The 72,089-nt window shown below is 31.2% G+C and overlaps 5 protein-coding genes across 32 annotated transcripts in view; 2 read left to right on the top strand and 3 right to left on the bottom strand.

The window, feature by feature from the left end:
• Positions 1-11,306, top strand: part of LOC139520723 (leucine-rich repeat-containing protein 71-like) — a 44,022-nt gene extending 32,716 nt beyond the window's left edge. For 14 of the 28 annotated variants that reach the window (XM_071313604.1, XM_071313602.1, XM_071313618.1 and 11 more), the window contains 7 exons: positions 110-127; positions 2,724-2,762; positions 5,017-5,055; positions 7,968-8,050; positions 9,218-9,326; positions 9,639-9,754; positions 10,380-11,306. In XM_071313604.1, the coding sequence (XP_071169705.1) occupies positions 110-127; positions 2,724-2,762; positions 5,017-5,055; positions 7,968-8,050; positions 9,218-9,326; positions 9,639-9,754; positions 10,380-10,496 (521 nt within the window). In that variant the 3' untranslated portion in view covers positions 10,497-11,306. The remainder of the gene's footprint in view (positions 1-109; positions 128-2,723; positions 2,763-5,016; positions 5,056-7,967; positions 8,051-9,217; positions 9,327-9,638; positions 9,755-10,379) is intronic. The other 14 variants (XM_071313612.1, XM_071313609.1, XM_071313626.1 and 11 more) reach the window with 6 other exon arrangements.
• Positions 11,307-18,610: 7,304 nt separating this feature from the next.
• LOC139520722 (complement C1q-like protein 3) lies at positions 18,611-22,860 on the bottom strand. The gene is made up of 3 exons (XM_071313601.1): positions 22,683-22,860; positions 19,891-19,905; positions 18,611-19,021 (listed from the first exon to the last, which is right to left on the bottom strand). The coding sequence occupies exons 1-3, from the start codon at positions 22,762-22,764 to the stop codon at positions 18,627-18,629; spliced, it is 492 nt and encodes a 163-aa protein (XP_071169702.1). The 5' UTR covers positions 22,765-22,860; the 3' UTR covers positions 18,611-18,626.
• Positions 22,861-24,729: 1,869 nt separating this feature from the next.
• LOC139520719 (uncharacterized) lies at positions 24,730-33,139 on the bottom strand. The gene is made up of 5 exons (XM_071313599.1): positions 33,122-33,139; positions 27,964-30,663; positions 27,234-27,362; positions 26,061-26,223; positions 24,730-25,575 (listed from the first exon to the last, which is right to left on the bottom strand). The coding sequence occupies exons 2-5, from the start codon at positions 30,646-30,648 to the stop codon at positions 25,382-25,384; spliced, it is 3,171 nt and encodes a 1,056-aa protein (XP_071169700.1). The 5' UTR covers positions 30,649-30,663; positions 33,122-33,139; the 3' UTR covers positions 24,730-25,381.
• Positions 32,952-57,081, top strand: LOC139520720 (uncharacterized). Its single transcript, XM_071313600.1, has 12 exons — positions 32,952-33,101; positions 34,835-34,977; positions 35,279-36,074; positions 36,678-36,991; positions 39,028-39,108; positions 41,288-41,396; positions 47,743-47,900; positions 49,052-49,223; positions 49,789-49,953; positions 53,806-53,987; positions 54,334-54,576; positions 54,965-57,081. The coding sequence occupies exons 2-12, from the start codon at positions 34,852-34,854 to the stop codon at positions 55,409-55,411; spliced, it is 2,793 nt and encodes a 930-aa protein (XP_071169701.1). The 5' UTR covers positions 32,952-33,101; positions 34,835-34,851; the 3' UTR covers positions 55,412-57,081.
• Positions 57,082-68,699: 11,618 nt separating this feature from the next.
• Positions 68,700-72,089, bottom strand: part of LOC139520718 (histamine H2 receptor-like) — an 8,858-nt gene continuing 5,468 nt past the window's right edge. The window contains exon 2 of the mRNA XM_071313598.1: positions 68,700-72,089. This exon is cut by the window's right edge and continues 105 nt beyond it. The gene's annotated coding sequence lies outside the window, so the exon portion shown is untranslated.

Raw genomic sequence — 72,089 nt, 5'->3', positions numbered from 1 at the left:
CTCACCATTTATGAATTTTTTTTTGTGTGTATTTTTTACACTTTAATAGAAATTCCATATGAATGATTTGTTTTTTAATACTAAATAGTTATTGTATCTTTCTCTTCAGAATCACGAGGAACAAAAGGTTAATCTCAACAACTATATATATCTTTGCTATATACAGAATGAAATACCAAAAGCTTTCTTTCAGCCTATTTTTGTAGAAGCCAGATGAAATACTGTGTGCATTATTTTCTAGTCTGTGATTTTTTTCTGTATTTTTTTGTTATTGTAGTCAAATTTTCCTTCTAGATTTCAAAATTAAGTTCCTTTTTGTTCTGTGCTGAAAGAAAAACATTTAAAAAGAAAAAATATAGTTTCATGCATTTCTAGCATGTTTTAACTAAATAGCTTTAAAATTAATTATAAATGTGTACAAAAGGGATCTCTTTTTTATAATAACGCTCAAATATGTTAATTACAAAAAGGGATTAGTCTTCATAATAATCACAAGTTCATTTTGATGATTATTGTAAAAACAAATAAATATTCTTTTTTTTTTAAAATGATAAAACAATTCTAGGAAATGATAATATTAATAATTTGAATACCATAAAATTCAATGTGTCTTTTTCCCAAAGTTAAATTGATAAGTTTGCTGATTTTGTTTGGTCATATCACTGTAAAATTAAAGCTATAAATACCACAGAGTCATTCAAAGATGTGGTATGAGTCGTTTCCCTTTTATCAGAGACATGTTTAACATTATAATAGTCAATAAAAAAAGATAAATGTTAATATAAAAGCAAAAAAGATGTATTTTCATAGTCTCAATAACTTTGTAATCACAGACTAGTCAATCAATACCTAGAGTTACAAATTTCAACAGTTACTAAACATGTCCTCACTACTTTTGCAACAGTGGCAGATCCAGAGGGATCATTAAGAATGCTGTGTAAATCACATTTTCTAAGACATACATGCAAATGCTTTATGCAGGCACCTGATTATTGCTCTAGGATATGCCACTTAGTATTAAATTGAAGAAAAAAGAATCATGAAAAAAGGCATTCAAGAACAAGGTCAAGATGAAATAACATAAGATTTTTGAAATATTGAACAGAAATCAGATTTATTTTGCTGTGTTGGAATTTGTAACTCTGGTATTTTCCTCCTGCTTAGAATAATAAAAACTTCATTTCTTTTTAATACTTGCAATTATATTTTGTTATTTATAACCAGAAAATATTTCAGAATTATATATATATAGAAAGCACAATGTTGAAACTGGTTTCTTATTGTTGTTATTTTACTATTCAACACAAAAAGAACCAGTATAAAAGCACATTTTGATTATGGTTGCTAATTTCAATAAGTTTAATACATTCTAATCTTTATTGGCTCATCAATTTTCTTTGTTTAAAACATGTTAATTTCTCTTTTCTGTTGTCAACAATATATAACAACCTACATATCTCAGAAGTCAATACTAATTAGGTTTATGTATTCCTTATGCTAGAAAATTTTGAAAAATTTTACATTTGAAAAAATAAAGAAAATAAAAGCCAACATCATATACATTTATAAACAGTTCCTTTAGCTGTTAAATATTAACATTTGAACTCTTCCTTACAAGTTACAAAACATCCATAAGTATTAAAGTAAGAATATTATTTCAGATATTTTCATATGCAGAATGAAAAAAAAATGTCAAAATACATTATTGTGCATATTATAATGAAATTTCATCTATATGTTTTGGTGTTAGATTTAGAAATGTAGAATACATAGTTCTAAATCTGATGATATGTGAAATTAAATAAACATGCCATAAACAGAGTCTATTTGAATACTCTGCAAATTCAATGCTTGTAATTTATCAAATTTGTTATGAAGTAAACTTTTTTTTTTTTTTAGTTTAAATACAAAATCTAGGATACCTGTTGAGATCAAGATTTCTCACATACTTTTTGACACTGTTAAAATGACCTGAAACTCACCTGAAAAATTTTGATCTCAGCACTCAACAGTTTGTTCTTTAGCACAATATACTATTGTAAATAAAGTTGTCTTTTCCCAATTCTAATGCAATTTGGATGTAACAATTTTTTTCATTGGCTAAAAGTTGCCGTCAAATCCACAGTTGACCAGGCGTAACTAAGGAGGGACCAGCCATTTTGAATTGATTGAATCAACAAATGTTCGATTACTACAATATAATCAAAAATAAAACAACACCTACCTCGAATTCGCCGTTTTAATGTAATTTTATCCGATTTGAAGCGTACAGGTAACGTAATAACCTCCAGTTTGTAAGTTTTCATTTGTATGACGTCACGTTTAGCCATGACGTCTTTGTGCCAAAATCATTCATGAAGTTTTGTGGATTTTTTTCTATTTGTCAAATTTAGATATTTTTTCAAGTTTTATCGGATTTTTTCTTTTTGTAATGCATTAGAATCAGAATAACAGTACTGTAGTTGAAGAGTTAGCCCTGTCAATTTTGATTTGACGGTTGCAAATCTCCGTTTTACTGTCTCCGCTACACGTCGCCAGTAAAACTGCATTTGCAACCGTCAAATCTACAATTGAATGTGGCAACTCTTCAACTACTGTACTGATATTCCTTAATTGTAATTACTGTATCTAAAGTAATATTGGTCAGATAGGTAAGGAGCATCCAACTAAATCATTTAGATCATCAATTTGTCAATAAACATGATTTCATAAATTTTATAAAGGCGATAAAAGTGGAACTGTCGGAGGTCGCAGTTCAGGAGGTGAGTTGTGCATGGTCAGGGGAGAAAACTTGGTAGAACTTATAATTGAACGGTCATTCTTCAAACTATTTGAAACTGAGATTTTTGTCAAAGATCCCTTGTTCATCAAGCATAAAAGATTTATAGATCTGTATGAATTTGGGTATTCGATGTATAACTGTATAAGATAACAAAGATGTAACTTAACAATTCTAAGAATGGAATTTATTAGCTAAAAGGATAATTATTATCTATTTGAAGTTTATGCTAACTCAAAATTATCAAACGAAAGGACCAGATTTCAGAAGTATTTTGTAGTTTGAAGAATGATTTCTTCTGAAACGATACCAATGTATGCAGCTTAATTTCTATTCTAGCTAACAGTACAGTATAAGTTTATCTGAAGGAAATGCATGGACTATAATTGATCCTTTCACATCTTATCTTCTGTCTATTCATGGTATCATAGATTCTATTCATGGTATCATAGATCCTTAGTCCCTTAGTCCTGTTTCTAGGGGAATCACTAATTTTCACTACCAAATCTTTTATTTGGGTATTGAATGAAACTGATAATTTATAGTAAGTTTCATCAATAGATTTAAAAAACTTGATGAAAATGAAAATCCTGTCCACTGCTCCATAAGATTAATTAAACTTCTGTGCAATTCAATTATTAGAGAAAAGAATGAATTCTGTGCTGAGGCATGGCAATTTAAAACATTAATGTTCGTTTTTTTTTGTTTGTTTGTTTGGTTTGTTTGTTTTTTTTTTGGGGGGGGGGGGGGGGGATGGGGATTTATTTCATGCAACAAGCATATTTTTTTTTTTTTTTTATTTTTTTTATATGTGTCTGATAGGTCAGATATAACTCAATGTCCATTCTCTCGGCATGACTTAATAAGATTGTACTGTCTGTCTTATATCAACATTAAGGTTAAAAAAAGTCAAAGAAATCGGTGAAAGCATTTGTTTTCCATTTTGAAATCACCTTTTGGGATATAATCTTGTCTATATACTCCTCTTTTTATATGACTGAAAGATAATGAAAGAAATAATAAAAAATCAAATTTTAAACACTGAATAGTACCACTAGTACTGGACTCACAGCAATGCATGTCATTTTCAATCCCTCAATGATATAAATTGCATGTTTTAAGATACCCATGTAGTGTTGTTATACTGATAAAGAAATAGCATGTTGTCTTTCTTCTCTCATTCTTTCATAATTTTCTCATCACTTTAATTCTGCATGTGAGGTATATGGTCACGGGGGGGTCTCTTCCTATATAAAGGTATATACATATGTGCCGCTGGAATGGGTCCCTTTTTTGATCCATCAAATATATGAATGGGGGGCAATTTTACCGAGGAAATATATCAATAGGTAGTAATTGACCGATTGTGATATATCAATGGGTCATAAATATATGAATGGGTTATGATTTCGCTGTGAAATATATGTATAGGTAGGGATTTCACAATTATTCAATATATGAATGGGGGGTTTTTTTAAAATCCCAGCTGCACAACTGTACCCAAAATCCCATGTTGAGACCCCCCCGTGTATATGGTATCTTGTATCTCTACAATACAGAAATGTAGTTTAAGTTTGTGTATTATATATAGTATCTGAAAGATTAATTGTGTAATTTCCATATGTTTTTTTTTCAGCCACTTCAATTTAAATGAATATCATTTACTTTTAATTTTAAGTTTGCATTCAGTTTTTATTACTGTGAGAAAGTTGTCAATGTCGTTCAAGGGTAAACTTTCAAACTGACAGTCAGTGTAACTACCATGTTTTTTTCCCTCAGACATTTTACAGCATAATTTACCATAGGGAACATTTGACTGTTCATTTAAATGCAATGGTTAAAATCATTAAACACAATTTATGAAGACAAAACAGATTAACCTGTTCCTTCTAAGACACAAACAAAACCAGATGCAAAAATTACCCTATTTAAAGTTAGAAAGTGAAATTGTTGAAAACCTTTTAATCTTGATAATTTCAGTGTTTATCTGTAGCTGTTCATGAAAATCATATTTTTTTGAAATGTGTAACATTTTGTTTATTTTAGACTTTAAAAAACTTTATAAGCTTTATAAACATTTTCTGTATACTACAGATTGATATAAAGGCTGTAGTTTTTAATTAATGTATTTTATTACTTTTATTCTTGAACCATTCTCCTATTTGACCCACAACACAGTTCACAAAATTTTGTTGATTTGCTGTGTGTTAAGTTTTAAATTATGTTTTTCACTACAGCTTCACTGCTATTTATGGCAGCCATCAGCGGTTCCACTGGTAATAGTTATCTCCCTTGCACATCTAAGTCTCTAATGGATCTTACCGAAGATGCTCTGAGATTTCAATTTAACTTATAATAATAAGTTATTTTGCAAAGTCATTTTCCTTGTTGCATTGATGGCTTAATATTTGGTTAATTGCAATACAGGAAAATTTGAGTTATAAAGATTGATTTATGTCATATGCGATGTGTGTGATACATTTATTTTGATATTTTTACATGGTATGTTAAGAATTGAGAACTTACTGTAACAGTTAAAGTTTCCAATGATAATATATATTGAGAACATTTTAAGCCTTGAACTGTACAAAGATTTATTTTTATGAATACCTCATAAAAAAAAATTTCAGCACTATGAAGGTGGCTTTGTAATATGGAAAGATAATAAATTCATTTAACATTTATATATATTTTCCATGAATTATTTCACAATTCTTTTTACATTCTTTCACAACAGCAGCATTGCGATTTGTGTCAACACTCAGTGGTAAATTGTCTCCCCTTCCTGTACACAGTTACCCCCCTTTACCCTTTAATGATCACTTTATTTATTGTTTGGTTCTAATGTGTCTGGGAAATGAAAATCTGGGGAAAATAATGAAATTATAACTGAAACACTTTTTCAAAAAGAGTTGCATACTATTATTTCCTTTTTATACTTTTGGAGAATCAAATTATGAATATATAACAAACACATTTTTAAAAATACTTTGTCAATCTTGCCTTGTTTTCTTTTTCTTTTTTTTATTTGTCAATATAAATAGACCATTGATCATGAGTAAGATTAAATTTATATTAAATTTCACAAGTTTTTTATATCACATGCTTTTAGACAATAAACTGTGGGTTGGGTTAATAGAATAAAATTATTGGAAGGGAAATTGCTTGTATGCCAAAAATGTTAGGTGTCTTTATTTAAAGAAAATTGATTTTTTTTATAAATTGGAACCAACTAGTAAAAAGTGGTCAGTGTCATTTTTCCTGTAACATCATAATAAAGCTTTAAACCTATGTTCATTTTTGTTGGTAATCATGGTAAGGCATGACCGATGTTGTTTCCAGAACAGAGCTTTTTTATACTGGAATTGAAAGAAAATCTGAATGGGGACTCATTTATCTGTTAACTGAAATCTATTTCATCTCACCATTAGTTCATATATGACTTGATATAAGACATAAAAAAAATTGAATTTAATTGCCAGTTTGTTTTATATGCAACATCTTTGCTAGCCAAGGGTTACAATCCACTCCCGTTCTCTTTACCCTTGGCGGATTGAGATAAAATTTCGGAGACACAAGGTAAGGATTTTTATTAGTCGCAGTCGAAACTCGCTGCATCCAATCAAATGGCGCCTATAGCATGATCACGTGTTAATGTAGAAAGTGTTTGTAAACAATTGCCATGTGTTTATTGCGAAACAAGTCTTTACATCCCTAAATATACTCTATATTTAATAACATCTTGAATGTTTTTAATCAACTAAAAGAAGTTCCTGTGTATGTTTCATGCACAAATGCATGAATGTTGACATATTTTTTTTTCCCCAGGCTTTACCAAGTGTGTAGAATCTAGACGCTTCCATGTTTTTACCTCCAAATTGAAAGAGTTCAAGTGCTACCATTGGTCAAGAATAATGTATTCGGAATGGGTATGACTTTAATCTTCCGATAGGTGGCACAATATTATTTTCACAAATGTTGGCTTAATTTTCCAAGGGTGGAGAGAACAGTAGTGGATCGTAACCCTTGGCTAGCAAAGATGTATATGCAATGGAATTTAAAAAAAGCAATAAACGATAAACAAAATGTTATATAGAGTCAAAGATACAATAGAAATGAGTCCTTCCCATTTGGATTTATGGCGCTTTAATCTTGGATTTAACAGCTTTTACGGAAATAGGATTGAAGTATACATATATAGTGTATTCATCAATTAGTATTTCAGTCTTTGTTGCAGAAGCTTAAGAGCAAATAATATTATACTCCCTATACAAAAGAATGACTTAAAATTAATATGCAAAGGAATGGAATTAAAATCAAAAAATTTCTTACAATCTTTTCTTAGTAGTTGAAAGAATCATTAGAAATTACATTTAATTAATAAAAACACACAGCCACGAAATAGCATAATAGTGTTAAAAGTTGTGTTAAACATCTGTTCAATCAATCAATCATTTGAATTTTGAAATTTATAATCTATATTACCATTGGGTTTTTTTTGTGATAAAAAATTTGTAGGATTTTTCAGGTGAAAAAGAAGTATTTATAAAAGTTATATTGTTTTTGTCAGTGTTAGGTAGTACATATATATATCTACATATAGATGTCTATATAATCATAAGTATCAGTATTTTTGTCATAGAATTTTGAATCTGGTTACAACTATAACCAATACATGTTAGGAAGAATTTTAAAGATAAACGTTTTTGTGGTTGTAATATGATAGAAGTTGACAAACTCTCCAGAATGTCAGTTTTCATCAATCAAAATGGTGAATTAACAACAAAGACAAATAGCTTTTATATTAAAATTCAAAACAAATATTGACAAAGTAATTCAATTATCTTTTTCAGACTTCATATTTTTTTAAAGAATAGTTAATGTTAATTTTATAAAAGTTAGACATGTTAGTTTCATATTACAAAGAATAAAGTACTGATTTTAATTGTTGTAGGACATGATATCTTGGCATTAAATTAAAAATTAATCTTCAGTCTAAGCTAAAACAGTTTTGAATTACACATCCTTTTGAGTATAATTCTTTTAGAATATGTCGACTTATGCTAACAGGATTTCAAAAGAATCTGTTCTAATCATTTTTTTTTTTTTTATCTTATTTGTTAATATATATGTTATTCTAAAATTGAAATATTTGAAAATGAAATAAATGGTAATGATCTATTTTTAGCTTCGATAGCAGCAGATACTAAAGGTACTAAGGGTAAAGGTAAAGGTAAAGACAAGACCAAACAAGCTGCACAGGAAGTAGAGGTATGTTGACAAGAGGCGGGAGGCACCTGGAATTTCTAAATAATAAGTCTCTAAATCTTGTGGTTCATCTTGCTGGCAATGGTACTTTTGGTTAATGGTCAGAATGGGGCATTAAGTGAATCCCTTGTCGGTCCTGTCCATCCTGTGTGTACCTTATCTATTCTCTAACTTTAGTTTGCCTCAACAAAATCTTACAAGACAATGCTTATTACCACAAAACACAAATCAACCTCATAATACCATTCATTAATTATGCCTGTTTATAAACATAAAAATTTGCTGATTTTTTTTGTTTCAGTTTTCTAACTTTAGTTTGCCTAAAAGTTACTAAATGTTCTAAAGCTTATACACAATACTTATTTCCACAAAACACAAATTAAGTTTAGAATTAGGTGGCGTCACGTTTATCAGTTCTATAACAATGCCCCTTTACAATTGGAAAATTTGCTAAATTTATTGTTTTTATTGTTTTCTGTAATTATAACTTATGTTAGCCTCAACCAAATGCTTTGAAACTTACACACAATGCTTATCACAAAAAAACTCAGATCAAGGTCAACTTTTGGTAGTATCACTTTTACGTTTCTTGAGTTAGGTACTGTTCTAAGCCTTTATGCAAGCCAGGATATCATCAGTTTACAATGGGCTAATTCTCAATTTATTTTTATGCCCCACTTAAGATACATGTAGTAGAGGGGCATTATGTTTTCTGGTCTATGCGTCCGTCCGTCTGTCCTGCTTCAGGTTAAAGTTTTTGGTCAAGGTAGTTTTTGATGAAGCTGAAGTCCAATCAACTTGAAACTTAGTACAAATGTTGCTTATGATATTATTTTTCTAATTTAAAGCCAAATTAGACTTTTGACCCCATTTTCACGGTCCACTGAAAATAGAAAATGAAAGTGCGAGTTTCAGGTTAAAGTTTTTGGTCAAGATAGTTTTTGATGAAGTTGAAGTCCAATCAACTTGAAACTTAGTACACATGTTCCCTATGGTATGATCTTTTAAATTTTAATGCCAAATTAGATTTTTTACCAAATTTTACAGTCTATTGAACATGGAAATTGATAGTGCGAGTAGAGCATCTGTGTACTTTGGACACATTCTTGTTTTATATATGATAATAAGTTATTACCATGACTATTAACCAAACATCTTTATCATTTGAAGGACTTGAGTGGTGGAGAAGTGGTCAATCCTTTGACTGATGTGGCAGACTTTATTGATGGTCAGTTATGGGTGTCAGGAAACAGAGTCCTTATCAACTTAAATTTATCTCGTAAGTAAAAGATCTATAATTTATGAATATCAATGCATTTACCCTTGTTTTGTCGAATGACATGATCTCAAAATGGAACTATTTTGGAATTAATGCAGTTTTTCATTAAATGTGAGAAGTTGGAGGCCTAAATGCAATAATGCCTGACAAAAATATAAAAACCGATATCTGAATGATCATGTAAAGATTTTTATTTGGTAGATTTTTAACAATATTTGATATCAAGGGTCCAAAATATGACCTTAAATATATTTTTTTTATATAAACCTTGACCATATTTTAAATTTAATATTATTGATTATTTTATAACAGGTAATAAAATAGCTGAGTCAGGAATGAATAATTTATTAAAAGCGATGCAATACCAGACCACCATACTAATGGACAATAAGAGTGGAGGAACAGGGCTTATGAGAATAGCATTATTAGTAAGTCTAATTATTCTCAACATAAGTAGTTTCACAGGAAAATAGGAGTAGGACAGTGTATCACAAATTTTAATATAATTTATTTATGAGGAATTTGAATATATACCACTGGTTAGACAGATGTCTGAATTCATCATCTAGCAGGTACGGGTTGGGGGGAGATTAAGAGTTACCCTTAACCATCCGTCCCATTTTCATTATTACACTCTGACTTGAGTTTTACTCATTTAATTCTTAAGAAATATCCAGAATGCACAGACATAATTTGGGCGGTGAGTCACTTATTGTTATAGATTTATGCCCCTTTATAACTTGACAAAGCTTGAGCATGGATATTTGTGTCCTTAGACACATTCTTCTGTTATTGTAAAAGATAGAAGAATGGGTTAAAATAAAGGATTACAATATTTTCAACATTTTTCTGCAAACTTCAAATAAATTTATATTTAATTGAAAGAGACCAGAAAAAAATTTGTGTATTATTTTTGCAATTTTGAGATATTTACTCAATATATCACCTTAAAAAATTATTCAACCAAGAAGTATTGTTGCTTATACAAAATCATATATACATTTGCAAAACCTTTCGTTTTTGTTCATTAATTCGATTTTATTTTTATTGCAGAAAAATAAGATATCTCAAGAACATGAAGTAATGAGAAAGTTAAATGATATCATGTTACACAAAGATCCTTATTATAAACAACCACCTCAGACTCCTGATGTACAGTCAACAACATAAACAGTTGCCATAGATACTATAGATCAAGAGTGCCAACCTATGGAGCAATATTATGTACAGCAGTGTGATATAAAACTTGTCTACTGTTTAAGAGGAATTGTACAAATACATCTTATTATGAACTTGAACATGCTTTTGTTTTAAACTTGTACAATATTTGTCCATCTTTATATTTTTCTAGCCATAAACACTGCAGAGAGTTACTTGTACATCCGTCCAAACTTTTTACATGTAAAATATGAATATTACAAACATTTCTTTGTGTATTGAATAATTATAATACTCCATTTCAAATCTTTATCAATATTTATTTTTTCAAAATGTTTGTTGCTAAAGAAAATTATAAAATAAAGATAATGAGTTAATTTCCTAATCTTTGTAGCCGATTTTGGGAAATCTAAATATGATTTTTTTGTATTTTTTTATTGGGATGAAACTATAAAATCTGTGTTAATTAAAAAAAAAATCAGTTTCGGGAATTTTTGTTAAACTTAAAAAAAGAACCAAAAATTAGTGTCATCAATTTTGATAATTTAAATTAAGTATGCAGATGTTTTAACATTATTAAAACGATGGATTGGTCAATTATTCGATCCTCTTTTTTTCTAGAAATAAAATATACATATATACATGTATAAGAAATTTGAAATATTTGAAATGAATGTTCAAAAAAGATTTTGTAAAGTACAAGTTACTGTACTGCTAGCTGTGATATGTTTTAAACTATTTTATATTGTATTTATTTTTTATGAAAATTATACTTTCTTTTTAAATATGTTGATGAATGTAATAAAAATAAATTCAAATGGAGTTTGTGATTTTTTTTTATCCCCTCGTTCTAGAGACATATGGATTACTATCTGGTGGCAAAAGCTTTGATAACTATTTGTATAAAGCTTTCTATATCAGATGATATAAGACCTAGTTGCATCATACCTTGTTTGCAGATACCTTAGGTTATGAAGGTTTTGTATTTCATATGTTCATTGTCCTTGACCTCATTTTCATGGTTCACTAAAGCTTTTTTTGTTGTTGATTTTTATACGACCGCAAAAATTTTAATTTTTTGGTCGTATATTGCTATCACGTTGGCGTCGTCGTCCTGCATCGTCGTCGTCCGAATACTTTTAGTTTTCGCACTTTAGTAAAAGTTAATAGAAATCAATGAAATTTTAACACAAGGTTTATGACCACAAAAGGAAGGTTGGGATTGATTTTGGGAGTTATGGTCCCAACATTTTAGGAATTAGGGGCCTAAAAGGGCCCAAATAAGCATTTTCTTGGTTTTCGCACTATAACTTTAGTTTAAGTGAATAGAAATCTATGAAATTTTGACACAAGGTTTATGACCACAAAAGGACGGTTGGGATTGATTTTGGGAGTTTTGGTTCCAACAGTTTAGGAATTAAGGGCCAAAAAAGGGCTCAAATAAAAATTATTCTTGGTTTTTGCACAATAATTTTAGTATAAGTAAATAGAAATCAATGAAATTTAAAGACAAGGTTTATGACCACAAAAGAAAGGTTGGGATTGATTTTTTAGAGTTGAGGTCACAACAGTTTATGAATTAGGGGCCAAAAAGGGGCCCAAATAAGCATTATTTTTGGTTTTTGCACCATAACTTTAGTATAAGTAAATAGAAATCTATGAAATTTAAGCACAAGGTTTATGACCATAAAAGGAAGGTTGGGTTTGATTTTGGGAGTTTCGGTCCCAACAGTTTAGGAATAAGGGGCCCAAAGGGTCCAAAATTGAACTTTGTGTGATTTCATCAAAAATTGAATTATTGGGGTTCTTTGATATGCCGAATCTAACTATGTATGTAGATTCTTAATTTTTGGTCCCGTTTTCAAATTGGTCTACATTAAGGTCCAAAGGGTCCAAAATTAAACTTAGTTTGATTTTAACAAAAATTGAATCCTTGGGGTTCTTTGATATGCTGAATTTAAAAATGTACTTAGATTTTTAATAATTGGCCTAGTTTTCAAGTTGGTCCAAATGGGGGTCCAAAATTAAACTTTGTGTGATTTCATCAAAAATTGAATAAATGGGTTCTTTGATATGCCAAATCTAACTATGTATGTAGATTCTTAATTTTTGGTCCAGTTTTCAAATTGGTCTACATTAAGGTCCAAAGGGTCCAAAATTAAACTAAGTTTGATTTTAACAAAAATTAAATTCTTGGGCTTATTTGATATGCTTTATCTAAACATGTACTTTGATTTTTGATTATGGGCCCAGTTTTCAAGTTGGTCCAAATCAGGATTCCATATCAAGTATTGTGCAATAGCATTTTTCAATTGCACAGTATTGCACAATAGCAAGAAATATCTAATTGCACAATATTGTGCAATAGCAATTAATTTTCAATTGGAGTTATCTTTCTTTGTATAGAATAGTAGTTGATAATATATGTTGGAAATTTGCCAGACATGACTATGATGTCATTTTCTATTTTTATTTGCCAATAACTTTATGTAAATAACTTCATTGGAAATCTGCCAATATAAAATGTTGCTGATGAAGCTTTTTTTCCTTATCTTATCTAAAATGTTTTTAGATAATGTATGTTGGACATTTGCCAGACATGACTATGATGTCATTTTCTATTTTTATTTGCCAATAACTTTATGTAAATAACTTCATTGGAAATTTGCCAATATAAAATGTTGCTGATGAAGTTTTTTTTATTGTTTTATACAATAAACAATGTATATTCACTTTTACTACCAACCAATCTTTACCATTCAGTGATAACAAGCACTTTATTTTACATTTTAATATTTTATGATGTATTTAAAAGAGTAGTTATTGTTGCAAACTCCATTAGAAATTTGAATTGATATCAGTTTTGGAAAAAGGGAAACGGGGATGTGAAAAAAAGGGGGGGGGGGGTAAATTTTTCTCATTTCAGATTTCATAAATAAAAAGAAAATTTCTTCAAACATTTTTTTGAGAGGATTAATATTCAACAGCATAGTGAATTGCTCAAAGGCAAAAAAAGTTCATTAGACCACATTCATTCTGTGTCAGAAACCTATGCTGTGTCAACTATTTAATTTTAGATTTAAATAAGTTTGAAGAAGAAATCTTTAATTGATTTGTAAAATCTTGACATTTGTTTTGTGTAAAAAAAACCATGTAATGTCAAAAATTTGATCACAATCCAAATTCAGAGCTGTATCACGCTTGAATGTTTTGTCCATACTTGCCCCAACTGTTCAGGGTTCGACCTCTGCGGTCGTATAAAGCTGCGCCCTGCGGAGCACCTGGTTTGGTCATGAAATTCTTATTTATGAGTGATAAATAAAGGCAACAGTAGTATATATGTGTTCAAAAGTCATAAATGGATTGAGAGAATAAATACTTAATCCAAGGGAGACACATCTTCAACACAGCCATGCACAGGAGCATTTTTTGCAAATTATTTCGTTTTGTGGAATATTAGAAAATCGCCCAAATTCAATTTGCAGCTTATGAGAAGATATACATTATTTACAAATAGCTCTTCCAAAATCAAAGTTCCTAACCAAAGAGATATCATTCTAACAGCCAAAATTTTGTTTTACTTTTAAGTCATTGAACAGTTTTCCATCCATAATGTTTTACTTCTGTTTAATCTCAAATAATTCTAAATATTTCTTATTAAATGAGAACCAAGACGTTATGTTAGTTTTGTGAAGCTCTTGTCTGCATATATATAAGGATCTTTCAACAGACTGGATTCAGACTTAAGGCTTTCAAATCTATATCAGTATGTAACAATTGACTTTACAATATCATAATGTATGGGGAAACGCCTCAGTTCTGATAATACAGCAAATTTTACACTTCGTTTGTGTACACCCAGTATAAATTTTTAGAACTTGAGATGGAGTTTCTCAAACTAAAGATTTTAATAACAGAGGATTGTAATTTATTATATGAAACTTATAACCTACCCGTACCTCTGAATTATATAACAGAATGGGTTTTAAGGGTATGCTCAAAAATATGTACACAGAATTTTATTCCCGGAGACAAATTTATAAAATCCTTTCTTAGTTTATAATAGGCCTTAAGAGCCTTATTAAGTAAATAGTTATCAAAGGTATAAGGATTACAATTTAGTAAGCCAGACGCGTGTTTTGTCTACATAAGACTCATCAGTGACGCTCATATCAAAATATTTATCAAACCAAACAAGTGCGAAGTTGAAGAGCATTGAGGATCCAAAATTATTAAGTAGTTCAGTTACTTCAAGATGTAGTAAAGTGAACTCATAAGTATTTGCAATGTGACACACAATCAATCAAGTTATTCTGAAGTAGGAAATCAGCCTGAATTCTTCTTCCAGCCTTATTAAAAATATTATAACTTAAATTTTTCTGGCACCAGTCAGCACAATATTTTTCTAGCTGATTTATTCTCAGTGGCTGATGTTGACATTATTTCTATCATCTGTGTTCATCAAACAGTTTAATGTCTCTAAGTGAAGTGAAACTGCATCCAGACACGAGTCAGGCAAGATAAGATGGAAAGTCATTTATGAAAATTTGAATAAAGAAGGACTCAAATTGTCCCCTTGCCTTACACATAAATGAATGCTAAATGGGTCAGTGAGAGAAGCTCCAACTACTACACATGCTTTACTACTGTTATACATATCTGATATAGTATTAAAGAGCAATGTACCAACTTTCATATTTATAAGCTTCAGTTTAGACCTATATGAATTACACTGTTGAATGCTTTATGATAGTCTACAAAACAAGTATATAATCTACCCTCTTTACTGTTATGTGACAGTATCTGTCTATCAGTGTTTTCAGTATGAATTTATGATCTGAAGTTCTGGCATTTTTTGTAAAGCCAATCTGAGAATTATGAATTAAATTATTTTGGAACCAAAATTTGTCAAGTCTTGAATTTAAAATAATTTAAAGTAATTGTTATACCTCTATATTTAGATGGATCACCAGGATCATCAGATTTAAAAAATGGTGAAATATAACCATCAGCCTAAATCATTAGGTACACACTGTTCTTGAGGCTTCAATTTAACATTGTATATAAGCAATTTATCAGATATTACTGACTATGTTTTTTAACATTTCATTTTATATCAAATCAGTTCCACAGGCCTTGCCTGAATTTAAGCTTGCTATAGCATCAGAGATTTCTTTAATACTTATTTGATTATCTAAATCATTAAAGATTGAAAACTTTTCTTTGTCATTCAGTATAGTTTCAACTGGCGGATCTAGAAATTTTCATAAGTGGAGGCCCACTTACTGCATAAGAGCGGGCCAGCTCCAGTGTCGCTTCAGTGATTCCCTATATAAGCAAGCAATTTTTTTGTCGAGCCTGCAACTTTTGTTGCAGAAAGCTTGACATAGGGATAGTGATACGGCGGCGGCGTTAGCTCACTTCTTAAAAGCTTTATATTTTAGAAGGTGGAAGACCTGGATGCTTCATACTTTGTATATAGATGCTTCATGTTACGAAGTTTCCGTCAGTCACATGTCCAATGTCCTTGACCTCATTTTTATGGTTCAGTGACCACTTGAAAAAAAAGTTCAATTTTTTTGTAATGTTGAATTCTCTCTTATTATAAGTAATAGGATAACTATATTTGATATGTGCGTACCTTGCAAGGTCCTCGTGTCTGTCAGACAGTTTTCACTTGACCTCGACCTCATTTCATGGATCAGTGAACAAGGTTAAGTTTTGGTGGTCAAGTCCATATCTCAGATACTATAAGCAATAGGGCTAGTATATTCGGTGTATTGAAGGACTGTAAGGTGTACATGTCCAACTGGCAGGTGTCATCTGACCTTGACCTCATTTTCATGGTTCAGTGGTTATAGTTAAATTTTTGTGTTTTGGTCTGTTTTTCTCATACCATATGCAATAGGTCTACTATATTTGTTGTATGGAATGATTGTTAAGTGTACATGTCTAGCGGGCAGATATCATGTGACCTTGACCTCATTTTCATGGTTCAGTGGTCAAAGTTAAGTTTTTGAGTTTTGGTCTTTTTATCTAATGCTATATGCCATAGGTCAACTATATTTAGTGTATGGAAATATTTTATGATCTTTATGTCAGTCGAGCAGGTTTTATTTAACCGTGACCTCATTTTCACGGTTTATTGCACAGTGTTAAGTTTTTGTGTTTTGGTCTATTTTCCTTAAACTATAAGTAATGTGTCAACTATATATGTTGTATAGAAGCATTGTTAGCTGTACCTGTCTGCCTGGCATGTTTCATATGACCTGGACCTCTTTTTCAAGGTTCATTGGTCTTTGTTTAGTTATCTTGGTTAATGTTAAGTTTATGTGACAGTTGTAATAAAGCTTAGCTTTATACTTAGGACTATCAACATAATATCAATGATTAGTATAGAAGGCGAGACATTTCAGCGTGTGCACTCTTGTTCCCAAAAAGGAGGGGGACGTGTTTACCCATTATAAAAAGATCTCTATCAAACCATTTTTGGGGGTCTGCCACACTTCTTATTTTTTTTGGGGATTACCAGGGAAACTTTGGCTGCAGAAAGAAAAATATCACATAAATCCTGTGCCTCTTTGATAATTTCTTCTGAAGAACAATCGCTATCATTAATAAGAAAAGAAGATATTTCCTGCTGGGAATGTGGTGAAAAGTGCTTGCTGAAATTTAACGTGGGCAGCAAGAAGATTATTCCACTGAGATTCTGTTAATTGATGCCCAGCCAAAATTTCCAACGATGTTTTACAGAGACATCCTGAAACTGAAATGTTGAAACAAACTCTGACACTCGAAATGTTCCCTTTCTTAGGACTCTTATATCGAAAAACTAGAGGCTCTTTAAGAGCCTGTGTCGCTCAATTTGGTCTCTGTGCATATTAAACAAAGGACACACATGTATTCATGACAAAACATTTGTGTTTTGGTGATGGTGATGTGTTTGAAGTTCTTAATTTAATGAACATTCTTGCTACTTACAATTATATCAATCTATAATGAACTTGGCCCATTAGTAACAGAGGAAAATATTTTGTAAAAAATCAAAAAAAATTATGAAAATTGACTATAAAGGGCAATAACTCCTCAAGGGGTCAACTTACAATTTCGGTCATGTTGACTTATTTGTAGATCTTACTTTGCTAAACGTTATTGCTGTTTATAGTTTATCTACATCATATCATATAAATATTCAAGATAATAGCCAAAAACGGTAAAAGGTCCTTAAAAATTACCAATTCAGGGGCAGCAATCCAACAATCGGTTGTCTGATTTATCTGAAAATTTAAGAGCAGATAGATCTTGACTTGATAAACAATTTAACCCAGTCATGATTGCTCTAAATGCTTTGGTGTCAGAGTTTTAAGCCAAAATCTATATTTTACCCTTATGTTCTATTTTTAGCCATGGTGGCCATCTTGGTTGGTTGGCCGGGTCATCCCACACATTTTTTTAAACTAGATACCCCAATGATGATAGTGGCAAAGTTTGGTTAACTTTGGTCCTGTAGTTACGTTACAGAAACGAAGATTTTAGTAAAAGATAACCAAAATTTACGAAAAATCGGTAAAATGTGACTATAAAGGGCAAGGATTTGTATAGTTAGACTATCCTTGTAAAGGGCAATAACTCAAGGGGTCAACTGACCATTTTGGTCATCCTGAAATATTTGTAGATCTTACTTTGCTGAACATTATTGTTGTTGCCAATTTATCTCTATCTATAATAATATTCAAGATAATAACAAAAAACAGCAAAAATTCCTAAAAATTACCAATTCAGGGCAGCAACCCAACAACCAGTTGTCAGATTCATCTGAAAATTTCAGGGCAGATGAATTAATGTTCCCTTGATTAACAATTTCACCCCTGTCAGATTTGCTCTAAATGCTTTTGTTTCAGAGTTATAAGCAAATCATTTTTTTGTGAGACAAGTGCCAGTACTCTAAAAGATATCAAAAGTATCTCCCCTTGACCACTGATTCTTTCCTCGTGCATTTGAAATATTATTTTATGTTTCTTTAATCACTCTGTAATGTTTATGTCATGTTGTAATTAATGTTATGCTCTTTATGGGCCCTTTAATTTGGAGGATACAAATATTGTATTGTATAAAAAAAGTACATCTAATATCAAATTAAATTTATTGCAAAAGACGTCCAGAGAAATATGAATGGCGATTTCCAGCAACAGTCTCTTTTCTGTGTGGTACTCTGTGTTGAACGAACACTTTATCTCCCTCCTTTAGCTGCATCAGTAGAACGCGAGTTACAGCATGCCAGTCTCTACCTCCTGCATAACCAAGATCAAATCTCTCGTTATTTTTCTGTATTTGGAAGGTGACACCAGATGTCCGATGTCCTTGTATGGTACATGCAATTTGGTACAATCCTGTTTTGGGTGCTGTGAACTGTCCTGTTAGAGGGTCGTAGTAGTTCCCGATGTTTGTCAAGACTTCGTCAAATTTCAGGATGTCATTTCCACTGAAAGGACGATTTCCTTTCACGTATGCATGAAATGCAGGCTTTCCGTCGTATTCTAAAATACAAACTCACAAGTGAAGCCATTACTGTTATTTGTATCACTCATTGGAATAAAAGATTTCAATTCGTTACAGTGAAATATTTTGATAGGTTACAGCTGAGATTACTATAACACAGTAGCATTAGTCTCAGGTTACAGTATTGATTGATTTTTTTTTCAACGAAAGAGTATGTTTATTTTTCAGTGAATGTAAGTGAGACAAGAGGCATGCAAGGTATTGTCACAATTTTTTATTTGAATGACCAATGTATATATAGAGAATTGATCTAGTCCTTCTAGTTCTCATATTGAAATTGCTTCTCATAATTCCATATGACACGCAATGGTTGGTACCGACACCTATTACCTTAGACATTTAGAAAAAAAAATACCTTGGCAATATATATAGTTCTTTATTATCTATTTGTCTAAATAAAATCATAAAAAACTGCTATTCACAAACAAACGTTGTGGAAGTAAACATGTCAAAAGTAAAATAATTGAATAATTGAAATGCATATTTTCTTAAGAATTGAATGCTTCTTTTTGTAAATTTATTGGGGTGTAAAAGCGTTGACCGAAATGCATTTAGTATGAAGCGTGGAATAAGATTTTTTGTTTGAAATCAATGTAATGCCCCTACACCATAATTCCATTGCAAAATAATTAAATCAAATAATTGCATTTCCTTATTGAAGGGCCCTTCAAGTTAGATCAATTACAATCCAGATAAGCTATTTTGTATACTTCCCTTTCGAAAACTACAATCGTTTTCTTCAAGAAAAGTTTTATCAAACAATTTATCAACAACAATACATGCCTAATCCTCCTTTCCAACCAAAGCAACCCATTAAAAAGATGCCAAACAACACACATATACTTACTGTCATAGAAATATTCTAAAATATATGAGAGATAAGTAAATGATAGAATAAGATGTACAAAATATAGGTACGAAATGTATAGTTTGTTTCATACATATTTTGCCAAGAGGTTTCGACTATTACGGCGTTGAAATACAAGGCTAGCAGCTTCAAAGGCAGTATATTTTGCGAACCATATACTTGTGTTCGTGTGCGTTAAAAAAATAAAAGGTAAATACATAAAGACACGGAACTTGGAGGAAAATTCAAAACGGAAAGTTCTTAATCAAATGGAAAAATTAAAAGTCCAATTAAACACATCAAACAAATTTATAACATATGTCATATTAATATATTTAAAAGAATACTTCGTCTTGAAATAGCCCCGGAGTGAAAAACAATACAAACAGTAATTGAATACCAAAAAAGAATGGAAAGCAACTGACGATTATCACTCAATTACATGCAGGCTCATCACTTGGTATACTGTGGATTCATTATTATTCGTTGGATACCAATTTTCGTGGATTTCGTGGGTACAGCAGAACCACGAAATTAAATGTTCAACGAATACAAACTTTTATAAAGGTTTATATATACAGACTCGGCAAAACCAAGAAATTAGATATCCACGAACAGGCAAGATTTTCTTAATCCACGAAAATTGGTACCCACGAAAATAAATGAATCCACAGTATATATGTTACAGTGAATTTGTATAATCAGTGATTATGTAGAATCCCTGAAATTTTCAGGGATTATGTAGAATCACTGGCTAGTTTAGGGATTATATATAATTACTAAAATTTTCAGGGATTATGTAGAATCACTAGAAAAAATGTTAGGGATTATACATAATAACTGAAATGAAGAAATAGTTTTATTTATAAAGAAAATGAATAAAAGCCAAATAATTTATTCTATAAAATCATATTAAAACATCAATATAAACATTAATTGTAACATGTTAAGAAAAATATATCAGAATGATAACCCCATTTAAAAAAAATGTTAGACACAATACATTTAAATGTTAAACGCAATATATTAAAACCATCTCAAGGTATCCCGAAAAGAAGGGAATGAGCAATCTTGAACCTGTTCAAGCAAAATACCATGTTAATTGACCAGGCAATATTCTTTTTCAGACTTTTTGTGAACAATTGCCAATGATTATGTTTTTTGGGTTTCCCTTTTCTTTTCCCCTGTGGAATTGCTATGAGAATATTACACCAAATACCAGCTTCCTCTAAATTTTGTTCTATTTATCAATCCTTAGTTCTGCCTGTTTTATCATCATGACATTTAGATGCGTAAGTTCTCTCAGTTGAATTTTCTTGTTCATTTGAGAAAAAAAATATAATAAAAAAACAAAAAAAAAACATCACAAAACAGATGTTCCATAATCTTCTGTACCACAAATAACAAGCTCTGTGGATTTACAAATAGCAACAAACAATACATGTAAAGTAATCGCTATAAAGGGAATGTTGATTATTATTAATTTTAAAGTCTTTAACTTTATCTCGAAACCCTATGTTGGTTATATATTTAGATTATCCACTGTGTTTAAAAGTAAAATTATTTCATCTGGCAAGGAATATGAAAGAAAAAGATGATAATTTGTCTATATTATTTATTCTTTAACAAACAAAGGATCCTTACATTATTGATAATCCCTGAAATCATATTAGGGAATATGTAGAATAATTATTGAAATGTTCAGTGATTATGTAAAATCACTGGTCATATTCAGGGATTATATATAATTACTAATGATTTCAGTGATTCTACATATTCCCTGGAAAATCAGGGATTCTACATAATCCCTGATTATACAAATTCACTGTAACATATATACATAAATATATACAATCTGGTGAGGTTTAACATGTTAAAAAAAATTTCAAAAAAGTAAAAGAATAAATAGCAAAAATGCCGACCTCCAAGGAAAATTCAAAAAAGTCCTTTATCAAATGACAACATCAAAAGCTTCAACACACGTACTAAATGAATGGAAGATATTAGCCATCTTCTTAATAGTCAAAAGATAACAGACTAGGAGTGTGCTTTTAGATGTTTCTGCATACGATTTATGCTTTTAGAGAAGAAACAAATAAATGATCCAAATCGGTTAATTGTTATAAAATACATCAAATAACATAATTACAAATCTAATCTTGAATGCTATCAAATTTTAAGAAATGTAATTGTGTTGATATAGTCATGTGACGGACAATTCATGGTTTTGTTGTGCTGTTTTTGTGTGCTTACTAGGTTGATTTACCTGTTCGTTGTTATTCTGTGGATAACATGTCGAAATGAACTATTGTATTTGATGTTGCATTTATTTGTAGTTGTATTCCTGTCCTGTCACACAACCAGGTTCAACCCACCATTTTTTCTTAAAATGTCCTGTACCAAGTCAGGAAAATGACAGTTGTTATCAAATAGTTCGTTTCTGTGTGTGTTGCATTGTCGTTTATTTGTTGCACGTCAGTGTTTCTGTTGTTTTCCATTTATAGTTGTGTTTCCCTCGGTTTTAGTTTGTAACCGGATTTTTTTTCTCTCAATCCATTTATTACTTTAGAACTGCGGTATACTACTGTTGCCTTTATTTAAACGGGAATGTTTGATTAACAGTAATATCCAACACATATAGCCATGTTGTGTAAACTTTTTAATAAATTAAATGATGCCCACCTATGACGTGTGATAAAAAAACAAGCAATCAAATCATTTCAATAAAAATTAAAATGCAAAGATTCAAAATTCTCAATGGCTAATTATATTTTTTTAATTATTTAACTCACCGTCTCCCTCGCCATAAAGAGTTTTGACCTCTCCAAAGGTTGCAAACAAAACGCCAATTAAAAACGGACTAATCGAAAGCATTTCAGTTGCAGACAATTCCTACTGCAGAATACAGATGCAGACAATTCCTACTGCAGAATACAGATGTAAAGTTGGTACCTTAGTTTTACTATGATACAAGCTGTTACGTTTATCTTCATTGAACCGAAATCTGATATATTAAACCGAAATCTGATACTTGAAATGAATGTTTTACACGGAATGACTGAAAGGAGTAGGTCCGGTAAGGACCGATTTTGGCCTCAAATTTCAGGTTATTCTGACAAAAGATTTTGACCACTTTTTAAACACTTAAGTGTCTATTTCATTTGATTCAATTAGTTTATGTGAATGATTTTAACTGATTCATTAAAAGCGATCCGATTCAAGATCAAATATGAAAAATCTACCAAATATGTCGAAAAATGTCACTTTTCAGATAGTTTTTGTCAAAAATGAAAGTGACCGCATCCGTGTTCATCCTCACCCTTTATATAATGTTATGTATTATCATCAAATACAACTTACATTTCAATATTAAGGATGAACACGAATGCGTCCACTTTCGTTTTACACGGAAACCGTCTGAAATTTAACTAAAATGCTAGAATTGTAAAGATTTCAGTAACTTAGCATGACTTAATGATGCTAGTACCCGATATTTGTGCATTGTATTGTCAAAAACAGACCATATTTATGTAGCAGAAGCATTCTTCTGTCCAATAAATAACTAAAAGTTTACATTTTAACAATTTTGTAAAACTGCTATATTTTGGGGCCAAATGGGGTCTTACTGGACCTACTCCTTTCGTTGAATTCAATATAAAAAAGGTTTGCGTTTTGTAGGAAAGTTATTTTTATATTTCTGCAATATACCTTTTTGGTTCATGGTGCCCATTTAACTGTCTGTGCACATGTTTTCAACAAAAAGGTAACATTCATCAACAAAAACCGTTTGAATATCAACTTTAGTCGAAAAGATTCGTTGTTTCCACAAACTCGAATGTTCAATGCTGCATTACTGTGTTCGGTTTCATTGAAATCCTCGCCTACTGACAAAGACTGATGCCTTTACGGATTTCGCCAACAAAAGTCACATAGATGTATGTTATTTACTTTTAAGAGAGTCTATGTGTGTTCTCTTTCTTCGGATCCAAAGATAGACGTTATAGATAGATAAGTTATGCAAATTTTAATAAATATAAAGTTATGTCTTTTAAGTTTACAGGTATTGACATTCAAACTCTTACAAAAGTTGTTCCACTTTGTCTGAGAGAGAAAATCCCTCATTAGAAACGATCTGAAATTCACTGCAATAGGGCCTATTTTAGTTAATCGTCCGGAGCACAAAAGTCAAAATAGACTACATAAAACAAACGAAACAGGCTGAGATATCCTTGCCAAACTTCCATAAGCTGATACAATAGATATCGTTGGATTCGCTTTCATCAAAAATATTTCATCTTATAACATTTATCGTTTTAATTGCATGTTATACTTTTCGATTGTTTGTCTTTGTAAATTATTACTTTTACTGCTTAGTCATATTTTTTTTATATCCATTTGATGATGACTCGGTACATCCCGTCAGTGAGTTAATATGCCATCATAATTTTTTGTATTCTTGTCTATCGTTTTTGCTAAATTGCTTTGTCCATATGTTTTTTAGTTTTTCTTTGTTGACATGTTAGTTTTTTTTATAATGATTAAGATTTTAACACAATGTTGACTGCTGTACCCCTATTTTGACATTTTTACCTACTATGTCCGTTTATTTAGTTCACACATTGTTGTCAATATAATAATTTCATGTCATACAAGTAACCCAACTTTTTTTTCTTAAATTGTCATGAACCAAAACAGGAATGTGACAGTTGTTAAATAGTCGTTTCTATTTGTTTTGTTTGTTACACTTCAGTGTTCGTCTTGTTCTTTTGTTTTCCTCTTATAATTGATGTGTGTTCTCTTGGTTTTAGTTCGGACCCAGATTTGTTTTCTCTCAATCGATTTATGATTTTTGAACAGTGGTATACTACTGTTGCCTTTATTCATAATACAAAAAATACACAATACGAGCGGAGATATGTGAGAGTAAATATATTATACACATGCAATTTTCTTCTGATTTGAAAAATATACCTTTAGTATATATACTGTATAAGTTTGCAGATGGATGTCTCAAATAAATACTTTTTAATGCATTTTTCTCGGATTTGTCTATATTTTTGTCATTCAAATACAAAACGGTATTCATATACAATAGAGCTAGTGTTTCAATTTGTACATAGTCTTTTTTATCAGCATTATATTTTCTGCCTGCTTCTATGCTTAAGTAAGAGCTGATATGTGATACGATCCCATGTATCTATAAAAATCACATTTAATTCTTATAAAAAGCAGTTACTTCACTTTTATGATTGCACCAAGCATTATTTCTTTCGTAATATAATAATATATTTACAAACTAACTTTGGCTAAGCAAACATCAGTAAATCCATATCTAAACAAAATCTCTCTAATAATACAACATCAGTTTTAAGATAATAACTGATTGATTAACTGTCTTACAACTCTAGATTTGATCATTTATGTGAACTCGTGATACATGTATTCTTTAACCTTTTTGAGACAAACGAATGGTATTTATTGACAATATAGTTTAGCTTCCTTGAATGTAATCCTCTAATCTTCTGACGACGTCAAATCTTTCCATTCGAGTTAGCTTTTCCACCAAGCGTTCCACTGTAGCCTCGGTTGTTGACGCAGCCCAGTCTTGTAAAAGAGCATCACAGGGGTCACGTGGTGAGCGCATCTTCAGTAACTCTATTTGACGTTTGCTTTTTCCTAATGTTTCTGTTGAAAATAGTCGAAAAATTTTACGCTATTGTTGTGTACTCTTTATATGTTTGAAATACTATGTGACTGGGGAAACATTTTAATCTGGATCTACTTTCCCTTCCGGAGCACCCCAGTTATTGTTTTGGTTCGTGTTGCTCAGTCTTAAATTTTCTATGTTCTGTTTTGTGTGCGTTTGTTTGTCGTTGTGTCTCTGTCGTCGTGCGTCTGGCGTAATTGTAAAATATAATCCTGGTATCTATGATGTGTTTATTTCAAGCCATGGCGTTGTACAGTTAATTCTAAGATAATATGATCTACCTTTAAAAACTTCAAAACAAATCTGTCATTTGATATTGGGAATACGATATTTGAAACTACTGTTTTTTTTAGAGCTACACAAGCAGAAGTAGCAGTCACATTAGTGAGAGTGATATTGATTGTATTGTTTACCAACTTGCTGACACTTAGATAGTACAACAATATTTCATGTAAAACATTACCTGCTAATAACCTCCAATCACGTCCAAGGGCATTGAAGATGTTAAGATCATCACAAATATCTGAGAATAGTCGAGGGGGAAGATCGAGGATATTAACGTCCCATAAACCACTCCTTTGTCTTTCAAGCTGGTGATGTGCATTCTGTATTGGTGACACTATGATCTACAAGCAATATCTAATATGTTTATATAAATTATGTGGTAGTCGGTTGACATTGAATTTGTTCATTAAACGTTATAGTTTTGCTCGCTTAAATTCAAAAATACAAATGCATAATTTTTTGGGGCATAAAGAACTTCTTATCATTAGGTTCACTTTTGATGGGTGTTCTCATTTCATATCGTGTTTTGAAAATTAAAAACAAATATGTAGATATTATGACTGATATTATGTGGATAAAATAGAGAAAAAACTAAACTACAATAAAACTTAAAATGTTATCATTTTGTAGAAAAAAATGCGCCTTATTTGATAATATTTACAAAATAGAATAAATGTGACTTTCTGTTAATAATGTAGCTGACATGCTACGCATTTTTCGATGTATTGATTAATTGGAGGAATAAATGCACATTGCATTTCATGTTTTACTGTGGTATTCATCGTTGTAGATTATAAGGTGTCTATTTTATCATCAATTCAACTATTTTTGGGTAATGATAGTAATGGTAATATCCGCCTTTATATAAAAAAAAATATCATTATGCCCCACCTACGATAGTTTATGTATGTTTTCTGGTCTGTGACTCCGTTTGTCCGTTCGTTCGTCTGTGCGTCCATTCGTCCCTCTTCAGGTTAAAGTTTTTGGTCAAGGTAGTTTTTGATGAAGCTGAAGTCCAATCAACTTGAAACTTAGTTAACTTGTAACTTATGATATGATCTTTCTAATTTTAAAGCCAAATTAGACTTTACCCAATTTCACGGTCCATGGAACATGGAAAATGATAGAGGGAGTGGGGCATCCGTGTTCTTTGGACACATTCTTGTTTTTAATATAGATCTATTTATTTTTTTATATTCTATTTAGAAAAGTGATCAAACTAGATTCTCATGCTATCCACAGAACCGAACAGAAATATTTATTTTTCTTTGTGATGATGCGCGATTTCGTTGTTTAACATGCATACAAAAGGTTTCCAGTACCAAAAAGTTTTTTAAGACAAGAAATATACCTGTCCATGCCTGAAACTAAATTGGCGTCCTCTGCACCAGAATTCTTTGTTGTCTGGTAGATCAATCCTCAACACCCGGTGATATCCTTCCGGTTTGATACTTTCATAAAGTGAAAAGATGTGATGTTCCTGGAATTAGTAATTGACTTATGCAGTTAGTTATGCGAAACAAGTAGATATAAACCAGAGTATATAATAACTAGTGTATCATTCATACGTATAATTGATCCTATTCTATAAACCACTCGTCTTTTTGGTTCTGATACGGGTCTTTGTTTAATGAATAACTCATTTTTATACTTACAGAAACTATACATATAAAATAGTGGCACTAGTGACCACTGAGTTTCACTATCCGAATTTTTTTTTGCGATAGGCTATCTTTTGATAGGGTATACCATATTCTGGCATATGTGCACTTTTCAAATCAGTTGTTTTCAAAAAAGTTGGTATCGAGTGTTTTTTATTACTTAATGTAACCGCATAGATAAAAAGAAAGATTTGATCATCACCTCGAATTGCAATTGTGCATGTATACGAGTTCTACAAAAAACACACATTGTCAAATAAACTGCATGGAGCATGTACCCAAAACGTTCGGAGTCTAAACCGATGCTTTACATGCAAAGTATATGATTCAAATTAGTAGTGATAATTATAACAATCACATTCAACTATTAAATAAAAAACTTGAAGAATGAATCAAAACGTAAATCATCATAATACTTACATTTTGGCAGAATTCATGCGGTCCTTCAAATGGGCACATAACGCCAATTTTGTATCGGCATTTTCTAAAATCTCTGTCTACAATATTACAGATCTTCTGGCAAAGTCTTTTTGTTAGTTCCATGCAAGATTCTTGTTCACTGCCTCTAATGACTATTTTTAAAAGCTGTTGAGTCGGTGTTGCACTTTCTTTTATATCTAATAGTTCAATTTTAAAGCTATTTGATTGTCTAAACCCAGATCTAAATGTAAATAAAGCTTTAGACGTGCAAACATTAAGATGATAACTCCCATTCATGCCGACGTCTACATGTGTTTCGCTAGTACACTGACACACAAGGCGGGTAAAAATAAATTTCGGCACCACTGGTCCAAAGTCGAAGTAAAGAATTGTATCTGAACTGATGTCATCCCAATAGTTTTGTGGGTACGGGAGGGTATCCTTCACCAGTGGTATCAAAAGATAGCATTTTTCTCCAGTAACATTCCTTCCATCAATACCCAGATCAAGCTTACATACTAAATCCAGATACTCTAGAAGACCAATTACGATGTCCACGTTGATTTCCTCACTAACTAATGGACTTTTCTCTATTATATGATGGAGAAGCTTTCGTGTAGCAATACCTAAATCAACAACAGTGTTCCATGCTAACATATATTCTGCTTGTCTGTCTGCTCTTGGTGGAGCTCGTACTAGACTTGTCATGATATCAACCAAGGCTTTAGGGTCCAACACAACCAACTGGTTTTGGTTATTATCATATGAATTATATATAATCTCTCCACTTTCGTGAAAGTAATTCAGGAGATCCTCTAGCTCACCGTCTGCTGTGACACTACATTCGTGTTCACAGCATAGCTGTTCTATTGTTTCTAAAGTTTCAATCAGACGTCCTCTTAAGCGACAATCATTGATAACACGATAGAAGTATAGATATTTTATTGGATATTCCGGTTTCATGGAATCTTTTGCGAGATCTAGCAGTTGCTGTCGAAGGTATAAATGATCGTCATCTTTTGGATTTCGTATAGAATTTTCTACATAGAAAACCGGTCTGTCTGTTAGTCTATTCCAAACAACCATGTTATGAAATTGCCTTGGAAGATGGTTTAGTATTTTTTCCGAAACCATGTCAATATCATCTCTGCTCAGACTTTTGTCATCGCGATGCGTTCCGATAATAAAGGCGCGCACACTTGGAAACCTGTCATGAACAAAAATAGCTTGCAGCCAATACAGTATTTCTGCAAAGCAATATTTAAAATTTCGTTTTGCTTCTGTTGCGCTAAAAACAATCAAATATACACAGTGACCCATCATATAAATGTGATGTACCGAGTGGTATAAAGGATGCCCTGCAAAATCTCGAATAACAAACTTTAGGCTAGCTTCACTTTTAGAATCAAGAACTTTGGTCGCATTGCTTATTGACGCTTTAGGGTTTGCCTCGACTTTTCCTTCTAGGAAAGAATGACAAACTTCTATGAATATAATTACAAAGGTTCCAAATATTGCATGGACAAACCATTGCTTTGACAATTTCCATTCTAGTACAATTGTGATAAAGATTCCAGGAATAATTCCGAGAAAATAGCAAATGAATCGTCGATTTCGCCTACTCTCGGAAACTGATTTTAATACTTTGTTAAGTAATTTGACATACGTATCAAAGCCAAGTTTGATGAAGATCACATGGGAGTATCCACATCCTAAACCACTCAATACTGAAAAGATGAATGCTTTTGAAATAAAAGGTGAAATTAATGCTAGAATGGTAAATGTTGCTGCAATGATCTCGGGGTGTCTTAGAGTCCATATGCCAATTAAAACACACATTGTAAAAATATGTAAATGAGGATCTTTAAAGACATTGTGACTAAGAATTTCTCGTGTCCACGGTGGCTGCATTAAACACAATACAAAACAGAATCCCAGCCCTGTTGAAATGCCCATGCTGAATGCCATAACCATATGTATCCTGGCAAAGTATAAAAATGCATATACAACAGACCACATTAAACATACATTATATTCTAAGTGTTCAAACAATTCGTATGATTTCCATCTGAGGAGACAATCATTGTATAATACAAGACAAAGCACACCAAGTGTCATGCCAAACCCGTCGCGTAACGAACCAAATAGTAGCAATCCGGAGAAGGCTAGCGATACTATCAACATCACTGAAAACCATGGGCAAAGAGAAACTTCAGATTCTGATGCTGTGAAATACAGAAATAACATAAAATATGACAAAAGTGTTGCCTTTAAAAATGATTGAATTTCGGCTTTGTGTTTCTTTTGTCGTTGACTATTTTCTAGTCGTTTGCGTACGTGTTTTCCGACAATTATGTTGCACTCATCAACATTTGCCATTTGCAGATCAACTTTGGACCAAAAATTTCCAGGATTCGGCGTTGTTCCAAGCGTTTCTACTAACTCGTGTTCAATCCCAACTGTACTTTGTTCATTTTCATTGAAATCTTCTCCAATTAGAAGTCGACGTAGACTTGTTTTTCCCTGTGCCACTTTTCCGACAATATTAACAACAAGGCGATAGGATTTATCTTTATCGTATTCGATAGCTTCCTCGTGAGCCTTTTTCCCGTCTGGTCCATATATATATGACATTCCTGTTGTTAGCTTCATGTCATAAAGTACACGGCTGTCACTTTTCTGCATTTTGAGTTTCTTTACCTTAAAGTTAAATAGATAAATAAAATAAATAAATCCTATACATGTACATAAGGAAGGGAATTTCCAGTGAACTATAAATGACCCTGTGTCACTGGGTACATTTTACTGATGTAGTCATCTCATTTGAAAAAAATATGCATATACCTGCTATCATGAATATTGCGTTTTTTTAAATCTAGAATGGTGATTTCACATACAATTATTACTCAGTTTTCAATTGCAGTTGAGTCAATCAAAACATATGTTACTATAGTATATATGGTGTGTAATTTCAGAGTACTAAAAATAGACGTAGAGTGGAGTATTGGTTTAAATAATCAAATTCTGCTTACCTTGATATGCTGTTTGTGTTTTAAATTCAAATTACCTCAGCACTGTGTATTGATCAGTTTTCTAAAATACGAAGAATTGTAGAAAATTTCATTAATGAAAACGTTAAGCTATTACGGCAAGACTGAATTGAACTTAAAATCCAGCTAGGTATGTTGCAATCGGAAATTCCCACAAACGTCGATAGACGATTAAACATGTGGTTGCTAACATTCAAATTTAAATTCACATACATTAAAGAAAGTGATAAACACGAATGTTTTACTACATATTCAATTTCGGATAAATCGATTTTTTTTTGTCATCATCCACTCTAAAAAGATTTTATATATATAAGTAATGCTTATTTTGGGAAAAAAAATTTGGGACCCTTATATACAGAAAAATGTTTTCTTTTCCGGTTTTCGGTCATAGTACGGTTAAAAGAGGAGTTATATGTAGATACGACTTATAAAACATTTATGAATGTAAAACTATTAATAAATCTTCTGAATAGAGTAATACATAAACAACACATATTTGTGATACAGAATTTACTCAAAATTGTCCAAAATCTGCTCTTCGGGTCTAGGCAGAAACAAACTTTAATTGTCAATATTCACACTGAAATGCCGATGAATATGCAGTCATGCTAGTAACTGTCGTCGTTCATTGTTGATCGAACATTTGTTTTCAACATACGCAAAAAAGTAATGAGACTTTCCAATACTGTTTTGGCGTGTTTGCAGGGTGATTGGCTCTGGTAGTCTGTCGACCACATCGCCTCGGCATATTTTGAACGATATCGAAGGGTTCTGATAATTCTAATGCCGATTGGTACATCTCATTCCAAACTGATGAACCGTACACTGTAAAATGTGCTCCAAAAACTACATGTCTTAGACTGAGTATTACAAATTCAAGAAACAAGTTACTGTCCGATTTTTTCATAATCTCCAATAACGCTTTTTTAATGATATTTCATCAATTAAAAAAGTGACAACATAGGTGTTTTCTTTAACATTCAATCTATAAATTTTTATTTTGCCATTTTTTTTTTTGCATGCCGAATCGATGTGCACGCAACTGCGTGTTAGCGTATAGGGAGATACGTGCCTGATATCTGTCTGACATGATTTATTCGGACCATGACCTCATTGTCATGGATCTTTTAAATGTCAGTTTATGTGATACTTGTATTTTAACTTTTAAGACGTTCGACATAAAAACCGATGTCAAGTTTAGCAGGCGTGACATTTCAGCGTGTGCACTTTTTTTTATATTTTATTCTCACCTTTCATATCATGTTAGTCCCAAGATTACTAGATACATTAAGCTATATATATAGTGACATATAACGAAAAGGTATTATCGCAAGCCTTAAACTTATACCTGTATGAGTATCGAAGTAATCAAAAATTAAACCCGGCTAATATTTTCGAAAATAACCCCTTGATTTTAGATCTAATACCATCTAATAGTAAGACAGGTCAAATGGTTTCTGAGAATAAAATGCTTACTACTCATGATCAGTATATTAGAATAATAATGGTATGAGCTGGGGCATATTATATAGGAATGAATGAATATATGTTAACTGGTGTTTTTGCATTTGTAGAGGCATGTATGAAATTGCATGTTTCCGTCAACGTGAGTAATTATCACAACCAAGTATTTGTACTCTACGTTATGCAGTTTCGGGATGTAAGAATATAAAGAATATGAAAAAGGGACAAAACGTATAATGAATAAAGAAAAATGACTAAAAAAAATCAGATAATAGAAATGACCCCCCCCTTTTTTTTCCCTCCTGGCCTTTCCCGACCCAGACTCTCATATATATTGAGGCCCTCATGGGAGTGTCCAAATAATCACATAATAAAAAAATAAATTTTGCCAATATTATATTAATTCTTTTTTTAAACAATATAACCAAATGATGAAAAAAGTGGTGTTCAACACTCCGGAAAATATTCTTCCGGATTTGTACTGGTTATTATATAATACTGCATTGGTCAGCTGCTGTGCACATTATCAATAGAGATTTGTAATTGACGCGATTTTCACCTTTATACTCCTGAACTTATTGTGGAAAATGATTTGAAAGCATAATCAATATCTTACTTCTGGTATGATCATAATCATTAACCTGAAAAAGATTGAAACAAAGATAGTGGCCAAAAAAGCCATCATACTTTTTAACTTTTTCAAGGAGTTATGCCCCTTTGAAACTCCTCCGAAACTTCACAACAGAATGTCATAAAACTTAGTTTATAATTTGGAATTACTATGTAGATGTGCATCATTTGACTTTTGTTAGGGTTATCATTTTGGCAGTTGCTATTTTGCCAGCAAGGTAAAATAGCTAATTTGCTATTTTGGGGAGGGGGATGGACCCTTATCAGAAATCCGGAATTGGGTGTTTTGAAACTCAGGATTTTTGGATCAATCCTTTCAAGATCAGGGAATTCTTTTTTTCAAATTTCGGGATGTCTGGATTTTAATTTCTTTAAATTCATGACCTCAGGATTTCCTGTTTTTAAGCCCAGGATTTCTGGATTAGGACTCCTCCGACCCCCCTCTATTTTGCTTGCACTCATTCAAATATCTTGATTGAAGCCAGCAAAATGACCTTTTTCTATAGAATTTGTTGCCTGAAAAATTCAAAATATGTTAATTTGCTGGCATTGGGTAAAAAACTATTTTGTTTACTGGTATGCAATTCAATTAACTGACTATTAGCATGATTAGAATAATGTTTAAATTGTTATCTGTCGAAAATGATGCACTTAGACCCTGTTTACACTTGTATGAAATTGAATCAATCTTAAATGACCAGTTTGCCGTTTACATTGCACAAGCAAAATTGATTGAGATTGATCTTATTTAGTCCTGTTCGTTTACACTACAACATAAAAAAGAGCCAGACTGACAATATTACCTTATGTTTCGTAAACAAATAATCATAAAAATAGATTACTATTAAAAGGAAATTCTGCATCTCACACACACTGCAAAATGATGTAGAAAACAGTTTGCTCATTCATTTGGGATGTCATATGAATTTAATCATTATCATTTTGGTTCATATATCACAAGTCACTAAACAAAGACATGTGTGGAGACTCATCTCTAAAAAACAAACAGTCAATGCGTTTGAGGATAAGGATTTGCAGCAAAGAAATAGAACTTATCGATTTAGAAGATAATCGAAAAAACAGCGGGATCTATATTTACTTTTCTTATTCCATTCATCGTTTTGAAACGTGTGGTTTTGCCGCCGAACATGCATAGATTTATTTTCATATCTAGATATAAAATTCACCTGAAAAAAGATCAATCACGATCGATCTAAGCATTTGCACCAGAAAAAAGATCGATTCAAATAAGATTGATCTTTTTAAAACCACCTCTGGAGGTAGACTTTTTAAGTCCAATTGAAGATCGATCTTTCCCATTTACATTAGACCAAAGGATCGATCTCAGTAAAGATGGATTTTTTTTGCTAGTGTAAACAGGGTCTTAGTCAATAGACAAGTTTTCAGAACTTGTCATGCAAAACCTCAAAACCTTTTCAATTTTTGAACTGTACATGTATAATGTTTTTATGTTGGAAGCAGAAATTATATTATACAAAAGAACCTGATAACAATAGTTAAATAAAATAAACTCAATAATTTAATTTTTTATTTATTTAATCAACATGATGAAGCACAAAATCTGATAGAACATGTAGAATGCTTCACAGTTTAGCAATGATATTGTTAGCTACCGGTAAATATTTAAGGCTATAGGAATCGGCCTTTGTTCATATATATGTGTAACTATTGGTATGCCATATATATTGACCTATATTTTCCAGATATAAAAAATACTTCAATGGAAAAACTACCAATCACTAGAGAAAGACATGGTATTTTCTCAAGTTTTGTAAACTGGATAATATCTTCATGGAATCCATACTCTCAGAAAGACTTGCAAAGAATGCTTGAAAGAAAAATACAGGTACTGAATCAAATCTCTTGGTGAATCGTCAAAGAGATGTCACCCTACCACAGCTGTGTATCTTTTTAAAACACTTTAATTATAATGAGAAAGATTCTAGCTAACTATAACTTTAACTTTAACTTGCCTTGATAATTTTTCTCTGCTTAAAAATTGACAATCCATGTCAAAACTTAGTGGAGACCCCACATATGGCGTTCTACATGTTGTATTAACATGTTTTATTTCTGATATAAAAACATGAAATTCATTTAATTTTAGAAAGTTTGCTAAATCTGTATTACAAATTGTCAAATTTCAGAATGGACAAATTGGCATTCATGCCTCATTACAGATCTCTGATCCATCATCAGTATGTGATGAAATGGAACTTTTATTGGAAACAATCTTACAACAATCAACTGTACCAGAAACTGACAAGGGAGATAATCGCATACAAAACCCAGACAGAATGGGTTATCAACTATCAAAACTTGATAGGGGAGATAATTTGATATTTGAAACAGTTAGGGAAAATACAATTACAAATACTGTGTCTGTATCTGAAATGGAAATGGATTCATTAAGTCAAGAAATAATTTTAGCAGAGCTTGATAGGGGAGATAACTGCTTTGTTCATATAGATTCAAATAAGGAAGACTTAATTGAAAATAAACAAATTTCAAATGGATCAAACTTGGAACTGATCAATGCTGATGTAATATCAAAACCAAATCAAAATATGGATGCAGAGCACTGTAAAAACATGAAAACTTCATGTCTTTTAAATCCTGAGCAAGCTACAACTGAGTGCATGAAGGATGTTTCTGATGGTGATTCAGATAGTTTAGGTGTACATAAAGATTCTGATACCATGGTTGGCACTAATGAGATAATAACCAAACCACTGAATCAGACTCAAAAACAGGAAGGAAATGAAGTTAATAATTTCTCATTTAATGAAAATTCCTCTGCAAAGGATATCAGTAAAGCAACAGGGAGTTCAATAATGAATAATCCAGTATCAATACTGAAGAGTGAAGGAAGCCTGTCAAAGAATACAAAAGTGGGTGAAATAAAGAAAGTAGTACAGGTTGATGACAAGCAGGATCAAGAAGGTAAATTGGTACATTGCAATGCATGTTTTTTTAAAACCCCCTCTTCAATGGTAGAGGGGCATTAAATTTTTGTGCGTCCTGTCGAGTATCAGGTTAAAGTTTAAATTTAAGGTATTAAACTTGTCGTCACACAAACTTTATTTGTTGAAAATGGTTGCAAACTGTCAATTTTCCACACATTGGATAGTTAAAGAATTTTATTCATCAAAAAATGTCTATTTGAGCAGTGCTCATAGTATTCTAGTTGATCATATAATATAAAAAAGAAGATGTGGTATGATTACCAATGAGACAACACTCCACAAGAGACCAAATGACACAGAAATTAACAAATATAGGTCACCAAAGTTTGCATCCTTCAACAATGAGCCCATCCCGCATAGTCAGCTATAAAAGGCCCTGACCTGAAATGACAAATGACAAAAGCAATTTTAAACGAGAAAAAATATAAATGTATTTAATGCATTAAGCCTAAGCATAAAGAACAACTGGTGCATTATGCACTCATGGCGCAGCTCTTTATTAAAAAAATAAAATTCAAATGTACCGATATTAAATTGTTGTTAATAAAAAGCTTACCATTCCTAATGGATATCTTTTCAGACTGTACAGCAAGAACAAACACAGGGAACATGAATTCAAAGTCAGATTTAGATCATAAAAGTAAAGAAAATACTGATTTAGAAACCACACTTAATGATGTAGAGTTTACATGTTATAATGATGATCAGAAGAATGAAACAGAATCTGGAAATTCAGTCCATAAAATGAAATCAAAGACAAAATCTGTCACATGGGGTCAAAGATTAAAATGTGACAATAGAACAAAATATGCTGTCGAGACCGTTGATTCTGAGGCTAGTATGACAAATCTTCCATCAACATCGACCTATAATCCTGATAATCCATATGGAGAAGTAAGATTGTTTTTAGTTTTTAATAATTTTTATGCCCCACCTAAGTGCATTATGTTTTTGGGTCTGCGTCTGTTCATTCATTTGTCCTTCCGCTCGTTCGTCTGTTTGTTCATTCGTCTGTTTGTATGTTTGCTGCAGGTTAAAGTTTTGGTGAAAGTTTTTTGGTCAAGATAAATTTTGATTTTCTAATTTTAATGCCAAATTAGAGTTTTGACCCAAATTTCACGGTCCACTGAACATAGAAAATGATAGTGAGAATGAGGCATAATGTACTATATGGACACATTCTTGTTTAACTGAGGTTTCATTTTACATTTTACCCTTCATTTTATTTGGATAAGTAAGCTTAGGATATACATGTATTACAATCCATATTATGCACTTTTGACCTTTTTTACAGCTTTCACATTAATGCTAGCAAGACAAATCTTTTTTGGCTTGCTTGCTTTGTTTGTATCAGTGTTTGCTCAAGCATGGTAATTAAGATAGGCGGGGCTTCAGCTGGTATACATCATACTTAGATTGTATTGGACGTTATGTCTGAGGTGAAAGACACTTAATTTTAAAACATCATATGACAAATATTCTCACATGTTTTCTCACCTGTAAAAATACAATAATTTGTCAATGAAAGAAAAATATAAACTTTTTTCTTGTATGAGGCTGAGAAACTGGCCTTCAACATTAATTGACCTAATATTGTTTTTATAACATATCAATCTATTAGTTCAGTCAGTTATTTCCATGTCTGTCTTTCGAAAATATTCCATAAAATGGGAAACAATTGTATCGAAAAGAGAAAATCGAGTGCACCTTTTTTTATGTTAGGGTGTGTTTGAGATGAATATTTTGTCTTGAAAATGTACAAAAAAAGAGTATTTGATACATCATCTCGCTTCAGACTCTCTCATTTTATATAGCAAAGATACAGGTTGAATTTATAACATTAAAAAAATCACAGTACTAAAAGATGAAATATAGGGGTCAAGTGAAATACCTATCCAGTGGATCACAAAATCAGAGTAGGTGTGTTGGAATAGCTATTTTACTAAAAGTGCTTGATGACAGTCTTTAGCAATGTTTAAGTTGGATCTCTGAGAAAAAAAATTGTCTTCCGTTTCTACGATTGTGAAAATGAACTGGCGTAATAGGAAGATAATTTCGAATCCTGTCTGTATTGTATAATTACAGGTAAGGAAACATGTGAAAATATGTATCATGTGATGTTTTAAAATTTAGTGTCATTAACCTCCAACATAATGTCCAATAAAATTTAAGTATGATGTATACAAGCTGAAGCCCCGCCTATCTTAATTACCATGCTTGAGCAAACATTGATACAAACAAAGCAAGCAAGCCAAGCAAAGATTTGTCTTGCTAGCATTAATGTAAAAGCTGTAATAGATTTTTTGAAACGGTACTAACTAATAAGAATTTAAAAAAAATTGACAGTGTACCCTGTGTAAATACTATATATATGAAAGAGTACATCTTCTATGAAAAGTTTCTCATATAATTGACTTGATAATACTATAGAGAATATCATTGGTTTTGATTTGTTTCATATAAACATTTTCTACAAGGCTATTTTTCAAGATACATGAATTCAGAAAGACCAAAAAACTGAAATTTTAATTCTTATTTTACATCTGATTTGGTTGTGTTTGTACTGCTTATGACATGTTTAAAATTCTATTTTCTAGCATCTTTTAATTAGATATATAATGTAACTCATCTTATGGAATAAAGGGACTAAAAGAGACCAATCTTGATGTTTTTCTGTATAACTTTTTATAATATAGATTTTGTATATTTTAGATATAGATTTTAATGAACATGATAAATGCAACAGTTTAAATTAAATCATTGATACCATCAAACATTATTAAGAATTATTTTTATTCAAATATTTTAATTTCTTGTAATATTCTAATATTTATATTAACAATATATATTTAAGACAGTAGCAATATGTCAGATCCAAAATCTGTTTCTCAGTCAAGTGGAGATAACCTAGAACTGATTTTATTTTTCAGTCATCCAGTGAAGAAACCCTAACAGAGAATGATTTGGCCTATGGGAATGAAGGTTTTGCACAGTACCAGTTGTTTATAGCTGTAATGTTCATTATTTTACAATAATATTGCACAGAAACATTCAGAAAAACAATAATCATTAGCATTATTAATTCGTATATTTTAACTAATTTGATTCGTTCAGGGATAGTCACATGTTAAACTATATTTCCCAAGGTAGAGAGAAAACTGCAGATAGCAAAAAGCATAGTGCACGGTTATTTTTGGAATATCTAAAAACCCATATACTTTGTGACGTCATGTAATGAATTCTATGATATTTTTAAAAGTTTTATAAAAAAATATCTATGATCAATTATTTGAATAAAACAAATCTTCAAATTCACAAGATGTAAAGAAAAAAAAAAAAAAAGAAAAGAAGTAAACGAAATAACAACTAATATGTTGGTATTGACCTCTTGGAGACAATATGATATCGATAAAATTCCATCAAAATTAAATGACAATTTTGATACAAATATGGTCAGAAATTAATAATATATCAATTATAGCCTATTTATGAGGTCAATACAGGATATATTGACCTAAAGAAGTATATTGCCCTCAGACTTTGTCCTCAGTCAATATACTTCTTTCAGGTCAATATTATACAAATATAGCCTTTGTATGAGGTCGATACAAGGATATATTGACCTGAAAGAAGTATATTGACTGAGGACGAAGTCCGAGGTCGATATACTTCTTTGGGTCGATATATCCTGTATTGACCTCATACAAAGGCTATATTTGTTATATTATTAATTTCCGACCATGTTTGTATCAAAATCGTCATTTAGGCTTGTTGGAACTTTATAGATATTACATTGTCTCCTTGACAATAACAACATATTAGTTGTTATTTCATTTACTTTTTTTTGGACATCTTATGTATTTGAAGATTTTTTTCCGTCAAATAATCGATCACAGATATCATTTGTTTCAAAGCGTTAAACAATATCCTGAAATTCATTACATGACGTCACAAAGTATATCGGTTTTTAGATATTCTAAAAATAACCGTGCAATATGATTTTTGCAGGTCAATATGCTTTTTGCTATCCGCCGTTTTCTCTCTACCTTCGAAAATATAGTTTAACATGTGACTATCTCTAAACTAATCAAAGGAGTAGGTCCGGTAAGACCCCTTTTTGGCCCCAAAATATAACAGTTTTACAAAATTGTTAAAATGTAAACTTTTAGTTATTTATTGGACAGTTGAATGCTTCTTCTATATAAATATGGGCTGTTTTTGACAATACGATGCACATATATCGGGTTGTAGCACCATTAAGTCATGCTAAATTACTGAAATCTTCAAAATTCTATCATTTTAGTTAAATTTTAGACGGTTTCCATGTAAAACAAAAGTGGCCGCATTCGTGTTCATCCTTAATATTGAAATGTAAGTTGTATTTTTGATAATACATAACATATATAAAGGTTGTGGATGAACACGGATGCGGCCACTTTCATTTTTGACAAAAACCATCTGAAAAGTGACGTTTTTTGGCATATTTGAGAGATTTTTCATATTTGAGCTTGAATTGGATCGTTTTTAAAGACTAAATCAATTAAAATCTTTCTTTAATACTAATTGAATCAAGTGAAATAGACACTTAAGTGTTTAAAAAGTGATCAAAATCTTTCGTCAGATGAAACTGAAATTTGAGGCCAAAATGAGTCCTTACCGGACCTACTCCTTTGTTAAAATATACGAATTAATAATATATCCTTGTATCAACCTCAAACAAAGGCTAAATTTGTATAACATATACTGTAGATACAATCATCATTGTTGTGTTTCAGGGAGTATAGAGTTCTTCTGCCTTTCTAGCTCACCTGTCAATACGGCTATTGCCTTGTCCTTCTACTTGAAAAAAGTTCTCCTCTGAAAATTACAGGCCTAAATAATTGGCAAATTGTTTCGGATAATAAAACTGTCCCGTCAACAATAATTCACTTTTATTTTTAAAAAATACAGTGATGTAAAATCTAGTATTCAGCATATATATAATAAAATCTGGCCTGGCAAAAATGATAATGATGTCAAATTCATTCTCAGGTAGATACTTTTAACATTTTATCTTGAATATGCATGTTATATTTGACACAGGATTTTGTTCAAACAATAATAGTTAATTGCTTAACTTGATTTTCTACATTATATGTCATATTCTTCTGTATTACATACATTTTATTTGTATGATATTTGGTGTTTCAGATTGAAAAGAAAGTAGAGATTGAAGAAATAAATGATAAGATGGAAAGATTAAGACAACTGCATCGATGGAAAATGGACAAAATTAGAAATATTGTAGACATTGCAAGAGGTTGGATGTAGAAATGTTAATGTTAAGATCTTGTTTAATTTACCTGTGATAAATAAATTGATCAAAAAATTTCAGTAATATGTTGAGAAATAACAAAAAGACTCCTAGCCTCAAAAGGCAGATCAACAATAAAAACAAGCAACAGTACAAAAAAAAATGTTTTATTAGAATAAGAAGATGTGATATGATTGCCAAAAAGACAACTCTCCATAAAAGACCAAATGACACAGAAATCAACAACTATAAATTACCCTACGGCCTTCAAAAATGAGTGAAATCCATTTTTTTTTTTTATTAAATGTTTTCTTAAATATGTAACAGAATGCCAAAATTATAACCGCCTAGGATGTCTTAATTTACTTTGACTTTGTCATAGAAAAGAAGTTACTTTATAATTTTAATTCCAAATGGAAAAAATATTATGAATTTTATTTCCGTTGGAAGATATATTACAGTTTGGTTCCTTACAAATCAAAGGTTATAGAATATTTTTCAAACAGGGACATATATTTTTGCATTGTATACAACAAAATGTTCAGAGGAACTTCTGTTAGGAGGAGCAAATATATGGTGCTGTAACCTGGACGCACTTATAAAATTCTTTGTAAATAAAAGTTGAGATAAATAACCAGTGCTAGCAAGAACAAGAAGTAGATTTTCCTCTGAAATTCAGTCAATAATGATAAATCAATTTGAATATAAAAGCTTTTTATTGAGATATCAGATTGCCCGAAAAGGTGCTGTAATTCGCTGTATCACTATAAATATCATAACTGCTGGCTGATTTCATAGCTATTTTATCTCCCTTGTGTAAATCCAAAATCATACTGAGTGCCCCTGTCTGGTAAGCTATGGATTTTATGTACACACTGGAAACTCTGTTACTATTGTGCCAAAGACTGGCAATTAGTTTTTTTGCATTATTACTCATAACCACTGCAGAAAACTGATATACTCCTGCAATAGGTGCAGTAAATATACCAGTGCTTGGGTTGTAGCCATCTTTTATATTTGTGAAGACTTTGTTGAACTTGATGACCTCATCTGTTGAAAGAGATTTTGACTGTGTTAAGGCCGCTGAAAAAGCAGGAATCCTCTTCCTATTAAACAGTGCACAGCCTTTATCTACAAAGATCCCAAAGAATAATATGTGTAAAAAAATATTGAGGCCTGTGATTCTATAAATAGGTAAATCCTTAAAACATATTAATAAAATAATGATTTTTAAAAAATTCTGTGTAAGGTTTTAATTATTGTTTTTGTATATATTTTACCAGTATGTTCTGAACTGAAAAATAATCTAAAAAAGCTTTGGAAACAAAATCGTAACCTGTTTTATCACATATTTGTTATGAATACCTTAGGTTTTGCATATGCAATAACCTCAAAATTGCCCGGGGCAAAAAAGAGATATTGATATTGTGCCCTGTTCCTAATGACGTGACGTCATTGCATCCTTAACAACACGGTCGTGATAAATTGTTTAAGATTTTACCTTTTATGTATCATTAAATTGTTATAATTGACCTTTTTTCTCTTTTCTGCAGAACTTAAATATGTGATAAAAAGATTATAACATGTCTTTTCCATATTGACCCGGGTATCATCCCTCGACCCATATCGGCCCTCGGCTAAAGCCTCGAGGCCGATATGGGAGTCTCGGGATGATACCAGGGCCAATATGGAAAAGGCCATGTTATAATCTATACATACTGCTTTGTTTTATGATATACTTGCAAGAGACTGAGTTATATTCAAAATTTGATTATTGGATGTATGTGTATGAACAAAAAATTATCATAATTTTTTTACACTTTGCCAAATGTAGTTTAAAGTAAGATGTTTACAAATATATGATAAAAGAAAAAAGAATAGTCACAAAGCTAGATGCCAAGATAGATTGAGATAAGCTCCCATATTTTGTATAAATTAAAATCAAGAAAAAGAAACAAATACTGATTTGATAAGTATACAACTTTAAGATAAAATATGATAGATGGCTTCTGTAAGTATAGAAAACTTTCTTATACAGTAAATTTTGCAACTTTGCTTGCATTTATTATTGCAATTGTTAAACTATGTACAAAAATGTGAGCTTTTTAAAACTATTATGATTTGAGAAAATCTGTAAAACACTTAGAATTATAAAAAATTAAAATGTGAGCTTTTCATTTTGCTCTATATGTCTTGTTTTAATTTTTGCTATAAGTTTTCTTGCTTCATAGTTCTGTTATTCAGAAATAATTAATTCTGTTATAAATGCAAAAGTTGAGACTGAATCAGATTTGCAATAACAAAAACTTGAATTCACATTTTTAAGTAGTGTTTTTCCATCACAAAGTTTTTAAAATACCATTAAGATAATCTCACATTTTTACCAGTAATAAATAAGTCACGTTAAGAAATGCAGGTTGGAAAACCATTGGTTGCCTTCGGCTGTTATCTGCTCTTTGGTCGGGTTGTTGTCTCTTTGACATATTCCCCATTTCCATTCTCAATTCTATTAAATTCTAAATTTATAGTAGATAGATTTATTGTATATAATTTTATAAGACTAAGTTATCAAATAGATTATCTTAGGAATCTACTCATATAAAGCCAAAGTTTATAATTTACCAATCAAACAATTTTCCAGCTTTGTAAAACATGCTGCTACTATGTGTTTGTTTGTTCAAATGCTCAGTTACACAAATAAATTATATTTCTGTTCTGAAAATCAGAGGAAATGTACAGTAATTATGGTAATATGATTCATTGGACTGGGTTTAAATTTTAAATATTTCAGTCTTACCTGAATCTTTCTTTAACAGCATTTCAACTAGATCCTTCAGAAGTGAGCTCTCTAAAATGACAAAAGAAACAATAGTCAGTAAAATAAAAAAGGTTTAATGTTGAAAACTGAAAAGCTTGCATTATATTTTGGTTCGCTTTAACAACAAATATTGAATAAGTTAAAGCGTCTAACAAGAGAAGTATTCAATTTTATACACCCTTCAAAACTGCAAGCTAATCTTGAACATAATTGTGTGATTAAAACATTAATTAGGGTTTCAATAAAAGTCATCAAAATATTTACCTAGTTTAACATCACAAGATCCCATGATCATCTCTCCATATAAAACTAATGTAAGAACAGAGATGCTGTACATTATTGTTAGTTTCATGATGTTTTCAAAGGGAAGTAACTCTGGATACTTGTTATGTTTCAATATTGCAATATACTTTTATACAGATTTGTAACATTTAAAACAATAAGGTTAGAGGACATAGAGAAGGTCAAGTAATGGGATACATTTAATGAGTTTTTGTCACGTAAAAATAAGAAGGAATTAAAAATCAATTCAATTCTTGGAATATTTCCTAAATGTTGTGGTTTTGGATTTGTGACCAGATTCAGCACAATTTCATCATTTTAAAGGTATAAATGACATTCAGGGTTCAATTATCCATGAATAGTATTATAAACTAAATGCAATATTACGGTAGTATGGTTAATCTTTTGAATCTGCAAATTAGTGATACTGTGGATTCATTAATTTTCGTGGGTACCAATGTTCGTTGATTAAGGAAAACTTGCATATTCGTGGATATTTGATTTCATGGTTTTACTGAAGTCTGTATACAAACCTTTTGGAAATTAGTCATTCGTTAAACATTGTATTTCGTGGTTTACCTGTACCCACGAAATCCACGAAAATTGATATCCAACGAATAATAATGAATCCACAGTAGTTTGAAACACATTTGATTTTGTGGCAACTTTACCTCCTAATTCATACTTTTCCCTTTAAAAGGATCTTATAAGAATGCTTTTTTCTTGCACTACTGACATTTTTTGACTTGACTATAGCTGTCCTTGATCAGTATGGTGTAATTTTTTACAAAATCAGTAGTTTGAATTGATGAAACAATTCCAATTGGATTTAATTGATATGATGTCCTTGCAATGGAGTAAGTGAAAAAAAAATCGCAGTCATTGACCCTCAATTATAAATGACCTTATCCTCCTGACAGCAAGTATTCAACAAATGACAATACTGGAGTAATAAAATTGAGAATGGAAATGGGGAATGTGCCAAAGAGACAACAACCCGACCATAGAGCAGACAACAGCCGAAGGCCACCAACAGGTCTTCAATGTAGTGAGAATTTCCGCACCCGTAGGTGTCCTTCAGCTGGCCCCTAAACAAATATATACTAGTTCAGTGATAATGAACGCCATACTAATTTCCAAATTGTACACAAGAAACTAAAATTAAAATAATACAAGACTAACAAAGGCCAGAGGTTCCTGACTTGGAACAGCGCAAAAATGCGGCGGGGTTAAACATGTTTGTGAGATCTCAACCCTCCCCCTATACCTCTAGCCAATGTAGAAAAGTAAACGCATAACAATAAGACATTCAAATTCAGTTCAAGAGAAGTCCGAGTCTGATGTCAGAAGATGTAACCAAAGAAAATAAACAAAATGACAATAATACATAAATAACAACAGACTACTAGCAGTTAACTGACATGCCAGCTCCAGACTTCAATTAAACTGACTGAAAGATTATGATTTCATCATATGAACATCAGGCACAATCCTTCCCGTTAGGGGTTTAGTATCATACCATCATAACATATATGAGAAGAACATAACCCGTGTCATGCCAACAACTGGTTTTTGAATAAATGTGTTTAGTTCTGATGCAAAGACCCTATAAGTGAATCAATATTAACGCCAAAATATGCAATCTTTAATGACCTGACAACAGTATTGTAACTATATCCCTTCTTAATAAGTCTATTCAAAGGTTTTGTTAGTTTTTGAGGTGAATACTGACACCTTTGTGCTTTATAAAGAATATTTCCATAAAAAATTGGATGTGAAATACCTGAACGTATAAGAAGTCTGCATGTTGAGCTATATTTACGAATGATGTCCTTATACTGATGATAAAATTTAGTAAATGTTTTGACTAGTTTGTGATATCGAAAACCCTGGTGTAATAATTTTTCAGTAATACATAAATTTCTCTCGTTAAAATCTAAAACATTGTTACACACACGAGCGAATCGTACAAGTTGAGATATATAAACACCGTAATATGGTGACAAGGGAACGTCACCATCTAAAAATAGATAATTAACGATAGAAAATGAAAAATCATCTCTTTTATCATAAATTTTAGTATTCAGCTTTCCGTTAGTGATATAAATATCAAGATCGAGGAAAGGGCAGTGGTCATTGTTAGTATTAGCTTTATTTAAAGTAAGTTCAACAGGATAAATTTCTTTAATATACATACTGAAGTCGTCATTATTGAGAGCCAAAATATCATCCAAATATCTAAAAGTATTATTAAATTTGTTTATCAGATGTTGTTTCGTTAGGTCTTTACTTATTTTTGTCATAAATTGTAACTCATAGCAATACAAAAACGGGTCCGCAATAAGTGGTGCACAGTTAGTCCCCATTGGAATTCCGATAATCTGATTATATACGGAATCCCCAAAGCGAACAAAAATGTTATCAAGTAAAAATTCAAGGATATATATAGTATCAAAGCATGTCCAATTGACATAGTTTTTTTGTTTATTGCTACTAAAAATTACCTAAACGAGTTTGAACATATATATTCACATTCTGATTTTTTAAATGCCCATTTAATTAGGTGTGTGAATTTTTTCTTAATGAGAATGTGAGGCAATGTGGTATACAGGGTAGAAAAATCAGAACTTTGAACAGATACAAAATCACCAATATAAGCATGCAATTTATCAAGTACTTCCAACGAGTTCTTGACACTCCAAAAGTAATTAATTCCACTATTTTCGAAGGCCTTATTTGAACAATTTATTATCAGGTTTTTAATGGTACCAAGTGTGCTGGTAAGAAGAATAGACAATTTAGTAGTGGAACAATGGCTTGAAGACGAAATAAATCTATATTTGTAAGGTGTTTTGTGTAGCTTCGGAAGCCAATACATAGTTGGGACTTTTATTGTATTTGGCTCTGCTTGTAAAGCAGTAGCTAAAAGTTTATGTTTGTTACAGATGTCGTTTTCTGAAAATGGAGTCAGTTGGAACAATGCTTGATTTTATATTATTTTATTATAAAATTTTAAGATCATCTATATTAAAGTTATTCTCTGCTAGGAGAGATTTATGACTGAAAACAGACACATAAAGATGTGCTAAGTTTGGAAAACGTTTTACCTGATATTCTGATTGCTGAATTTAGAGCAAAGTCTAAAGTTGAAAATCACTATTGTAGTACATGTACAAATGTTTAAAATAATTTACATTTGTGACTCTCTGGTGACCCCTGTTACTTGTTTAATTCCTTTTTTTTTTATTTCAGCTTATTATGTGAATCCTACAGGAAGAGTCGTTGAAGAATGGAATGATCTTAAGCGTGGCATGAAAATTGAAAAACAAGCAAAAAGTCTTACACATGTCAAACTCAAGATGTCTAAACTCCCAGAATTCATACCATTCTTCACATTATTTATTACCTTGGTAATTAAACATAGTGATGAATTGAGATATTTGATTATCTAAATACTATTTAACTGCTTTAATACAGAGTTTATATGCTGGGAATTATAAGAAGATAGATACTGTGATCTTTAAAAAATATTATTGTTGTTATATACCCTGCCACATTAACTGCAACTAAGCATTTGATATCAAACTCATGGCTTCTCAATTTAAAAAAATGACCAAATAATTATTCAGTACAAAATTTTGTGACTTTAAATAGCAAGGTGAAGAAGTCAGGTCTAATGCATAAATATGAGAAAATAAGTTAGAGTTGTTTCCCTCTATACAGTAGATTTAATATTGAAAAAAAAAGATTGCAAATATTAGCGGTCCAATGTTCATGTTTGAAAGTTATATACAAAATTACATGATGAAAAACAATTAAAAATTTAGGAAGCTTATCAAAAAAGGCATGAACTTCACAGATACCAGTTTTGTATTGAATTTATTCATTTAAAGTCAATATAAAACTCTATTATACAAAGTTACTGGTTTTTTTTAAACAAAGTAATTTTGTAATGTTTTCTTACTATTTACAAAGAGAATGACCCAAACACTTCAAAGGATGCACTTTTAAGATAACTTACCTGGACCCTGATCAAACAGTTGATCATCAATTTCTTGCCCTTGCCTGGCCATGCTGGGTTTATATTTATTGGATTTACTAGACACAGTGCAAAAGAAATAAAAAAAAATAGCACTGAAAAAAGATACATTGTGGTCTCAAATTTATGACTTTCAATAAAAAATAAAACTGAAGAGACAGTATTAAAGAATAGTTGCATACACTTTATGAACCATCAACGCTATCATATATTTTATCAAGAATTAAAGGGCTAGATCCTTATGATAATAACATGGATTTAAATAAGTGTGTGTGAATCAGGACTTTTCATTTTATTAGTAGGGGTCTTTTCATTTTAATATTGTGAATTCAAGCACCTCCAAATATTATGACTGATTCTTTAAAAAAGACATTTGACTCTTAAAGAGAACGGGTATCTTTCACTTAAAAATTTAACTGGTCCTGGACCTCTTATTATATTTAATGAAAATTTGAACCCCTGACCAATTTATAATATAAAATAAGCACACCAATATAAATTTGTTTCTATTTTATATAACAGGCCCAGTTTGTAACCTGTGGTGTTTTCTGTTATCTTGGAGGCTTGTATTCCCTTGGTATAGAACCCAAAGTAGAATGGAGAGATGGCATACAGACCTTCCTAGGTGCAGAAACTGTCCACAAGTGGGTTATACCAAATCTGTGGATAGGACCATCAGACGTATATATAACTAGTAAGAACTCTATATTGATAACCAACAAGCTATAGATGCTGAAGATGTTGTAATCAATATATATAATATGAATGAATAGGGTTTAATTGTTTGTGTGTTTTTGAACATTGATATATTTATATCATTCATAATAAATTTCTAACTGAAAAGAACTTGTATGGCATATTTGAACAGATTGAATAAAGTCAACCTTTAATTTTGAAGAATTTCGGTAAGACAAAGAAAAATCAATGAACACGGGATATTGTCAAGACACCGTCCAGCTACTACTTGTATTTTCATCTGATACAGCAGGATTTGTCGAGACATACTCACAATCATTCAGACAATGATGGGATATTGTTACGATTTTGATCCGATACAGCAGAATCTGACACAAGAAAGTCATAACCATTTAGACAATGATAGGTTATTCCAAATAATTGAGGAAAGTAATCTGACATTTTAACTTTTCCAGCGCCATGGCACAGATTGATCTTAAACAGTAGCCATATTTGGATGTGTTACTGCTGCATTATGGGTTTAATGTATTTATGTATTTACAATTTCAAAGTTTTGTTCAAAGGTGTTGGAGCATTCTTTGCTCCATGCTTAAGAGATGACATAGAACTGCAAATAAAGACACTGGAACAGAATTACAGTACTACAGAGACTTTAGGATGTTGTGAAATGGCCAGTAGAAATACAGCAGCTACAACTACACAAACAGAATGTCAACATCTGACTGATGGTATTTATTTCAAAGGGATTAGTTTTGTGCTTTAATTGATCATTGTGCAACCTCTAACTTTCTACCATAGTCATATTTTTGGCTATAATTGTGGTCAGAAAAGTTATGGAAACTGTGTAGCTGTATTTGGCAAAACTTTTAGAAATTTTTGTTCTCAATGCTCGTCAAGTTCGTTCTTTATTTGGCCTTTTTAACTTTTTTGGATTCGAGCGTCATGGCGTTTATAACAAATTTAATCCTGGTATCTATGATGAGTTTATTTACAACCACTGGGTGGATGCCACTGCTGGAGAAGATTTATTTCCCCGAGGGTATCACAAGCCCAGTAGTCAGCACTTTTTGTGCTGACATGAATTGTCATTGATATTGTTATATTTATAAATTTACTGTTTACAAATTTTTGAATTTTTTAAAATACTAAGGCTTTTCTACCTCAGGCATAGATTACCTTAGCTGTATGTGGCAAAACTGTTAGGAAATTTTGTTCTCAATGCTCGTCAACTTCATACTTTATTTGGCCTTTTTAATTTTTTGGATTTGAGTGTCACTGATGAGTCTTTTGTAGACGAAACTCGCATCTGGCGTATATACTAAATTTAATCCTGGTATCTATGATGAGTTTATTTACAACCACTGGGTCGATGCCACTGCTTTGTGGAGATTTATTTCCCCAAGGGTATCACAAGCCCAGTAGTCAGCACTTTTTGTGCTGACATGAATTGTCATTGATATTGTTATATTTATAAATTTACTGTTTACAAATTTTTGAATTTTAAAATACTAAGGCTTTTCTACCTCAGACATAGATTATCTTAGCTGTATTTGGCAAAACTTTTAGAAATTTTTGTTCTAAATGCTCGTTAACTTCGTACTTTATTTGGCCTTTTTAACTTTTTTGGATTTGAGCGTCACTGATGAGTCTTTTGTAGACGAAACACACGTCTGGCGTATATACTAAATTTAATCCTGGTATCTATGATGAGTTTATTTCTAAGAAAACAGAATGACTTCAATACTTGGCAGTGATGAGCTAAAGTGTAAATTGGATAACTTTTGCATTGTACCAAAGTAAAAAGTTCTGAATCTTTCAGTAAAACAGCAAACAGTTTTAAAAGAATATTTTTGTACAGTTTCAGTATATAGGATGTTTGTACACTCCGCACACAAATTCATCTTGTTCATTCTTGATTTTTGGAAAATGACGCAGTCATTGTTCCATAACTGCCGACCTGAACTTCATTACATTTCTCTGCCTACCGCGCTTGGTTTCGTATTTCCTATTTTCCATACAAACTGGAATCTGCTTGTGTTATCATTATGCATCATTGTGTAGTATTAATTCAGCCAGGACCCAGTTTACACTGGTTTTTGCTTGTATTCCACTACACTCGAACAAAGTGTTGTAGTTTGACGGGAACCAGTTTTAAAATTTGTAAACTACAAAACGTAATCGGTTATTGTTCATTCCGTTTTGGTGTTTCATACCGACTTATATGGTTTGAATAAGCTTAAGACCCTTCAAACATTAATGTGATAGGTATATTAAAGATTGTTTTACAAAAGGATTGAACTGTTTTACTTTCAAAGTCGTACTATAGGGATATCTGTCATATACGGATTTCCACTCTCACCGGTTAATTTCTTCTTTTACACGTGCTTTGGAAACTTCCTGTTTAATCGCAAGTTTTAAAATTGTTTTTGAGTGAATTAAACTTATTTTAACAATCATGAAGCGTTCCAGAATCATTTTAAAGCAGTTTCTTCTTCTCTTTGATGATGGAAAATAGGTTTTCTCAAGAAAATACCGCAAACGATCGCAGAGGAATTGAAACGTACAAGTCAAGTCGGCACCTGGTTAAATTGGCATCTAGTCAAATCGGCACCTATTCGACGTCAATTCGGCATCCAATAATATTTGTTATAATATTTTCTATTCAATTAATTAATTACTGTTACCAAGTACATAGTGAATATGTTGTTGTGTATTTTGGTAAACCACGAAACGAAAGTGAATATGTAGTGTATAAAGGTAAACAACGAAGCCCTTACAAAAGCTGTTGTTTTAACAATTAGACAATTTGTGTAATTGTAAAAACAAGTCAATTATTAAAATAAAATGGAAAACTATGAGTCCCTTTCAATAAATCAAACTTTCATGCCAAATAATTAGCAAATTTAAGGTGTTTGTCTTTCAGTAAAGTTTAAACAGCATTAAACCAACAATCCTGTAAAATGCTCAACTGGTTGAAATAATGCAGAAAAATACACAATATCTCATGTATTAGTCCAAATAATTATGACGTCTGGCAAGGCTATTTTATTATTTTTCTGGGACGCCTTCATACGACGTTCGTAGGAAGGCGTCCCAGAAAAAAAATTAACATAGCCTTGCGGTTATAGGAAGGTGTTCCAGAATAAAATTAAAAAGCCTTGCCAGACGTAATAATTATTTGGACTATTCATATATATATATATATCATTAAAAATACACCAAAAAAGTCATTAGTTGAGAAAAATAAATATATACAAAATGTACATGAACACCCAAAAATGTGAAAGTTAGTATTTAACTCTTTTTGCTTAAATACTGAAAAAAATTCTGGCAACCCCTTTCTTATTTTTACCCTATTGCGTAAAATACTGTTAAAAATATATATTTAACATGGGTGACGAATTGACTATATCAGGTGTCGATTTTAACTAGGTGCTGATTTGTCCAGGTGCCAATTTAACTAGGTGCCAGTTTGACTAGAATTCTTTGACAAATGTTTGAAACTATCTGAGTTTCATTAGACCTTTGATAGCAGTAACAAAAAGATTATTTACTTAATATTTTGTGGGAGAAGGGGGTTCAGACTGTGTGGTATCAGGTCTGTTTGTGCCCAATACATTTTCGCACCCTACACGTTCGCACATTCACACTCTACTCATTCGCGCCCAATTTTAATTCAAATTCAAGTTGAATAATTGGAAAATCATGGTTGTTGTTTTAAATTGCTTTGGTGTAAATACTGAATGTATTTATAGCTTGGTATGAGTAAAACATTGAAGATTTAAAAGGAAAAAACACAAAAGATAATTGTTTTTAACAGCTTGGTCCCATTGATCTGAAACAACGAAACAATAAAACATAGCAATCCCCTTATATAACCAAAACATGATAAAATTTATTCAACACGCAGAAACAAACATAGTCAGAATCTCACTTCATTTTGAAACAAGTCAATGAAACAAGTTATAGCAATACACTAACCAAAACATGATTAAGAGTTATTCAACACCAAATAAAACGTTGACAAAATACCACTTTATTTAGAAAGGATTATTATTATTTTTAGCAATACCTTATCCAAAACATGATTAAGATTTATTCAACACAAAAAAAAATTGCTGTCTCACTTTATTTTGAGACAATGACAACAATTATACTTATAAGAAAACACTTGCTTACAGAGTTATTAAACACAAAACCAATCAAGATTGGGTGCGAACAATGTAGGGTGTGAAAGTGACAGGGGTGAAAATGAGTGGGCGCAAACGTGAATGGAAGCGAACGGACCCAGATTCAGACTATGTACCAGTGAGAAATATACAAGCCTTTCTACGGTATTTATTTGTACAATTCAGCTAGTCTTGACCTATTCATTTGTCTTAAAAAACCAGCCAGTTGTCACCTTCACTTCACACACACACACACACATATACGAATATCAATTATATGCTCACGATACATGTTGCATTGTTAAACTAATTACGGTATGGGTAAATCAAGACTTGCATAAAAACTATCCCAATATTAGAGACAGTGGCGTCATTTTTCTTCAGAGCTTTCAGCTCTTTGATTATTTTCAGATGTTGGTATTTGGAAAGCAGGTATCAAATGTAGTGAGAGACCTTCAGGACAAAACAGTGTGTCTCACAACCTGAAGCCATGCTGTTACAACCTTCGGGGTCAATGTAAACTTACCACACATACACACTGTGTATTCTTAGGAGGCTATTTCTCAAAGCATTCTGCAGAGCACTGTAGTCAGGTATGACCATTTGTATAGTGAGTAAGAATTGAAAACTATACTGATGGTGATGACGTTCTGAACTTTTAATTGAATCTTTGCAATGAATCAAGCTGATTTGTAATGAATTAATATGTTGATAAAGGGGAGATAACTCAAACTGTTTTGGTAAAATATTTTGAAAAATATAAAGATTTAAACATATATTTAACTGGCTACCTAAAAAGATTCAGATTCATCTGCATATTTAATACCAATTTTAAATCTTTTTCTTAAAAAAATAAAAGCCCTTTTTTAGTCTTTTACAAAATCTGATAATTTATGGCATAAAGCATATATATAACACAATTTTTTTGTTTGCATGTAGGTGAATTGTATAAATTCTATTTGCGGAATGGGTGGAATTTCATCAAATTCAGATAAGCCCTGGTTACCAGATAATCCAGCACAATGGTGGAGACTTCCTCTCTCTATTGTCTATCACCATGGTATCATTCATGTTGTCATCATTGGGGCCATTCATTTCCTCATCATGAGGACTATGGAGAGGTCTATTGGTTGGCTGAGGATAATGGTAGTTTATGTGTTGAGTGGAATAGGAGGAATACTGGTAAGAAGATTGTAAATACCTAAAATTAGGTATGAATGGAATGTTTCTACCAGTAGTCATGTGAAAAATGCACTGGGATACACCCACTAACTATTGACTTCACTTTTTATGAAAGTAATATACTTTTAAAAGGTTAAATCACAGAAGCTGATATTTTTTTAATCGTTGCTTGTGTAGGTTTAATGAAAACAAAGCATCAAGTTTAACAAAAGTGGTTGGTTTGACAGTAGTCATTATACAACCTTAAAAGCTATATGACCAAGGGGATGAACATTAGCTTTCTTGATGTTTCCTTTCTAGGTTTATAAATCTTGTCAGCTTTTTTCAGATAATGTTGTAGATGACATAAAATATTTAACAGATTTTTTTTTTTTTTTTATATTTTCAGGCAGCCTCCATACTTGAACCCTACTCTCCCCATGTAGGTGCCACAGGATCAGTTTGCGGATTACTAGGTGTAACTGTGGTAGAAATACTTTTACTATGGAGATTTATAAATAGACCATTACTTGAAATTTCCAAGGTTCTGTTTGTCATTGTGTTGTTTCTAATGGCAGGAACTCTTCAATATATCAGTAATTACACCATTATTACAGGCCTTATCATTGGCTTGTGTTCAGGTGTGATAGTCTTACCCTTTGTAACCTTTAGTAAGATATCACACAGGTCAAGGGTCATTCTGATTGGCTTTAGTGTCCCCCTTTTAGTGGCGATATATTTTGTATTACTTTATGCATTCTTTAAAGTTCAGTCAGTTACTGATTGTTATGGTTGTAAGGTAATTAATTGTATTCCATACACGGAAAATATGTGTAGGGATGACTACGAAGAATAAAATTCCTCTTTCCTATAAACACATGCATGTTTTATTGCCACTGAAAGAGTTTTTACTTGTATTCATAACTTTGCATATTTGCTTTCAATAAAATTTGTTGTTCATATTCACACATACATGTTTGATTGTTTGAAAATATTTGCTCATATTCACAACTTAACATCTTGGCTACTAATAAAATTCATTGCTCATAATCACACTTGCATGGTTTTATTTGCCACTAAAAGTATTTACTTGTATTAACAAATTTACATTTCGGCTACAAATAAATTTCACACATGCATGTTTTAATTGCTACTGAATATATTTGCTTGTATTCACAAATTTACATATTGGCTTCATTTACGTAAAAAATTAATTAAGTAAAAAATTTAGCCAGTTTGTTTCACACAGTCTGATTTGGTATTATTGATGCAGGGCAGTTATGATCCGTTAAAGTCCAATGACTCATTAGTTAGTGTTTAATGTCCTAAACTATAACTTAATGCTCTTTTTAAAGTCGGACAGTGACCCCACTAAATGCCATTAAAGTTGATAGAACATGAGATAACATTAAAGACGTTTATTTTATTTTGAAAAAGCATTGATGTTTTGAAACTTATTATAATATAACCACAAAATTTTTCCTATTTTGGATTTTTCAGATACTTGACAACCAACTATAAAGATGGTCATGTTTGCAGTCAAGAAGCAATACTTAAAAAAGATTTTAATAAATTGATTTCATGATTTTCATTTAGTAACTTAGTCTGACCCCCAATTGACAATAGTCACTCTTCCACTACAGTACAGTTTTCCTTAAATGCATTAGCAGCATTTTATGATATATTTTCATTTTCAGACCTTTTTTAGTTCATTTTCCTTTGCTGCTTATTCAGAAATCATTGACTTGGACATTGTGTGCATTTATTATTGTGATTTTTTTAAATGATAAAAATTGTAAGATTAATATTGCGATTTCAGGAAAATCTCTATAAAGATATATATCCGATCATATGAGTATACACGTATGGTCCAAATACTCATATGGTCCGGAAACTGTACATGATAATAAAAGTTCATACATGTATTGTGATATTCAACCAAGTTGCATTATTCACATTTATAAAAAAAACTTTGAAATTATTTCTGAATTTACAATATTGGTTCTGGGTTTAAGATAATACATGTAGTTAGAATTACAATTAACTTGTTGTTTTAAATTTTGATATGGTTTTCATTCTCTATTTTGGTGATTTAGACATTGACTTTGTAGAGCTTGCTTGATTGAATAAAATTTCTGTAACTTTTCTAAATTCTTGACTAGAATCAATTGAACATTTAAATTGTAGTCTCTATTAGCTTTTATAATGGGCATAAAAAAATCATGGTTGAAAGAGTCCCTTGGTGGCTTTAGTTTAATTTAAAAAAAAAAAAAAAAAAAAAAAAGAGGCAATATAGGGGAAAATATAAAAACCATAAAGTGCATCATGTATGAATTAATATTTATTAATTTTTATATTGACTTTTTTTAAAAGGTCAAGATTTTTTTTTTTTTTTATATAAAGTGATTAATATCAGCAATCCGTGAAATTATACAGAACAGTTACGTGTTACTAATGATGTTAGTGTAATATGTTATATCAAAATGTTTAGAATTTGTTAAATTTGAAAAATAAATGTTTAAAGTCTTTATATCTTGATCTTTCCTCTTCCATTAAAAATGCTATCAGAATACACTAAAGGTATCAGGTAATGATATGTACAAAGAAGCGTTCTTAAATATGTTCATCTTATCAAACCTTTCATTTATAGGCAGTACAGGTATTGGGTCTTACGAACAATCTTCAATTAAAGGCAGGCAAGTCTTGTGTTTTACAATCAATTTTGTAATTATAGGCAGCCAAGTCTTAAGTTTTACAATCAATCTTGTGATTATAGGCAGGCAAGTCTTAAGTTTAAGATTTAATCTTGTGATTATAGGCAGGCCAGTCTTGAGTTTAAGATCCAATCTTGTAATTATAGGCAGCCAAGTCTCGAGTTTAAGATGAAATCTTGTAATTATAGGCAGGCAAGTCTTGAGTCAAATATTCAATCTTGTAATTAGGACAAGATTCAAGTAGGACTGAATCAAACAATATTATCTGAATCTTGACAACAGATCAAGATGCTTGAATTGTTTAATAAACGTTTAAAGGGCTTCATTCGTATTAGAACCAATTGTGGTCTTCTTGTTGACATTCCTTTCTTCCCGTGGGTCAAACTTAAACAGGAGCTTCTCAGGACGACTGACAGTAATCTACCATTATCCTTTAACTTCGTGTTCCGCTATATATTTATGTTTTATAGAATTCAAAGTTTCTCTGGTGACTATGTTGACTACATTTGTATTACATCAAAATTGAAATAAAAGATATCACAGATACAATTAGATTCATAACAGTGTAGTTATGGCCATTCATTGACTGGGGAAAATTAGGTGAACGTTCGTCTGTAATGCCCACTGCTCACGACGTACTTATCATAGAAATTTAAACTGTGAGGTCACCAAAGGTTCTAAACGCCTAAATAAAATAATTAAAAATACTAAAAATTAATCAGGAATAACCTTTGTAATTTGAAAATAAATAAAAATGGCCTTCAACATGGAGTCTTGGCTCACACCGAACAGCAAGCTATAAAGGTTGAATACTTAAAATTCTTTACTTGATTTTTTGTTATGGTTTGACCATCAATTTTCCTAATATGATATCGCACGTTCTTTCAGATTATTTTTTTTACTTAATTGGCTAGGAGTCGAGAACAATGCATGATGTCGTCTGTTTATGTAGTTCATATGTGTTTTTCGTTTCTCGTTGGTTTTCCCGTTTGAATGGTTTTACACTAGTAGTTTTGGGGCCCTCTATAACTTGCTGTTCGGTGTGAGCCAAGGCTCCGTGTTGCAGGTCGTACCTTGACCTATAATGGTTTACTTTTATGAATTATTACTTGGGAGGAGAGTTGTTTCATTGGCACTCATACCACATCTTCCTATATCTATCTATATCAATACATTTTTTTTCCAACAAAAGAATACATCACAAGAATATAAGTTTTGTAAGAAACGTGAGAAATTGTGTTGGACTTGAAGATAAGGCAAAGTGACAAATATCTGAAAGAATGAATCGTTTTATGGTATTAAACAAAGAAATCAAATGATTTTTTAATTATCCAGAACTCTTCACAAACAAAACCCACATGTATACGCATTGAATAAATAGTAGGCCATTCTTAAATGTTCACACCGTAGAAGTAGTTGTGCTCTTAATCAATGAGATATTTTGTGAATTAACCCCATCAACTTAATAGTTTTTTTTACAATGGATAAACCTATTTTTTTATTATTATTAAATAATATCATCTCTGAACATTATTATTCTTATAAATGACACGGTAGTATGTGATGATTATAATAAATATTTAAAACAAATTCTTTTCAAGCTTTGTAAAAAGAAAGTTTCATTTTATGAATCGGAATGTGTAACAAGTGAATATTTCAATCCCCACTGGAAGGCCTCTGACAGACTGGGTGAGCATAAAATCATAGCCGTTGACAAACAAGTTACAACCTACAAACGTTTTACTGTATATATATATCTTTATTCTCATAAACCAAAATCCATGGTACAGAGATAATATAAACATTAATAATATAACATATAATCAGAATTAATACAAATGTATGATCTTCAACTGGAAAAATATTTCCAGTTACATGTAATATACAAAACACATTTTGCATGTCTAAAATATTATATCAAAAATATTAAACACTGTCGACCACACTGTTATGCAATTAATTCTATTATGAAATAAGAATACGTTCCCCCATAGACAAAATAACGTAGATGGTTATGTCTACTCATACCTAGGGATTGACCATGATGATAGGTTAAGTAAAAGGAGAGTATTCGATCCTATTGTGATCTTTCCATTAATGATATAGTAACTTTGCAGCAGCACCAGCATGCGAAGTTTGGTTGATTGATGTCTTCTCTACGCCACATCAGCGCAAAAAGGTTATATCTATATCACAAATATTTTAACAAAAGTCTTTGCTTACATCACACAAAAGGTCTTAACTAAAATTTAAAAGCGAAATTGCCAGTGAGTTGATACGAATTCAATGGTTTCCTTGATACATATCCTCTCCTTTGAGTCTTCAGACTTTTTATTATGATCAAAAGTCTGGTTATTTCTCAATCTATCTGTATGGAGGAGATCAATTTCAACAACTCTTGCATAGGTTGTCAGTTTCAGTGTGCTTGGGTAAATAACAACCATTTTCGTTTTGAACCTTGCATTATAGATTCATAATTGGAACTAAAATGATAGTAATACAAGATTTGCAATGTTAACCCGGGTCAAACACACAACATGTACAAACGCAATTTTTAAACACCAAGATGCAATTTAACTAATCTAATACAAGTCATACTTTTATATGGAGAATGTTTGATGTGTATATAGTAGCGCCAATGAATGACAAAGTATTGAATACAATTTCTTGTATAGAGGCAAGGATTTGTATAGTAAGACTATACAAATCCTTGATTGAGGTCATCATGAAAAATGAAGTTTCCTTTGGATGAAATCCAGTAGCAAATAGTTCATGCATATGCTGTACGGTAAATCATGCTGAAATCGTTACTTTACAGTAAAAAAAAAAGAAGATATATTTACTTGTAAAAAACATTAAATAAGATGTACCAGTATACAAGTAAAAAACCCAAAATTAGATTATATACTAGTAAAAAATCAGAAAGTAAGTTGTTTGCTAGTAAAACACACATACATGTTGTGTAGATATATACTAGTAAAAAACAAAATAAGATGTATACTAGTAAAAAACAGAAAATAAGATGCATACTAGTAAAAAACACAAAAATAGATTTATACTTGTAAAAAAATAAAAAAGAAAGTAGTAATTGATATTTGCATGATGGGCTCTCAAAGAGAAATCGTATTTGGCTATGTTAACATTGAGATATACTGGTTCCCATTTACTTATACCAAATGCAATTATTCTTGTATTAAAAAAGAAGAAAAGATATATTTCTTCAGTATCCCATATGCAAAATGTTCATAAATTTATATGTAAATTGAAATCATGGTCGACGATTAAACTTTTCAAACCATTACTGTGTTCTATTTATTTAAAAAAGTATTGGAATTTTAACACATATTTTGCTTTGGGTTGTATTCATTTAAAAAAGTATTGGATTTTTAACACACATTTTGCTTTGGGTTCAATTACCCTGTAAATATATTGATTGACATTTTAAACTAGGTACCATTGTGTTCCTAAATAAAAGCAAGCATTATAGCACGTATTATTACAAAGCTAAGTAATAATCTGGTTCAAGGATTCGTTCAATTAAACTCTTAAAATTGCGACAACGAAGCCAAAGTAATACCTTTGCTGACGTTAATGAATGCAATATTACCTTGATTAACCGTTTGCATTATGTATACGAGATTTTCTATGATAAGGTTGGCAGCACCTTTTATAATCAGGAAATCAAGCGAAGCATTCGAAATCTTGATACTGATTCAAAATTAAACAAGATTATAAAATTATACACTTATAATAATACAGATAATAATCGAGGCATCTAAATGTATTCTTTTTGGTCCCAATCATTGACATTTTTCACGTTTTTGATAAGAGTTATAGTTAAAAGGTCCAAGAACTATTTTGTAATAAGTGTACAAAGGGTTACGAGTTCGTTAAGGTTACATCACTGCTATTCTCATGAATCTGTTCTTTACCAATTTCGACTGAGATATCGTAATACGTTGTCCCAGTTTGTTTTTATCATTCCTTTGAATGGATCAGAGGTCATGAGCGTTAGCACATTGTATTTGTATGCCCCATTTATGGCCATTATGTTTTATGGTGTGTGCGTCCGTTCGTCCGTTCGTTAGTCCGTTCGTCCGTCTTTCCTGCTTCAGGTTAAAGTTTTTGGTCAATACAATATGGAGGCTAGTTATAAAGATAACAGTTCACCGACTACTAAACAGAAAACTCAAGATTGAGCAACACGAGCCATAAAAACTAACAAGGGAGTTAACTAAGGTGTTTTAAACGGGTAAACAACTCCAACTAAAAAAGTACGTCTTTTTTATTTACTTTTGCCGTGTTATTTTTGTTTTTTAAACCCTCGAATCCCGTTTTTTCGCGGGGCCTCATGTAGTGACCAACGACCGAACTAGATGGTTTACAGTGAAAAACATCCTGTCAACACCATGGTTGTCAGTTTAGTCCCGATCCTGGAATCCTTCGTTTGATTCCGATCATATGTGACTAGGATATCCTGTTTTCCTGTCGAAGGTCGGCATTTCTCTATGGCACACCGGTTTCATAAATTAATAAAACAAAAGAAACTATTTAGATGATTATGATAATGGATGGCGTCCAGTGGCAAATTAATGAAATGCATATTTTTGACGAGCATGTTAGTACGACATGAATATGAACCATTCTTTGTACTTAACCGACACACGGAGTCGTATTTTATTAAACCTGTCGCGGTATAGTTTACAAAACATGTCACCCTACCCAAACAATTAATTCTGACTTCGAGCAGTCTAGCATTACTCTTACTACCTAATTCTGCATGCTTAGTGAAAAAGTAGCAAATAGCATTTTTTAAAACCTGGTTTGACCTGTCCAGTTATCGAATCCACGACCTTCTTTAGTCGATGTGGGATCGTTCTCAGTCAAATATAACGTAATTAAAACCTCTTCCAGTAAGGTTTAGTCTCAGGATTTTTTTTATTATATTTGTAATATGTTTGGTGGACAGTTTATAAAAACTTTTATTCCTATTGGTATCAACTGTTTCATTACTTTTTTTTTGTATCTTGTATTTTCCATTTTATGATCTTGTCATTTAGCCATAATTATTTTGTAATATTTTTAGAATGTAATATATATATATAGAATGAAATTCAAAACAGTGTGGCTGTGGCCATTGATTGACACATTAAATTCATCCATTGACTGGGACAATTACGTGAACGTTTGTCTGTAACGACCACTGTTCACGACGTACCTACGATAGACATTTAAACTGTGGGGTCACCAAAGGTTTCGTAACGACTTTAATTATAAAATAATTCGAAAAATTAATCAGGAATAACCTTTATGTTTTGATTTATATAATTGATATAAATCAAAACATCGTGTTATTTCTGATTAACTTTTCGAATTACTTTATTAAGGTGTTGAGAACCTTTGGTGACCCCATAGTTTAAGTGTCTTTAAGAGCCAGTCTGCCATAAAACCATGCAAAATCTCAAATTTCGTCCAAATTGGTAGTTATAACTGGGCAACATTATATATATTTCCAAAATCTTTGGGTATTTAGGAGTTAAGATAAAAAAAAATTTTTTGTAAATTCACACTATTTTTCATTTAACAGCCTTATTTGCATATTTGTGAATTATTAAAAAAAAATGCCCAAAAAATCACCATATTTAGGTACTTTTTAAAGGTCTGGATAATTGATATATCTCTTAAATATAGCATTATCTTGTTATATTTTGCAAAGAACATTATAAAAAAAAAAGAAAAAATGCATTTTGACATTTTTTTTACCTTTTGGCAGGTTGCCAGAGAGGTTCGTGCAACAGATGTATTAAATAACTTGCATGTAATACATGTACTCAGTAGGTGTTTTCTCTCAAGATCATATTTATTTTTTTCAACTTTTAGGATATTTTCAAAGGTGCATATCAGTTCTAAGACAAGTACAAAAATTTAGCCTGGCAAATATTGGGAAATTGGAAAAAAAATGCTCCCAAATATCTATAAAATGCACTAATTGTAATAGTTTTTGCCCTTTAATATTTTAACTAAAACTGATCAGAGTAGACTTATATTCCGGACAATAACTTTAGTTTAAGTGTATAGATCTTTATGATTTTTTTTCAGAAGGTTCAATACCACAAAAGGAAGGTTTGGATCGATTTTGGGGATGATGGTCCCAATCGTTTAGGAATTAAGGGCCCAAAAGGGGCCCAAAACAAGCATTTTATAGTTTAAGGATAATAACTTGTGTATAAGTATTTCAATTGCTTTGATATTGTATCACAATGTTTAAAACCACACGTAGAAGGTTTGGATTCATTTAAATGGGTCATGGGTTCAAAGTTAGGAATTAAGGGCCAAAGAGGGGCCAAAAAGGGGCCAAAAAACAAGCATTTTTCTAGTTTCAAGACAATAACTTGTGTGTAATTGTATGGATCTCTCTCAAATTGTACCACAACGCTCCATATAACAAAGGGGAGGCTGGGATTTAGTTTTGGATTAATTGTCCAAAATATGTAGGAATAAGGGGCCAAAAAAGGGCCAAAAAGAAGCATGTTTCTAGTTTCCAAACAATAACTTGGGTTTAAGTATATGGATCTCTCTGTAATTGTACTACAAGGTTCTATACTTAAAAGGAAAGGATGGGATTGTGTTTAAGGGTTATTCCTTAAAGGGGGTTTCAATAAATGGGGGGGGGGGGATTTGTAAACAATTTTTTAAGGGATTTCTTTTTTTTTCAAAATTTTTCAAATTTCAAATTTTGAAAATTTTCAAGAAGAAATCTTCAATTGCACAGTATTGTGCAATAGATTTGTTGATCTTTGACCACATTTATTTTGTAACAATAACTTTTATTTTGTCAAAAATGCAATCACAATCCAAATTCAGACAGCATCAAGCTTGAACATTGTGACCAACTTTAATTTGTCCCAACTGTTCAACCACTGCGGTTGTATAAAGCTGCGCCCTGCGGAGCACCTGATTTTCACATACTTTCAATTGATGACAGTCTTTTAAAAAGCTTGTTATATGAAACAGAGTTGTGAACATACTTGTACTTCAAAAAATCTTCCTCTTTGAAACTTTTGATTGGAATGCAACCAATTATAGGGGCAATCACTCATTGAGTGTCCAGATTCGAAATCTGTGTCTATTAGAGCGTATGTAAAAAATGTGGCCATTTTTTTTCATCTACGAAAAAAGTTTATATGTGCATATATTATGTGCCATATAAAAGTTTTTGATTTATATCTCAGATTAAATCAAGATAAAAGAAAGACATTTGAGGTGACCCTACTTCTTCAAAAATCGAAAGCTTTTCCAAAATTATCTTGAATGTTCCCTCTCCAAAGAACATCTCTTTCCTGTTTGTTGATACTTTGAGATTTTGATTTTAAGTCCCCTAACGGCTAACGTCTAAGTGGACTTAGGTTTGTCTGTCTGTCAGTCTGTCTATCTGTCATTTTGGCAAATCAAGACTTTGTGCTTGTAGATTTTGATTTGATATTTGGTTTATTGATTTATCATGACAAGTTACAGGTCAAATTCATTATTCACGCTTTAATCTTTTCTCTTTGTTCAGTTGAAGCCCTTTCTCTAGAATTAAATTTTTGATGAAATACTTATTCATTAGAAAATTTCTGTTCAAACGGAAATAACTCATTTTTTTTTTAAGACAAAATGACATTTTGAATGTTTTTCCTTTTCTTTGGTATTTAGTGATTCAGTTTTGTTCCAGTCTGATATTTGTGTGCAGAGTTGTGGTCTTTGGACATAGGAAATTCACTTAGATAGTCAGAATTCAACAAGTTTTATTTGTTTTGCTTGAAGATTTTGTCTCGATATTTTTATGTAGTTTACACCATGACAAATTATAGATCAAGTTAAAATTGTGTTCCATTACAATGAATTTGTAACGGGTTGGGGACTATGTATTGCCATGTATTACTCACAGAATGCTTGTTTTTATCCAAACAAATTCTGATGCTGCAAAATTGTTTAATATTTAGTTAAAATAGATATTGATGACTTTATTATGTTAAATTTTTTCAGATCTATCAAACTTTTACTTTTTTTTGCTAATACCTTCATCATGTTCATTCATGACTAAAAAATTGTATTTAGACCATTTTGCACGTTTTTCTTTACGATAGACCACCATAATATTACATGTATATAAACAGTAAAGTCTTACCATTTTAATGACAATATAAAAAAGAAGATATGGTATGATTGCCAATGAGACAACTGTCCACAAGAGACCAAAATGACACAGACATTAACAACTAAAGGTCACCGTACGACCTTAAACAATGAGCAAAGCCCATACCGCATAGTCAGCTATAAAAGGCCCCGATAAGACAATGTAAAACAATTCAAATGAGAAAACTAAAGGCCTTATGTATATTAAAAATGAATGAAAAACAAATATGTTACACATAAACAAACGACTACCACTGAATTACAGGCTCCTGACTTGGGACAGGCACATACATAAATAATGTATTATTAGCGGGTTTAAACATGTTAGCGGGGGATCCCAACCCTCCCCTAACCTAGGACAGTGGTATAACAGTAAAACATAAGAACGAATTATAAAAATCAGTTGAAAAAGGCTTAACTCATCAGATGGACAAAAATACAAGTGGACGTGGCCGGATAATTGTATGTCTGCTCAACAGTTTAACCATTTATCTGTGTATATTTGTTTTTATACAACCGCAAAAAATGAAAAATTTTGGTCGTATATTGGTATGACGTTGCCGTTGTCATCGTCGTCGTCATCCAAAGATATTTGGTTTTCGCACTATAACTTTAGTATAAGTAAATAGAAATCTATGAAATTTAAACACAATGTTTATGACCATAAAAGAAAGGTTGTGATTGATTTTGGGAGTTTTGGTCCTAACAGTTTAGAAATTAGGGGCCAAAAAGGGTCCACAATTAAACTGTTTGATTTCATCAAAAAATGAATTATTGGGGTTCTTTGATATGCCAAATCTAACAGTGAATTTAGATTCTTAATTTTTGTTCCTGTTTTCAAATTGGTGTCCAAAATTAAACTTAATTTGATTTTAACAAAAATTTAATTCTTGGGGTTCTTTGATATGCTGAATCTAAAAATGTACTAAAATTTTTGATTATGGGCCCAGTTTTTAAGTTGGTCCAAATCGGGGTCCAAAATTAAACTTTGTTTGATTTCAACAAAATTGAATAAATGGGGTTCTTCAAATATGCTGAATCTAACCATGTATTTAGATTTTTAATATTTGGGCCCGGTTATCAAATTGGTCCACATTGAAGTCTAATGGCGTCTAAAATTGAACATTATTTGATTGCATCAAAAATTGAATTCTTGGGGTTCTATGATATGCTGAATCTAACCATGTGTTTAGATTTTAGATATTGGAGCATAATATAATAGGTAAATGTCAAATTAAATTTTTTTAAGTTTTTAAGTTTAAGTTCTTAGACCACACTCATTCTGTTGTGTCAACTATTTAATCACAATCCAAATTCAGAGCTATATCAAGCTTAAATGTTGTGTCCATACTTGCCCAAACTGATCAGGGTTCGACCTCTGCGGTCGTATAAAGCTGCACCCTGCGGAGTATCTGGTTATTACATGTGGTTATGAAATAAATTTTATTGCAATTTGAAATATTTGTGTTTGTCTCAGCTGGTAGTAATAGGCCATCTGTATTTTACATGTCTTATTCCCAAGCCTCAAATTGCTAGAGATTACATTCTAGGAGGAAACTTAACATTACAGTTATGTCCACGGTTCTCCCAGAATTGACATAGGGATAACTAACTGGTTCATGTCAGCGTCACAAAATTTCAGTTCCAGTTTTATCAGGAACTACTAGGAGTAGTCTCTTTATATTTGACATAAAGCTTTATCACAATATACAAAATATAGCACTTTTCTAGGTAAGAGGCACAATTCTATGAAATTCACAAAACTATTAAATCTTCCTCTTTTCTGGAAATAGATAACATGGATGTACAAGGCTGCGCAGTTTGTACAATTTTGTCTACATTTTCATACTATTTTAGAAAAGAAAATACCCTGATTTCATCTGAAGGAGACGTGCTTAGAATTTTTAGTACTTTTATGATAGTATTTTTGTCTAAACTGCAAGGGGTTGCATTCATGTTGAGTCTCTATCTCTTATATGTTAAACAGTTTTATGAATCATTATCAAATACAACATGTTTTAAAAATTTAAGACTGAACTCAATTGTGACCACTTTGAATTTAGACAAAAAAGCGTCTAAAAACTAGACTATTATAAAATGCTAAAATTATGAAGAACTCATGATGATATTACTTGATGAGTGTGCATAGTATTGTAAATAAAACAGCCCATTTTAAGTTACTAAAGTAATTTACTTTTGAATAAGTTAAGATTTCAAACATATGGTAAAAATGCTCAGTTTAGGGGCAAAAAATGCAAAAAAGCGGTTTTCCCGGGTTTACTCATTTAGTATATTTTATAATTTAAACTAAGTTAAACTTGGTTTTATTCAATTAATATAACCAGTAAACATTAGTTCAGTCATTATTTTTCTTATATTTTGACTATTACATACTTTTAAAAAGTTTCTAATGAAACAGATAAAAAAATAAAAAAATCGGCAAAATGGCCATCACACCTATCTTTAATTATTATTTTCTCGTAAGAAGGTATCATTTGCCGAGCACCATTTTCTTGCATTTTGTAGATAAATATGTAAGCTTCATGAAATATTACATTTTATTGAAAATAAAACATGATCTTACAAGATTCAAGCCTTTGAAAATATACAAATTTTGCTGAATCGGCACTTTTTCAAAACCATGCAATTTCAACCTGTTAGTAGGGGTATTGAGAAATCTCACAACTTTTTGAATTATCATAATTTCCTTTCATTTTAAGTTGTTAGTTAAGATATTTGTTATCATTTAGTTGTATTTTTTCTATAAAACAAAAAAAAATCAGGTCAAAATACCCTAAAATAGGCTTGAAATGGCTATTTGCCAGTACAGAAATAGACAATTATCGAATGTTCGGCATACACAAATAATGGCTGAATATTTTTTCAAAATATTTTGCACAAATAGTTATTATATATAAGGTATCTAAAATACAAAATATCAGTCTGATTGGAATATTTTGGATTTGGACCATTTTGCATGGTTTTATCACAGACTGGCTCTTAAAAAGTACATAGTGAGCAGTGGTCGTTACATACAAACGTTCACCTAAATTGTCCCAGTCAAAAATGGATGAATTTAATGTGTCAATCAATGGCCACAGCCACACTGTTTTGAATTTCATTCTATTGTTTCTACGCATTGCTTGAAGAGAACAAATTTAAATACATTGATTGTTCAATAAAATGTCCAAGAACTATACAACGAACAAGATCTGTCCCAGTACTATAATTCGGAAAAAAGAAGAAATAATCTTATATTTTCATTTTTATTCAACTTTGAAAGTTACAAAAAGTAATCATTTCACTGGACGGAATTATTTGTATCAAAACGTGCAATATATCAAACATTCTTCAACAACAATAAAAATTATACAATAAATAACTTAATATATATAACAATTATTAACAAATAATTTAAAATATCTTATATTTCCTGAAGTACCTATACCACTTTCAAACCAAGACATGGTAGTTCAGAGAGCACAAAATAATGCATTCTGATTGCAACAGAGAAATATTTCTTAAATACTTTTAAGCCATAATCACAACCATTTTCAAGACATTTTGATATAGCGCACTATCTATTGAACATACTAAGTCAAAGATATAAAAAAAAAAGCTGCAAAGAATCGAACAAATGAATTCAAGATTTACATGTGATCAATATAAAAACTTCATGGAAGTTTCAATTTAAACGAGACCAAGATTTTCCTCTGACAGTTGACTAAGGTCACCTGTTCTATTTTATCTTATGCAATATGAATATAACGTATAATATGCTCAAGATAAAATCTTTTATCAGATTCATGTGCAATTCGCATTACATTCATGATGAAAAAAAACACAATACATTTAAACAAGCACAAAGTGTCACAAAGTCTACTTGAAAGATATTGTTATTTGACCCTATGACGTAAGGAAGAGCTATTCATATAGCTATTGTTGGATTTGCAATTTGACCTGCATTTTTATATAATCATGTTAAGATTTAGAACATCTAAAAGATGTGTCTTTGGGTCTAAATTTATATGTTTAATACAGTAAATGTTCAAACTTTGAACTGATGTACCAAAGTATAAACTTCGTCAACAGAATAAATATACTAAGAGTTAATAATAAATAATTATAAAAATAAGAAGATATGGTGTAATTGCCAATTAGTCAACTCTCCACATATAGAAGTCTTAGAAGTGAACAACTGCAATAGGTCACTGAAGTCTATACGGCCTTCAACAATATGCAAAAGCCATACCGCATATTCAGCTATAAAAGGCCCCAAATTGACATATGTGAAACATTTCAATGAGAAAATTTAACCTTTTTTTACCCCCTCCTCCCCAAAAAAAAAAAAAAATAAAAAAATAAAATAAATAAATAATTTAAACAAACAAACAAAAAATACCCCAATGTTCTGTTTAGGAACAAACGCAAATATTTCGTTTTCAATTGCTTGAAATAATCTATACAAACATGCATAATTTCTTAAAATAGACTTTGCTACTGGATATGTTCCAAGTTCGAATATTAAAGTTTTATATTTTACTCTACCATTCAAACATACAGTAACGCTTCATGTACGTCTATTAAAATTCTAATGACAAGTTTTCATATTTTGAATTGATATTATTGCAAACTTAAGTAATTTTAAATAAGTTTATTGCACCATGATACTACTTGGTTTAACCCACATATTCTATTTTATTAACTTATTATTTAATGTAAACACTGCAAGTTCAAATACAGGCCGTCGAACGACAAAATAATCAAGTCAGTTCCAAAGCACGCCGTTGAAAATCACGACAGACACAGACCCAGATGTAATTAATTTTTGCCAAAAAAAGAGCTGAGGTAGCATAGTTTCAGTGTTGCTATTTATATTATGGTATTAGCAGATGTTTCATTTTTGGCAGCAACAAAATATTAGTCAAAAATTGAAATTCTTATACATAGAAATGATGTAACAACAATCCGCAAATTTTCTAACATATAAAAAAGAAGATGTGGTGTGATTGCCAATGAGACAACGCTCCACAAGAGACCAAAGTGACACAGAAATTAACAACTATAGGTCATCGTACGGCCTTCAAGAATGAGCCAAACCCATACCGCATAGTCGGCTATAAAAGACCCCGAAATGATGTACACATGGTTATTCTACACGTTCCTTATACATGAAACACATGTCTTCACTTTTAATAACACCAACTTAATAAAAATTGACTTATTAAAAATGTGTTCTACCAAATTATATATAATGTAAATTGTAAAGAGATTTTGTATAACGTTGTATGAGGTACAAGTTCTTCAGTCTACATTTAGTCTATGATCAAACATTTCATGTATATTATTAGCCTCTTTGATGGATAAAAGTGAAAAGAAAAACAACCTGAATGTAAACAGAACGAATACACTTAATATCAATTTGAAAACAAATTTATGCTTTTATATATAAAAAATTATGAGTAAAATAACCCGATTCAAGACCATCCCATAACATAACGAAATTAAGCATTTTAAATAACTGCAGGAAATAATATTGAATTAAAGTCAAATAGAATGCCTATAAACATGAATTTTATTAGCCATGAAAATCCTGTTACAATGGTTAATTTATAAAGTTTGGTAATGAAAAGAAGCCAGTTTAAATAAGAATAAATATGACATAATACTCCGGTACAGGATAGAAGTGTTTCAAAGAGGAAGAGACAAGTTCCGCTAAATTTATTTCACATAAGGAGCATTTTGAAAACTAATTTGTTATGTCAAATTGATATAATTGTTCATTTGATGCACTTGTCAAAAGTATTGCAGTAGTATATTATAGTTCATTTATAATGTTAGTCGAGGTAAAAATACTAAACCATAAAAGTCGATTTGAAAACAAAAATAGGGTGCAATGGAATAAAGTATCCATGTACATATTACAAGCAGAGGAAATAATAACTACCAAACTTAGAGGAAGAACTCAAAACTGTTAAGAATTATTTTCTCCAGATTGAAATTGAATAAAAACGAAGGTCTCGCGTGGAAAGCAACGAACGTGCAACCATATGAATAAAGATGTTAATGCGTATAAAATCAAAAATTTGTTACCATTTCAATAAAAAAATCATCTTTTAAAAGTTTGAAATACGTGAAGAAAATTTGTCTAAGAGTAAAACTGGGAGGTAATCTTCTTATTTTTTATTTGAAAAAAATGCATTGAAAAATTAAGTCTGTTTGGCATAATAAAAAGATTTACATCTTTTCTTACAAAATATTTAGCATAGAACTTCATTTCTGTATAAAATTTAAATTCACAACTGATCAAAATAGTTCAACATTTACTCCCCTCCACTCTCATATATACATTTTCTCTATAATCAAGTGGAATATAATAGTTAAAATTAAATGGTCGACTCATGGTGAATTTAACATTTTGACAATTCTGGATTTCAGTTGCCTAATGTCAACATCAATTTTAGGCACTTCGTAACTGGGACGAGAAAATAAAGTGGTGAAAAATATGACTGATATTGATCACACCAAAATAAATTTACAACCAAACAATAAATTACGTATAAACATCTCAAGCAAACTTGAAATAAATGAAAACTTGTTATTACAACTGGAACTAAATCACACAACATGTTTGTACAATTT

This window comes from Mytilus edulis, chromosome 4, assembly GCF_963676685.1.
Source record: "Mytilus edulis chromosome 4, xbMytEdul2.2, whole genome shotgun sequence".
NCBI lineage: Eukaryota > Metazoa > Mollusca > Bivalvia > Mytilida > Mytilidae > Mytilus > Mytilus edulis.
The sequence above is the reverse complement of the archived record's forward strand: the minus strand, read 5'-3'. Positions and strand labels throughout refer to the sequence as shown.

Excerpts from the sequence above, each read along its gene's own strand:
- LOC139520720 (XM_071313600.1), top strand. The coding sequence starts at position 34,852 with ATGGAAAAACTACCAATCACTAGAGAAAGACATGGTATTTTCTCAAGT. Across the intron at positions 49,224-49,788 it reads ATCAGACGTATATATAACTA|GTGTTGGAGCATTCTTTGCT; the intron begins GTAAGAACTCTA and ends TTTTGTTCAAAG. Across the intron at positions 53,988-54,333 it reads CTGCAGAGCACTGTAGTCAG|GTGAATTGTATAAATTCTAT; the intron begins GTATGACCATTT and ends GTTTGCATGTAG.
- LOC139520719 (XM_071313599.1), bottom strand. The coding sequence starts at position 30,648 with ATGCAGAAAAGTGACAGCCGTGTACTTTATGACATGAAGCTAACAACA. Across the intron at positions 26,224-27,233 it reads TTAGTTTCAGGCATGGACAG|ATCATAGTGTCACCAATACA; the intron begins GTATATTTCTTG and ends TATTGCTTGTAG. Across the intron at positions 25,576-26,060 it reads TGATTGGAGGTTATTAGCAG|AAACATTAGGAAAAAGCAAA; the intron begins GTAATGTTTTAC and ends TATTTTCAACAG.
- LOC139520722 (XM_071313601.1), bottom strand. The coding sequence starts at position 22,764 with ATGCTTTCGATTAGTCCGTTTTTAATTGGCGTTTTGTTTGCAACCTTT.